Source organism: Porites lutea, chromosome 3 (assembly GCF_958299795.1).
Source record: "Porites lutea chromosome 3, jaPorLute2.1, whole genome shotgun sequence".
Taxonomy (NCBI): Eukaryota; Metazoa; Cnidaria; class Anthozoa; order Scleractinia; family Poritidae; genus Porites; species Porites lutea.
In genome coordinates, this window is record NC_133203.1 from 8,669,691 (window position 1) to 8,737,190 (window position 67,500).

The 67,500-nt window shown below is 38.9% G+C and overlaps 5 protein-coding genes across 5 annotated transcripts in view; all 5 read right to left on the reverse strand.

The window, feature by feature from the left end:
* Positions 1–582, reverse strand: part of LOC140930381 (metal cation symporter ZIP14-like) — a 12,586-nt gene extending 12,004 nt beyond the window's left edge. Inside the window, exon 1 of the mRNA XM_073380063.1 lies at positions 285–582. Within this exon, the coding sequence (XP_073236164.1) occupies positions 285–572 (288 nt within the window). The 5' untranslated portion in view covers positions 573–582. The remainder of the gene's footprint in view (positions 1–284) is intronic.
* A 7,639-nt stretch (positions 583–8,221) lies between these two features.
* On the reverse strand, positions 8,222–14,552 carry LOC140930376 (uncharacterized). The gene has a single exon (XM_073380057.1). It carries the CDS (start codon positions 14,542–14,544, stop codon positions 8,884–8,886), a length of 5,661 nt encoding a protein of 1,886 aa, XP_073236158.1. The 5' UTR covers positions 14,545–14,552; the 3' UTR covers positions 8,222–8,883.
* Positions 14,553–20,529: 5,977 nt separating this feature from the next.
* LOC140930377 (uncharacterized) lies at positions 20,530–26,331 on the reverse strand. The gene is made up of 2 exons (XM_073380058.1): positions 26,198–26,331; positions 20,530–24,698 (listed from the first exon to the last, which is right to left on the reverse strand). The coding sequence occupies exon 2, from the start codon at positions 24,684–24,686 to the stop codon at positions 21,117–21,119; it is 3,570 nt and encodes a 1,189-aa protein (XP_073236159.1). The 5' UTR covers positions 24,687–24,698; positions 26,198–26,331; the 3' UTR covers positions 20,530–21,116.
* Positions 26,332–28,474: 2,143 nt separating this feature from the next.
* LOC140930378 (metal cation symporter ZIP14-like) lies at positions 28,475–43,814 on the reverse strand. Its single transcript, XM_073380059.1, has 10 exons — positions 43,576–43,814; positions 42,971–43,258; positions 39,150–39,629; positions 38,020–38,191; positions 37,463–37,632; positions 36,778–36,975; positions 35,065–35,208; positions 32,692–33,007; positions 31,387–31,574; positions 28,475–29,869 (listed from the first exon to the last, which is right to left on the reverse strand). The coding sequence occupies exons 1-10, from the start codon at positions 43,792–43,794 to the stop codon at positions 29,726–29,728; spliced, it is 2,319 nt and encodes a 772-aa protein (XP_073236160.1). The 5' UTR covers positions 43,795–43,814; the 3' UTR covers positions 28,475–29,725.
* Positions 43,815–49,559: 5,745 nt separating this feature from the next.
* LOC140931523 (metal cation symporter ZIP14-like) overlaps positions 49,560–67,500 on the reverse strand; it is a 20,634-nt gene continuing 2,693 nt past the window's right edge. Inside the window, exons 3-12 of the mRNA XM_073381331.1 lie at positions 64,629–64,773; positions 64,032–64,319; positions 59,653–60,132; positions 58,030–58,201; positions 57,463–57,632; positions 56,779–56,976; positions 55,122–55,265; positions 52,760–53,075; positions 51,295–51,482; positions 49,560–50,427 (exon numbers count right to left, since the gene is read on the reverse strand). Of these exons, the coding sequence (XP_073237432.1) occupies positions 50,284–50,427; positions 51,295–51,482; positions 52,760–53,075; positions 55,122–55,265; positions 56,779–56,976; positions 57,463–57,632; positions 58,030–58,201; positions 59,653–60,132; positions 64,032–64,319; positions 64,629–64,773 (2,245 nt within the window). The 3' untranslated portion in view covers positions 49,560–50,283. The remainder of the gene's footprint in view (positions 50,428–51,294; positions 51,483–52,759; positions 53,076–55,121; positions 55,266–56,778; positions 56,977–57,462; positions 57,633–58,029; positions 58,202–59,652; positions 60,133–64,031; positions 64,320–64,628; positions 64,774–67,500) is intronic.

Here is a 67,500-nt window from a genome sequence, read left to right on the forward strand (position 1 = left end):
AAAGTGAATGATATCGATGCACAAAGAAAACCTTCGTGGTCGGAGACATCAAAAGAAAAGGACAGCTACGAAGATCCGTCCGACGGGGTAACAAAAATCCAGTTATCCCATATTCTTAAACGTCTAATTAGTTTTCAGAGATACAATCTTCTCTTGAAAGTTCTACCCCAACTACGTCGAGCGTACTCCATCTAAGTTCTAACGAAGCTCTATGACTTTCATCTGAACTTAAGTAAGTTTATCTTTTTTCTCTGGGCCATTTACGCCAACAACACTCATCTTACCTTTCGATAATCCGGACTCGATTTGTTTTCAGCGCAGTTCAGGAAATGCAGCTTGTCAAATAGCCTCTGTAGATCATCCGACTTCAGGGAGTCGCCATTGACAGCGTCCTGCAGTTCTTTAAAGGAATAATGCTCATGATTTCGGCTTTCATGTGAAGAGACAAACACATAAAGCGACAATTGCATGTACATGAAAAAGGCAACTTTTACGGAAAACATTTCTTTTCGGACGTAAAGCATCTCTGAACCTCCACGCAGGGCCTCTCGTTTGTAACTAAAGTGCGTCATGTTTTAATTCCAGACAGTCAGTCATGTGTGATCGGCCACTACAATATAAGAGAAACCGCAGGTCACATTTGCTGAAACTAGTTTTCAGTAAAAACGTAGCTTTTTTCAATCTTGTACCCCTGCAAGTGTGTGACCCAAAGGCCTGGTTTCAATCTATGTTTTGTATGTTTAGGATATTCCTTTTTAATCAAACTCCGGACGCGTTTCGTTAGAGTATATGTGCACCGCATTTTAGCTTACTTCCAAAAGCTTTATTACTGTTAATGACCCGTATCCATTCATCACATATCAAAGTGACTTCTATACAATCTATAAACCTCCACGGACCACGGACTCACTTGAGTGAAACGAGAACAATGCGCCAGAACATTTCTTCCGAGTCCTTTTTCCACGAACATTAGCTAAGACGTTCACCCTCACCCGCGCGCAAATACGTAAAGATGTAAAGAGTAATTACCGAATCTAACTACGAACCGAGGAAAAATCTTTAAGAAGGAGAAGATGAAGCTAGAAGCTTGAAATTAACATGCTACGAACGATCGTAGTAAAACTTGGCGCAGATGATAGTGAGGGAGGAGGGAGTGTGGCAGAATCATGTTCGGACGCACGCACGCACGTACCCTAGAAAAAAAAACGAAGGTCTCTGAAAACAAGGCAAAGAGAGAAAACGAAAACAAAGCAAAAGGGATAAAATGAAGAGACATAAGGAGTTGGATAAAGCACTTTAATCGCCTTAAGTGTGTGTGCGGTTGGAATGTTGAAAAGAACAAAAAGAAATGAAAAAAAAAAAACAAAGAAAAACTACGTGACAGAATTTTGCCCGCGTAGCCAGCGGAATTGTTTTGAGGATAGCGAGGCCAAGCAGGATTCCGTGAGCTTATCCCTCTCTTTACTCAACAACCTACATTGAATAATTACAGCGAAATCAAAGGCTCCTTTGTAATGGTAACTGGGAAGGGGGCATATCTACTATGAAAATCTACTCCTTTTTTGACTGACGTGCAGTGTTCTTTTTTCAGTTGGTGTACAGTCCGGACCAGGCGAGGGTTTCTCAAAACTTCCAAAGAGTCTACTTTGCGCCGGGAAAGTGTTTTTTCTTATCCATTTTTTAACTATATGTGGGAGTTTTTGTGCAAAGTAGGCCAACATACTTCTCGATCTTGTACAGCTTTCCAATTTTCTCATTTGAATTTTGTAAAAAATCGCATCTCTGGAAATAAAAGCAGACAAAAGCGCTCCAAGATCTAGAAAAATACCAAATGATGACAATGCCGTGGGGGGGGGGGGGGGGGGGGTGCGCTAGTTGCTGCATGACTTAAAAACCAGCTCAAGTTTTCCTAGAAGTAAACACACCGGAAATAAACTGAACTGAAGACCCTCAGTTGTGAGTTTGATCCGTGCCATGCTATCCGTACAATCTACTATGGCGGCTGCTAATTCTAGTCGATGGTTAGTGGCAGTTTTGGATTCTTTCTAAAGACTGACCAAGGTTAGCTGTATGCGTGCTAGTTCGACACTATAGTGTTCAGTACTCGATGGAAAGAAAGTCGACTAAACGGCGTTTAAACCGGCCGTAGGACACAGAGTGGCTATGAACTAAAGGTAAGGGAGCTTTTTGAATCAATATTTCGCATGATCATGATTTTTTTTTCTTAGCGTTGTAGATTCGAATACATGTGATAAAATGCGAACATTAAGGGCCCGAATCACATGTAATAATGCAAGAAATATCGACCTTCGTTATCTTAAAGGCTTCTAGTACAGATGAACAAACAAGAAGACTTCATATCTTTAAGATTTTTGCGTTTATTTAGCATCAGATAATACACTAATAATTCTAGTATATTCCGACCAAATGACCTCTGAAACCAGAACCCACACATAGAGCGCTTGGGCTGCCTGTGGTTATATTGAGGATTTTGGTCCATTGTCTCAGTTTTGGATTCTATTCAAGTGCGTGCTTGGTATGTGCTTCGAATTCCCCCGAGGTACTTGCTTGGAGTATACGTGCACGAATATTAGACTGCCGCAATCCCAATCTGCAACCACCCATTATATACCTAATATGAACATTGTGGACTTTGTAGTCAGTGTGAAAGTTCTGGTTATTTCACTCTGATAATCGGTTATTTTAGTCTTTATTACTTAGTACGGGAACTTAAGTTTGAGGCTGGATATGTCTTTCGTAAGTCGTTTTATTTATATGCCAGCAAGGTGCAATCTGTACGTGCACTACATTTTAGACTTCCGCAATCCAAATTGACAACCACCCGTATCCATTAATGTATTTAAATACCGCAAACAGCCTCCCACACTTATATGCCTCGCGCCAGTTATAGGCCCATCTATCTATTGTAGTGCCTAGCCACTACCACTTCTCCTCGCTACTCGCCGCAGGGGACGTTTCGCCAGGAGGAACGTCTGCGACTCAGCGACAGCAATTCCATACTGATGACTTAAATCAATGTTTACATAATAAATCCGGTAGTCATTAGGTTCCAAATGTAAATTTGTTTGATTTTATGTTTTTCCGGTTCTTCTGCGAACGAGCTCCAGCAAAACTCACATGCTTCTTCTAAAGAAGAATATATTCTAGGAATATTGACTGTTTTGTAGTAGATTCATCACGTTTACACTTGACTTTGTGGCCTTTTGGCTTTCATTTGTAAACAATATAGGTAAAACAATATAACTGCTACGTCACGCAAGTAAGGGGGAGCGTTGCGTCACGACACTAAAAACGGCTGTGTAGCAGACTACTGCTACGTCGACCAATCAGAGCACCTGACCAGATTCCGGACAGATTTTACGTCATCGGTATGGAATTTCTGTCGCCGAGTCGCAGACGTTCCTCTTGGCGAAACGTCCTGAGCAGCGAGAGGAGCAAGGAGAAACGACTGTATTTGCAGGCTACCTCTCTGACTTGTTAACAAAAAAATATATGTGATTATATAAAGCCCCCCTCTAGCTTGTATTGAAATGATCGATGTACTTATGACGTGTTGAAGCTTGAAACCCGTAAATGCAAAATTATTGTTAGCTTCACTACGAGAATAGTCACGAAATTTCGTCGCGCTATCGTACCATCATGTCTTTCCTTTTACACAGCCGGTTACTGGTCGTTGGGGACCGTAGTCTACCTATTTAAAGTCACGTTTTCCCTCTTTTCGCGAAGTTTTGCTTACAAGAACTACTAGCACAAATTTTATCCCACCCTGCTCCCCTTCGGCGACGTGTATACGTCTGCCTGTGTATTTTCTGCTCATTGCCTGGGCAAAATGCCCGGGGGGCAAAACGTTTTCCCCAAACTTAACTATACCACGGCAATGAGTAGCTATTGTCGCATAGACTGCTTGCAGCCCGCCTTTTCTCTTAAAATCCGTCTAGTTCTTGATCACATCCAGCGCGATTGCAAACCACGATGTTATTAGGCTGATTTAGCAACGGAACGGGAACGTTATTTGACGACGGGAAAGCGCGCGGAAAGGACTAAACTCTACTTCTGGTTCCTAATTTGCCGCTCTGCCAATGGTCAAGCCATTTGTTTGATTTGCGCACGCCGTCGTCAACTGAAGTTCCGTTCTGTTGCTAAATCAGCCTATTATATAGGGATCGAGACGAGACGCCCTCGTTTCTCGCGGCAAGAGGCTTCGCCGCTCGCCTGCTTAGGTTTTTCTTGTAGTAACTTTGCAAAGAAAAATAAAAGACTGCTCGCAGTCTAATTGTCGCATTGAAGATATATTACGATCATCATTGCTATAGCTTGTTTCGAAGTACGTTTTCTATTCCTGTTATAAGTCCTCTCGGATATAATCAGACTAAAGTGTATAAGCCCAGGGATAATAAGCGGCAGTTTAAGGTCATCGACTCGCTCGATTAAAAACGAAAACAGCGTGCGAGGGACAGAACTGATTATGATCGGTTTCACTTCCGTGCCGGATCCAGACCTTGAGCTAAGGGGGGGGGGGGAGGAAGGGAAGGGAAGGGGGGAGGTCAAACAGACCCTGAGAAATTGGGGGGGGGGGCGGTCTCCCAAAACAATTTTTTCGGCCCTTCGGCCGGACCTCAGTTTGGTCCAACAATAATGGGGGGGGTGCCGGGCCCCCCCGGACCCTCCCCTGGATCCGCCACTGCCCTTCATGATCCTTGAAGTCTTAAGAATGACCAACATCAATAGCTATCAATTTTCACCTAACAATATCTATACTCAATCAAGAGATTAGGTTATGAGAATTAGTAAGATGATCACCTAAAGGAAACTGCTTGGATCTTTAAATAAATTCCCTCAGATATCAGTGTGGAGAATTTGTATGGAATATTTGGGCTTAAATGCGGTACCGGATAATAAATGATTGGCCCAAGTGACCCAAGGATCATGACTAACTGTGTAGACGTGCGTGCCTGAAAAATTTATACAGTTACTTGAGGTTAACAACAATTAACAATAAGGCAAAAGAAATAAGCAGAGGTGCTATACTAGTTATAGCTGTCGCTAAGTGCCAACGAGAAAAGATTTTACCTATACGCGCCCGCTGTTCATAAATTACCGTAATTTCATGTAATTTACAAGAAACCCGAGTATAGCTGTCGCTTTGGCCAGCGGGCAAATGTGACAGCCATACGCATATGTTGCAAATGAATCCACCCGACGATTGGTTGAAGACGGGATGAGCACGGGACTCACCAACACGCGCACAGCTCGTGGATTCTCTGTTCTGCATTACGTCATATAAGCTACCTTACACTACCTTATGTTATATCGCTTCGAGGTTCATTCTGCGTTGGAACTTTCGCTCGCGGCTTTATTAGGCTGCTTGTTAGCAATAAATAAGAAGTTGAAAGAGCACTTGAATCTTGTAAGGTTCAACCGGGCCCTGCAGTGCCCCTCTTCCGCATCCTACAATGTTGTTTCCAGGATCCTCTCCTACTCATCGCTCGGGGGGACGAGTGGAAGAAGAAGCAAAATAACAGGCCAGAGCGTCTCACTCTTTTTGCCTCATTAGTATATGCTTACTGATACTAATGAAGTAAAATCTCTGAATAGTGAAAGAGCATAACAGTTCCAGTTATCTCTGAACACTTGAAACCGATATAGGCCACGTGCACTAAGAGGTCACGTGCCAATGCTTCCTTTAAACAATGAGTTAGAATCTTGCTGATGCCAACAATTGACAGAGCTCATAAAAATAATCTTACCCCTGAAATTTGAGAGGAAACTCATTTAAGGGAGATATTTTATGGCACTTTGATTTTTTAACAAAGTAATATGATTTGTATTGGCCGCCATGTTGAAGTATATCTTCTTGCCCTCCAACATGGCGGCCAAAACTACTTTTTGCTTATATCTTGTTAAACGTGTAGTAGTTACGCTTAGATGTGCTGTAAACGCTATCACATCATCTTTTCAACATTTTCCTTGAAGTTTAAGCGCAAAATTTGTGTTCAGAAAGAGGTAATTCATAAGTTTTAAAATCACATTTTGGTCACGTGACTAGCTACGAACTTACTCATTTTAAGAAAATGGTGCGGGTTTGAAAAACCAAATAACTATTATTTTGTTTAAGATATGACCCCCTAATCGTTTTTCGAAGGCAAAATCATTTAACTTTCAATTTCATAAAAACGATGTCACATGACCTCTTAGTGCAAAGGGCCTATTCTCTTCAAAAAATCCCAAACTTTACAAAGAATGTACGGGCTCATTCACGTTTTGCCACCCAGCAATTTTGCAGTTTTTGATTGCTGCTATTTCCTTTCTTATTGAATGTAAAGAGTTGCAACTTGCACAAACTGCTCCATTAACCAGATTTTTCAACTTTGAGCCAAATTTGTATTTACAGCGCCGTCTTCTTTGGGTTACCTGGCAAAATAATGAGCAACAATGTACACAAAGCAGTGAGCAAGGATTCCTCTATAGGGAACGCAAAATTCTTCTGTTGTTTCCAAGTTTAAAGTAATGTTATACGCGAAGATCCTCAACAACGATCTTTAGCGCAACACAGCGTTGCAACATTGTTGCGACATTTTTTTGAATAGTTGCAATATTGTTCCAACATTGCAACGCTGGGTTGCGCTGAAAATCGTCATCGCCAATTATGCCGTGTAACATCACCTTTAAGCTGTCTTGCGTTCGGCTGGTATCCATTTCTGACCACGTGATGTTCTCAAGGGAGTTAGCCTTTTATTTTGACATAATTTATGCACGTGGACAAGACGATATTTGAAAGAAATAGTTCTCTAGAATACTGTCACGTGATCAAAAATGAAATAACAAAACATATCAGTTGAAAATTCTCTTAGGTTCTGGGCCACGCTTTTGTTAGCATGGTAGAGAAATGTGAATCAGATTGAGATTCACTTGTTACTATGAATGCATGTTTATATATCGACAAAAGAAGCAACGTAAACTAATGTGAGATAAAAGAAAAACACACAACTACATCCTCTGATGAAGTCTATGTATATTTAATTCTAACAAAAATTGTCACTAATTGCAAACTTAGTTTCTTTGTGATGCTAAAAGTGTTCATGAATATCAAGAGAACATGTCCTCTTGTGAATTGACAATGTTCATGAGAAAAAAGACATTTGAAACATGTACAAATCAAATTTCCCTTAAAAAATACAATGACAACTTAATAAGAATTTAAGTTATCATTCGTTAAATTTCCAACAACGACAAGGGTGCCACAAAACGGCTCACAGGGTACCCAGAACACACAGGGAGTACTAAACCTGATCTCTAACCAAATTTTTGGCCAGTCGATCACGATCGTATCCACAGTTCGGCTGCCCCAGTTATTTACAATCCTGATTGTTTCAGTTTTGACTATTCGTCTTTGTTTGCATCAGTGTTATTTACATGTTCAAGAAGTGATTTGAACAAATATTTCTATGAGTGCCGGATCCAGACTTTGAGATAAGGGGAAAGCGGTCATCCAGACAGTTTGCCCTAAAAATGAGGAGGGGTGGGTCCGGGCCCCCCGCGCCCCTCTCCTGGATCCGCCACCGTCTATATCTCACTCAGTTTAGTGACCACTCCTCCCGTAAAAAGGTAAACCCAGTGGCGGTTCCAGACCTTCAGATAAGGGGGGGGGGGGGGGGGGGCGGTTATCCAGACCCTGAGATAAGGTGGGGGGGGCGGTCTCCAAAACTTTTTTTTCGGCCCTTCGGGTCTCAGTTTGGTCTAAAAATAAGGGGGGGCGACCGGACCCTCCATACCCCTCCCCTGGATCCGCCACTGAAACCGATGTTACAAACCGATGTTAAAAAGAGACTAGGTCACGAAGATATCACTGCTTTAGGGTGAATTCTGTGCTAAAGTCATTAATATTGTGGTGCTTTTCCCACATACAAAATTCTCGCTTATAGTTATGTAGAAGACATCCAACAGATTTCATCAGGGAGCACTAACCATAATACATTTTTGGAGATTTTCGTAGGCATAGCATTTCAACTTGAAAAAGTTAGCCCAACTTTTCCAGCTTCAATCCATGTCCATTCCTGCCATCCGTGGCAATAGATGGTTTTCACTGTCACGCAACAAAAAATAAAATTGGAAACCGCTCGATGGAAGAAGCCAAGAAAATGAAATGTTATAAAAACTAATATATAACTAATTTGTCCACGTCTCAGGTCTTTGTGGCCCACAGTTTCCGAGTTATCTGCCAAAACGTTTCACGTACCTTTGTAGAGCTTTGTATGGAGACGCCATATTGGTGCACCGTTTTGGTGCACCAATATGGCCGTCGGAAATCAACAAAAACATCTGGAGTTCACTTTTTCTATAAAAGCTCTTTCTTTTCACTCGAGAACTAGCATACGTGCGCATAAACATAAATCTTCTAATAGTTGAAATGGTTATGCTGCTGAAAATCAAGAGGAGAGACTTTTTTTCAACGAGACAGCATTCCCATTTTGGTGTCACGCACAGTGAAAACTTGGAAGTTCAAATTGCTGTATTTTCCAAATGAAACATGCTACGGGAATGGAAACTTGTACAAAGATTAACTTTTTGTTTATCTTTAACCTAGTGTAAATAAGAATTCGTAAAACCTCGCTATTTTGACTTTACAATTTGATGACGTCACTGTGAAACCATCTATAGACGACAGGAAACGGTTTCCATGCTTAATTTAAGTCTTAAAAAACAAATCTGGGCCATTATTTTCGGAATACAATTAACGGAAAGACACGTTTTAGCTTTATAAAAAATATGGAAAATAGCATGACATGGCCCCTTTAACTGAATTACCTGAACACTAAACGTAATTCAGATGAGTTTCTATGAGATAAATCACTGATATAATCTTTAGATCGTCGGATAAAATTGCCAGCTGAGGTTCAAATTATAATAATAATGCTCCTGGCAACAGATGTTGTATGGTCTGAGAACTTCTTCTACTTGTCGCATTTTAACGATTCTTAAGTTCTGATACGTTCTTTCCACTTCAGCATGTTGTTCGCCGTAAACTGTTTTATATATGTTCAAAGCCTTGTGGAAACATTCGTTAGCTACATGATACTGGTTTAGGTCACTGTAAGTACAGCCGAGATTTGAATAACTTTGGGCAACAATATTGTGCTTCTCACCGTAAATCTCTTTTGTAATAGTTAGAGCCTTCTCGTGGTTCTCCTTTGCTTTACTATACTGCCTAAGGTGGCTATAAGCCACCCCTAGGTTACTGTAACTAAGTGTCACGTCACCATGGTATTCCCCGTAGATCTCTTTGTTAATGGACAGAGCCTTCTCATGGTATTCTCTAGATTGATTGTACTGGCCAAGGTCACTGCAAGCTTTCCCCAGATTGTTGTAACTTGCTGCAACGAAACCGTGGTTTTCACCATAAATCTCTTTTCCAATGGTTAAAGCCTTCTCGTTGTATTCTTTAGCTTGACTGTACTGGCCAAGGTTACTACAAACAATTCCCAGATTGTGATACCCTGTTCTTAGGTCACTATGGTACGCACCGTAAATCTTTTTGTCAATGGTTAGAGCCTTCTCATAGTATTCTTTAGCTTGAATGTACTGAGCTTGTTCACTGTAAAAACGTCCAAGGTTGAAGTAGCTTTCTGCTACGTCACCATGCTGTTCTCCGTGTTTCTCTTTTCGCATGGCGAGACCCTTTTCAAGATGCTCTTTAGCTAGGATGTACTCCCCGAGCGAACTGCAAACAACCCCTAGGCCGTTGTGACTTTGTGCTACGAGATCATGGTGTTCTCCGTAGATCTTTTGTCTAATGGTTAGAGCCTTCTCGTGGTATTCTTTAGCTCGATTGTACTGGCCAAGGTGTTTGTAAACGTCTCCCAGATTGTTGTAGCTCGTTGCTACCTCACCATGGTATTCACCGTTAATCTTTTCATTAATTGTTAAAGCTTTCTCAATGTACTCTTTTGCTTGACTGTACTGGCCAAGGTAGGAGCAAGCACTTCCCAGGTTAGTGTAGCTTATTGCTACATGGCCATGTTGTTCACCATAAATCTTTTTTCCGATGGTTAGGGCCTTCTCATGGTGTTCTTTAGCTTGACTATACTGGCCAAGTTTACTGCAAATATTTCCCAGGTTTCTGTAGCTTGCTTGTACGTTACCATGGTATTCACCATGAATCTTTCTATCAATGGCTAGAGTCCTCTCATAGTAATCTTTAGCTTGACTGTACTGGCCAGAGTTTTTGTAAACGTTCGCCAGGTTATTGTAGCATGCTGCTAAGCTCAGACCATGGTGTTCACCGAAACTCGTTTCTACAATATCTAGAGCCTTTTCAAAGAGCTCCTTAGCGTCACTGTATTGGCCAAGGTCACGGTAAACATTTCCCAGGTTGATGTAGCTTTCTGCTACGTCATCATGGTGTTCACCGTAAATCTCTTTTCTAATTGTGAGAGCTTTCTCAAGATGCTCTTTAGCCAGAGTGTACTGGCCAAGTTCTATGTAAGCATTTCCCAGGTTGTTTTTGATTTGTGCTACGTCTCCATGGTGTTCACCGAAAATCTCTTTTTTAATGGTCAAAGCCTTCTCATAGTATTCTTTAGCTTGACCGTACTGACCAAGGTTACTGTAAACATTTCCTAGGCTGAAGTAGCTCGATGCCACTTTTTTATGATTTTTTTGATGTTCACCATAAATCTCTTTTCTCATTTTGAGACTCATCTCTAGATGTTGTTTCGCTTCATTGAACTGGCTAAGCTTAATGTAAACATCTCCCAGGCTGTTGTAGATTGTGGCTACGTCGCCGTGGTGTTCACCGTAAATTTCTCTACACAAAGTTAGAGTCTTCTCAAAGTGTTCTTTGGCTTCACTGTACTTTCCAAGGTCACTGTATAACCTTCCAAGGTTGTAGCAGCTTTTTGCTACGTCACCATGGTGTTCACCGTAAATCTTTTTTCTCGTGGCCAGAGCCTTTTCAAGATGTTCTTTAGCTTGGTCGTACTCACTGAGCGCAATGTAAACATCCCCCAGGTTGTTGTGGCTTTGCGCTACGTGACCATGGTGTTCACCGTAGATCTCTCTTCTGATGGATAGGGCCTTCTCGTAGTTTTCTTTAGCTAGACTGTACTGGCCAAGTTCTTTGTAAACATTTCCCAGATTGTTGTAGCTTATTGCTACGTCTCCATGGTGTTCACCGTAAATCTTTTTTCCAATGGTCAGAGCCTTCTCGTGGTACTTTTTAGCTTGACTATACTGGCCAAGGTCACTGTAAACAATTCCAAGATTGTTGTAGCTTGCTGCTACATCACCGTGGTGTTCACCGTAAATCTCTTTTCTTATGATAAGAGCCTTTTCATGGTATTCTTTAGCCTCACTGTACTGGCAAATATTTTCGTAAACACTTCCCAGGCTATCGTAGCTTTTTGCCACTTCCGGCCCGTTACGCCCGCCGTAAATCTTTCTTGTAATGACCAGAGCCCTCTCAAAGCAGATTTTGGCTTCTCTGTGCTGGCAAAGACGAAGGTTCGCATTTCCCAGGCTGTTGTAGTTTGCTGCCACGTCACCATGATACTCGCCGTAAATCTCTTCTTTAATGATCAGAGACTTCTCATAGTTTTCTTTAGCCTCACCGTACTGGCAAAGGTCACTGTAAACAATTCCAAGGTTGTAGTAGCTTGCGGCAACGTAACCATGGTGTTCACCGTAAATCTTTTTGTTTAAAGTTAAGGCCTTCTCATGGTATTTTTTAGCTTGCCAGGTTTGGCCAAGTTCACTGTTAAGAGTTGCAAGGTTGTTGTAGCTTTGTGATACATCACTATGGTGCTCACCATAAATCTCTTTCCTAATGATTAAAGCCATCTCGTAGTACTCTTTAGCTTCACGGTACTGGCAAAGGTTACTGTAAACTATTCCCAGGCTATTGCAACTTGCTGCTACGTCAGCATGGAGCTTACCGCAAATCTCTTGTCTGATGCTTAGAGCCTTGTCATGGTAATCTTTAGCTTGACTGTACTGGCCAAGGTCTGTGTGAACTCGACCTAGATTGAAGTAGCTTGCTGCCACGTCAATATGCGTTTCTCCATACATCTCTTTTCTTATGGCGAGAGCCTTCTCATAATATTTTGTAGCTTGGCTGTACTGATCAAGCTCGTCGTAAACAGCCCCCAGACTGCTGTAGCTTGCTGCTACGTCACCATGGTTCTCCCCGAAAATCTCTTCTCTTATCTTGAGAGCCTTTTCATAGTACTCTTTAGCTTGAATGTACTGGCCAAGGATTCGGTGAACAGTTCCCAGGTTGTTAAGACTTGCTGCGACTTCACCATGGTGTTCATCGTAAATATTGTTTCTAATGGTAAGGGCCTTCTCATGGTATTCTTTAGCTTTTCTGTACTGGCCAAGGTTTCTGTAAACATTCCCCTGTGTACTGTAGGTGCAAGCTGTTAATAACTGGTCTTTTGGTGAATCATTTAGAAAATTTACAAAATTACATCCTGGTGAACTGAAGGCATATGCCTGTGATGGATTACCAAGATCACAGCAAACATCAGCAGCTAAGGACAGCCACGAAATTAACTTAGCTGGGGTAATTGCTCTTAGAATTATTTCCGAATTACTCCGAGCGAAACAGCTACTTAGAATCTCATGTAATACGTCACAATGACTCGCTGTCATGCGCAACTTAGCAAACACACGCCTACTTGAACGCATTAAATTTTTGTTGGTTTCCATGTAGAAATGAAAACTCTCAATAGCAACAGAAATACACTGAAGTCTATCCATTTCAAATGTCATAATTGACTTAAGCACTTCATGAACAATGTTATGCATCCTTATAAAAGTACCTGTGCCTTCTTCGTCACACAAGCAGGAAAATAAAGAGGATTTAAAACATTTTGCTATAATCAGTTCGTCTATGTTCAGGGTACCACGCAACTTAAGAAAGTCGACAGCAATTTCCATTGGAAGAGACTCAGGTGCGCAAAGCGAAAACAAACAAAATACCTGCCGAAGAACTGCATCACTTTCTAAAGCACTGGTAATTGCCATTCTAACGGCAGAAGTTGTGGTCTTGGAATACGCCGTGTTCTCGTTTGCAAGAACTTTTTCTGTTTCTTCGCGTCCCCCGTGGGAAAGTCTTTCCAAGTAGTTTGTCCAACTGTAGTTTGGAGAACCATTGTCCCTAACGGTTTGCACATAAAAGGCAGCGGCTGCTAGAGCGAGTGGCTGATACTCAAGAACCTCAGCGACCTTTTCAGCCTGTTCTTGATTCTGAATCTGAGATACCTGATGTAACAGGTTTACTGCGTCATCGGGATGCATTCCTCTGCTGAGAGACTCATGGTAAGTTAGAGGAGCATTGGACGGTATCGAACTGCTATCCTGAGTAGTTATCAGCACCTGGCCATGACCCCATTCTTCACTTCCGGTAGGAGGCAGATCCTTACGTACCATGGAAAGGTCAGCAACATTATCTACAATTATCAGCCAGTTAGGGAATTTTTTCGCCTTTGGACAAATTAATCGCTTAAGGCACTGGACTTGTTCCTTTGGGTTTCCCTTTGTAGAATTCTCCAGGCTGGTCAAAGTGTATTCTGTGATTCCCACCTTTTTGGCCAGTCTAGAATAGGAGTCTGCAAGTGAATCAAGGCTTTCTGCATTAAGAGTTGCCACAAATGTCAGGTCTTTGCTTTCACGCAACTTCTTGTCATAGACTTCTTGTCCCAGTTGACGAGCGATTTGACTTTTGCCACAGCCCGGAATCCCTGATAAATAAACGGTGCTGATGGCTCCTTTGCTTTCATTTTGTAGTTCGTCCAGTTTTTTCATGATTCTTGTGACATCGTTTGAACGTCTGATGATCGGATGTGATGGCTTGAATGTAAGGTCAACAAACGACTCAACTTTGGAATTGATTTCCTGAGTAAGGGTCTCAACTTCTTCCTTCTTCATCTGTAATTCTGAGGTCAGATTTTTGGCTTCTTGCTCTTTCGTTTGTAAGTCAGCTCTTAGGTTATCGGCCTGTACTTTCAGAGCATTGACTTCGGCTGTGGGAAAGTCGGTCTGGTTTTTTATATCATCAACTTCATTAATTGGAAGTTTCAATGATGTGAAAGCAGCTAACACTCTTGCAACATAATTTTGGAATTCAGCATCATTAAGTTCAGCCTTTTTTTTGTGGGCGATGTCATTTCGAATTTGCCGAAGATCGTCAACTGCTTTCTCTGTTGCCGGACTGTGCCAATGTAGTGTAATGCCAATAGTATCCGAGTATAATAATGCAAAAAGTAGACAAGTGCAGTCCCACTCTGCCGTGTTTCCCATTCTTATTATCGCCAAAAGTCGCCCATTTTTTGCGTGGCTTTTTCGTGATTCGTTTTTGTAGAAATCGTCGCCATTTTGTGGGGTGTCCTTCCATTTCCCAAACGCTGTTGCCTTGTAAAGGGAATCCCACTGTTGTTTTAAGACTGTTCGAAGCCCTTCAGGAATTAAGTTGAAAGCGATGTACGAGGCTCTAAAATAGTTCAATTGCTCCAAACTGTATTCCATTTTTTACCCAAGGCCTATAGAAAATATTCAGAGGAAAAAGTGGGTGTTAAGTTGAGCTTTAGATACTATTTTTTTTATATAGAGAATAAAGAAAACGGGACACACACTGAGGTACTATCAAGCAAGTTATCATTGTTATCAAGTTATCGATTGTGGGGGGGAGGGTGGTCCAAACCTTCCCCCTCCAGCATCCCTTACCCGATCCCTCTTTTTTTTGGCGTCCTCCTTTTAGACCTTTCTTGATTGCTAAATATTAAGCATTGTTGCGCAATTCCCTTCCATTTCTCATCTATTTCTTCTCCTGCCTCCCCTAAACCCTTCCGCCTCCAATTCTCTCGGGCTCCCGCCCCCCTGTCCCTCCTCCATCAGCATCGACGACGGCGACGGCAACGGGAACGGCAAAAAAGCAATAGGTTTTTAAAACAAAACAATAACTTTGCACGTGCATCACTCTTTTTTGTACATTTCTTTGCCGTCGTTACACGAGTCCTAAAACGTGAAAGTCCCTAATTTCGCGTTTTGTCGAGGACGGGAACACAAGACAACAACTTTCTTGTTCTTTTCCTGAACTTTGATACAGTCCTTTAGAATTCAACTCCAAGAAAGTTTGCCAACGAATTAAACAAGATGGAATAAGCGCAATAAAGTTTTAGGCAACACAATTCCACTTTTTAAGTAACGTTTTTGTAGCCGTCGCCACGTTAATGCTTAAACTCCCTAATACCTTCTAGTACTGTGTTTCATGATCAAAGATGAAATCGCTTACCTTTGCTATGAATTTGGAGTATAACGAAAATTTCTTTTTTTGTCTAAATGTGGAATTGTTTTAATCTTCATTTTTAAATTCATGACAAATTAACATGAAGTAGTAATATAAATAAGGATAAAATACAAGATTTGCACCCAAGAAATTAATTTATGTCAGATAAGAGAATTGTGGTGCCCCAAATGAATTTCTGGACACTTGCATTCTTGCACCTTTTTTTGCAACTTTTAAATACACTTTATTTTCCATTGAAAGCAAAACATTCAAATTGGTGGAATTAAAGATGATCCCAACACTTAATTTCTGTAATTTCTAATGTAGCAGAACATCAATCCAGAAGAGATTTGTCCAGCGAGTTTTGTTGGCTGTCAGATTTGGGGTAGTTTGGTATAACTAACAATTATTCTTTGAAATCGACGTGAAAAGTGGCTATAATTTTCCGAGTCGCGAAGCGGCGAGGTAAATATTCTTAAAAACACTATTCACCGAGATTGGATGGAAAAACGCCGTTTTGAATCCTTCGAAGCCTTTTCTTGCCTTAAAAAAAGTCAGCCCTAGGATTTTGTCGACTTTTAAAAGATCGTTCTCTAAAAAATTAGGAAAAACACCGAGCTCACACATTATCCACTCGTTAGGAGGTGAATATTGTTGAATAGTCCGAGATAGCGAACCAATCAGATTGTTTAAATCACCAAGATCACTGAGTGTGCTTATACTAAAACTGAATATGTGGTATGCACTGGCTGTAACTAGAGACTCAAAATTATAGAAATGTTGCTCACGTTCATGTTTTTTTCGTCTCAAATGTAGAATTTTCTACAATCCTAGAAATGATGATATCAATCTTATCATTATTTAAAAACTTCCTGTTTAGAATTGTGACATACAGTTGCGAAAAGTTTTGACCCGAAAAACTATCATTGATTACATTAAAGTATTCTAAGCTTGAGCTCTTTGCTCTCACTTTGACAAGCGCTTTTCTTGATACATGGTAGAAGTACACTTGATCGAGCTTCAGTCGAATTACGCCAAGTTTAATGCAAGAGTAGACATATTGTTAAAGTGCCAGAAATTCTAGAGACAAAGCAGTCTTGGGGTGCGCGACTTGAAGCAGAGGCCTTTCTAAAAGTTGCTTTTTTTCCTGCCTTTTTTTTGTAATGGTAGAAAGTTCCTGCTATGCTATATTGATGATTTCACATCTAAAAGGAACGAAACCGCGAGACACGGCTGCTACCATGCTCTGTTGAACTCCACACGGGAATGTTATAATCAGCACAGCTCCATTGTGGGATAGCAAATAATTGATTATTTGCACGTGAAGTCACGCCAGCCATGTTGGTGGTCAAGAAAAAAAGCATTTCTCTCCTCTGGGAACTAAATTCTATTTTCATCTAAATTCTTCGAGAAAAAATTCTATTTTATTGATCCTCAACATGGCCGTCTTTTTCACGTGGTTCTAAGCCAAGAATTGAGAGGAGATCCTGTGTGATTAATGTCGTCTGCTCGTTTAACATTTTTTTAAATAACTCAAACATAGAAAAATTTTGCATTTCATTGGGATATCAAATAAACTTGGACAAATATATCAGAGTATGGTTAAGCCCTGAGTACGTCAAAGTGTGGAAATTGTTCTTCCACACATCCTCATCGTAGCAATTAAAACTCTTGCACTGTCTTTTAGTTTATCAATAATAGATAATAAAGCCACTAAAAAGTTTTCTATATCTAGGATTCTGCTACTAATTAATTTTGAACTTTTTGGTGAGTGATGTTGCCCTTGTTTTTCTATCGTGAGAAATGCACTTCACTGCGAACAAAGAAGAATTTGTTTATCACAGACAAAGGAGACTCAAGACGGTATTTGATAGCTGAATTCAGGCATCTCCAGAGATCCTGACCCAAGCTTTGTACATGTGATATTAATCATTTCAAGCAGCAGAAAACTGAAAAGATAGTGCTAAAAAGTTCGATGCCTTCCGGACATTTAGTGGTATTTGATCAACTCCGGGGGGCGGGGGGGGCAGGTACTGAAGGGAAGTTAGGGTAGAAGTGTGCCGCCGAAGCTTTCAAACCCTGTCCCTATTTAAGATAAAAATCGTCACTTCGCTACCCTACTTTCATTTCTTTTCTCATATAGAATAAAGTTTTTTTAAAACTAGTATCATGGACATCATTTGATTTAAAAATAATAGTAATAATAATGTTGGTATCGCACAGGTGGACGGTTCATCGCTAACATTAGGCCCTCTTTTAAAGGCTTACGGCCAAAAAGATGATCTTGTTGAAGACGCTAGATAGTGAAATTGTTCACCTTATGCAAGACCCCGAAAACCATGCCCGGGTCAGCGGGACATATTCTTTAAGGCCAAATAAGGGAGTACCCCCTGGATGAACTAAACCTCTTGGCAGGCCTAGGCTACTCGTCGGAAATCATAGTTAGTAACTACGCACAAATCGAAGGTACTTACGTTTTGTTATTCAGTAGCAGCTAATCGCGGTCCCATGCAGCGGTCTCAGTGTTCCCGACTCCCAGCCGCTACAAATTAACAGCGACGCGATCTCTGAAGGTTGTGTACAATAGCGGAAGTTTTGGGAAAATGAGAGTCAAATGCAATGCGCAGCTACCTCAAGTCAAATTGTCCCTTCCTTATTTGAGCGATTATGTATATTGGTATGCGCGGTCCAAGTGAAGAATGTTCTTTCAGTGTTGCTTTCAGTCAAGTTGAGATTTATTGATGAACTTGGATATTGGTCGATGAGTGGGTAATTTTGTCAGCGTCCGGACAGGTTAAAAAATAAACGGGGAATATTTCCTCACCAGTTCTGAACACAGCAGCGCGTAGTGTAAAATTAAGAGAGAACAACCATTTCAAAATATCTTTAAAATCAAGAGAAAAGAAGTAAAATGGAAGGCGTGTATTGTAGATAGACAAGAAAAAACTGTCCATGTCATAGTCATTCTTTTAATTTCGATATTCCGTAGAGACCGATGACTGAAACGAAGGGTTTAGGAAGTCATGAATTTTGCTAGACACACATGAATTAACAAATTGACCACAATATACCATCGTCCTCGCTCCATGTGCATCACTGAAAAAACGAGGATCTAAACGACAGAAAATGTCCAAACCTCAAGTAGACTGCAAACTGTTTGATATTTTTGTTTAAACACCTTATCCCGGCACAGGTTCTCTAAAAATCATGCGTGAAATAAGGAGAGACAAAAACTTGCACCATCATTGCGGTATTTCATGATCATCGTCTCTCCTGTTTTATTTAAAACCTAATAACTGGATATTGCAACACTAGAGTCTCATCATGCTTTAATTACTCTCAACCAATATGCGTACACCGAAAATTGAAATACTATTTTAAAAGTTGTCTCTGAAGGACCAACAAAACAAATTATTTAGATATTTGCCAGACGGAAACAGTCTTTTCTTGCTCTAGCGCCGTTTTTGTAGACACAAATACAAGAGAGGTTTCACTTTCTGTTCATTTCTCTGATTGCTCGCAAGGCTTGTTCGGTTCTCTTGGCCATCGCTGTCGATGTATAATACTTGTTTAGTTATGATAGCAACCCGTGACGAGGTCCAACAAGTTAACCAAGTTAAATTATTGTAAATATTTTTAGACCAACTGAACGCGCTATATAGATAAAACACTTACGACGCCACATATTTTCCATATCACTAAAAAATAAAAATAAAAAACTAAAATGTTTACTCACTGATTACATACAATGTCACTGGAAATTCACGACGTTGCCCGCATTAAGGGTTTATTAAGGGTACCGGTTCACAATATTGTTGGTTTGCACGTGACGTCACGGCGGCCATGTCGGTGGTCAAGAGCAAGAGCATTTCTCTCTCGTGTCTTCGGCCTTCGGCCGAACACGTGTCGGCCCGCGGCCGACCAATCGAAGATCCCCGTCGCGCGCAAGAAAAAACCTCTGGTACCCAGGGTACTCCTCTGGGAACTAAACTATATTTTCATGTACCATATTTATTCGATTAACCGCCCTGGGCGCATATCAAATTTTTGGACCTTGAGAGTGAGCCCTTATTCCAGGCTGGGCGCTTATTAAATTTTCACCTTTTTCAGCAAGTTTAGTATGTTTATTTTGCAACAAAAAAGTAAATGCTATTAACTAAACGCAAAGAAGTAACAAAGCAAGGTTTCTGTAAAAGACTCTGAAGAAAACTCCGTCTTCGGAGAAGTCTCTTATTAGTACCTATTCAATTTCGATTTCAATCTCATTGTCACTCAAGTGAGTCGGGTGGGGATGGGCACTTATTTGAGTTTGATTGGGGGGTGAGGGGGTGAGAGTGGGGGTGGGCCCTTTTTCGAGGCTGGGCGCTTATTAACTTTTCCTGCCTTTAGGATGGGCGCTTATTCGAGGTGGGCGCTAATTCGAGGTTGGGCGCTTATTCGAATAAATAAGGTAAATTCTTCGAGAAAAACTCTATTGTTTTGAGAATATTGAGCCCCAACGTGGCCACGTGGTTACAAACCAAGAATACCGGGTAACTTTTTGTGCCGACACCAAAAGTGCTATCCGGTTTAGCTTTGCTCCGTTACAGAAATCGCGCCAAAGTCACCGTTCTTATCTGTGAAAAGAAGCCCTATCCCATATAATTTTCGTGCCGGCGCAAAAGTTATCCAGGCCGTTGTAGTGTGAACATAACAAAATAAACGAACGTAAAAACAAGGTGGTCGAATGGATACCGTTGTAATAATACCGATAGATTTCAGATTCTCCCACCGCTCGAAGTGATATATAAAAGTTATCTCAGTCAGGCAAAGAAGAGTATTGCGTCTCTTCTCAAATTCCAGTTAGAGAGCCCTGCCTAGCATCCAGTCGAAACAACGCAAGTATCTGGGCCTAACAACCGTAGGTTCCTGGTGCGGTCAAACATATTACATTGGTTGTTTACAATTTACACAGGTAAACCGGTCGATCCAGGGTTTGAGCAAATGGTGCGCAAAATTCAGGACTGATAAGTTTCGTCTAGGAATCAAGTTTACCATTTAGTAAAAATCAGTTCCATTTACCGATTGACGGGTTCCTCGATCAGCATAATACTTTACATTCTAAGTCTTATTCAATAATTGCTAAGCATTTCGGGAAAAATTTCATGAGTATTACTAACTTTTAAGAGAATGCTTTAATCAATGAACACTTCACTACGCTGACAAAAAGGTGGACAAGAGCGAGGGTCGCCTGACCGGAACAAAATCTTCAACTTCAAAACACCAATTTACGCTAAGGCAGTCAAAAACAAAATAATTTCATTTCCTCTTTTATTTCATCTACGCATCAACGAGCTAAAGGTTGTAGCACTTTAAGTCAGCAATTTCTGGATTTAATCTTTGATTGCAATATTTTAGCTTTTTCAGAGCGAATTTCAAAGGCAAGCAGACTCAGACTTAGTCTCTTTATGATCTCAGTGAGTTCTACGTTTTGAGATAAGTTCCACTAACCCGTACAACATGCCTGTTAGGTTTGTTTTTTTCAAGGTCTTTCACTGAAATATCTACGTAAGTCAAACGCATTTTAAAAAAGGAGACCTAATATAACCTGCTCCCTAATATAAACGGCCACCTCTCCACAAAGGCCAGTGTTTTGGGGCGGACAGTTCATTCATTGACTCTTGCTTAAACTTCTCTACAACTTTCTCCTGTTCCCAAAGTGGCCGTTATGGAGAGTTTCAACAGTAGTTAAACTTTTCCATCTAGGTAGCGTTTTACTTCCAATGTGGAACCGCTACTAATGCTGTTATACTTGTTTTTCTCGGACAATACATCATTTGATCTCAACTTTGCTATGTTCTCTTTGTTCCCTTTCAACAATTCTTAAGTTTCGACAAATTCTCTCCACGTCAGAGTGTTGTTCGCCGTAAACCGCTTGATATATTTGCAAAGCCTTTTGAAAAGATTCTATAGCTGCATCGTACTGCTTAAGGTCACTGTAAACACAGCCAAGATTTGCATAACTGTTCGCTACAACGTTGTGGTTCTCATCGTAAATCTCTTTCCTTATGGTAAGAGCCTTCTCATGGTTCTCCTTTGCTTGACAGTACTGGCCCAGGTAACTGTAAACAGTTCCCAGGTTGTTGTAACTTGTTGCAACGTTGGCATGATGTTCACCGTAAATATCCTTCCTAATAGTTAGAGCCTTCTCATAGTATTCTTTAGCTTCACTGTACTGGCTAAGGTCACTATACGCAGTACCCAGGTTGTTGTAGCTTGTCGCTACATCACCATGGTGTTCACCGCCGTAAATCTCCTTGCTAATTTCTAGATCCTTCTCATAGTATTCTTTAGCTTGACTGAACTGGCCAAGGTAACTGCAAACAATTCCCAGATTGTTGTAGCTTGCTGCTACGTTAGCGTGGTGTTCACCGTAAATCTTTTTCCTGATGGTAAGAGCCCTCTCATGGTATTCTTTAGCTTGACTGTACTGGCCAAGATCCCTGAAAACAATACCCAGGTTGTCGACGGTTGCTGCTACCAGACCATGTTGTTCACCGCAAATCTCTTTTCTGATGGTTAGAGCTTTTTCGTAGTGTGTTTTTGCCTGACTGTACTGGCCAAGGTCTCTGTAAACGTTTCCCAGGTTGCTGTAGCCTGCTGCTACGTCACCATGGCGTTCCCCGTATACTTCTTTTGCTATGGTAAGAGCCTTTTCATGAAATTTTTTAGCTTGACTGTACTGGCCAAGGTTTCGGTAAACAACTCCCAGGTTATTGTAGCTTGAAGCCACGTCACAGTGGTGTTCACCGTAAATCTCTTTTCTCATCGCAAGAGCCTTTTCATGGTACTCTTCAGCTTGAGTGTACTGGCCAAGATTTCTGTAAACATTTCCAAGGTCGTTGTAGCTTGTTGCTACGTCACCGTGGTGTTCACCGTAAATCTCTTTTCTCATAGTTAGAGCCTTCTTATTGTATACTTTAGCTTCAGCGTACTGGCTAAGGTTTCTGTAAACATGTCCCAGATTGTTGTAGCTTGTTGCTACCACACCGTGGTGTTCACCATAAATCTCTTTTCTTAGCTTAAGAGCTTTCTCGTAGTGTAATTTGGCTTCAGTATAGTGGCCAAGGTGACTGTAAACATTTCCTAGATTATTGTAGCTTGTGGCTACGTCACCGTGGTGTTCTCCGTAAACCTCTATTCTGATGGTAAGAGCCTTCTCAGTGTATTCTTTAGCTTGACTGCACTGATCAAGTTGACTGTAAGTTTTTCCTAGTATATTGTAGGTGCACGCCATTATTGATTTATCGTTTTGCGAATCATCTAGAAAATGTAGGAAGCTGCAGCCTGACTTACCAAAGACATATCCATCAGATGGATTACCAAGATCCAAGCAGACCTCGGCAGTTGAAGAGAGCCACGAAACTAATTTGCCAGGGGTGATTGCATTAAACATTTTTTCGGAATTCCTCAACTGAACACTGTTAAGAATTTCATGTAATGCTTTACAATGATTCGTAATTCTACGTAACTTAGCAAAAACATGCCTACTTGAACGCAACAGATTCTTGTTGTTTTCCAAAAAAGAATAAAAGATATCAATCACAACAGAAATGCTGTGAAGTCTATCTTTTAAATCGATTTTAGATGGTATGACTGACTTAAGCACTTCGTGAACAATGTTGTGAATCCTTAGAAAAGCGGTACATGAACCGTCATCGTCACGCAAGCAAGATAATAAGGAGGATTTTAAAAGTTTAGTTTTGATCAATTCTTCTTTTTTCTCCGTACCACGTAATTTAACGAAGTCAACAGCAACTTCTAATGGAAGAGACTCAGAAGCGCATAGCGAAAACAAACAAAATACTTGTTGCAAAACCTCATCACTTTCTGAAGCTCTGGTAACTGCCATTTTAATGGCAGTAGTCGTTGTCTTGGAATACGCCATGTTCTGGTTTGCAAGAAATTCTTCGGTTGATTCGCGTTCGCCACGGCAAAGTGTTTCCATGTAGTTTGTCCAGCTGTAGTTCGGAGAGCCGTTGACCACAATGGTTTGCACATAAAAGGCAGCAGCTGCAAGAGCGAGTGGCTGATACTCAAGAACCTCAGCGACCTTTTCAGCCTGTTCTTGATTCTGGATTTGGGATACCTGTCGTAACAGGTTTATCGCGTCATCTGGATACATTCCTTTGCTGAGAGACTCATGGTAAGTAAGTGGAGCATTGACGGGTATTGAGCTGCTATCTTGAGTAGTTATTAGCACCTGACCTTTTCCCCATTCTTCACTTCCGGTAGGAGGCAGATCATTACGAATTAAAGGGAGGTCAACAACATTATCCACAATAATTAGCCACTTAGAAAATTGTTTCGTCTTTGGGTAAATTACTCGCTTTAGATACTGGATCTTTTCTCTTGGTTTCCCTTTTGAATAGGTCTCGAGGTTGGTCAAAGTGTACTCTGTAACTCCCAGATGTCTCGCCAGACTTGAATAGGAGTCTGCAAGTGAATCTAGGGTTTCTGCATTAAGGGTTGCTACAAATGTCACGCCTTTGCTTTCATGCAACCTCTTGTCAAAGAACTCCTGTCCCAGATGACGAGCAACTTGACTTTTGCCACAGCCCGGAATCCCTGATAAATAAACGGTGATGATGGCTCCTTCGCTTTCATTTTGTAGTTCGTCCAGCTTTTTCATGATTCTCGTGACATCGTTTAAACGTCTGATGATCGGATGTGATGGCTTGAATGTAAGGGTACAAAACGACTCAATTTTGGAATTGATTTCCTGAGTTAGGGTCTTAACTTCTTCCTTCTTTGTCTGTAATTCTGAGGTCAGATTTTTGGCTTCTTGCTCTTTCGTTTGTAAGTCAGCTCTTAGGTTATCTGCCTGTAGTTTCAGAGCATTGAGTTCGGCTGTGGGAAAGTCAGTCTGGTTTTTTATATCATCAACTTCATTAATTGGAAGTTTCAATGATGTGAAAGCAGCTAACACTCTTGCAACATAATTATAGAATTCAGCATTGGTAAGTTCGGCCTCATTTCTGTGAGCGATATCGTTTCGAAATTGTCGAAGATCGTCAACTTCTTTTCTTATTCCTGGACTTAATGTATTGCCAATAGTGTTCGAGAATAATATTGCAAAAAATAGACAACTGCAGTCCCACTCTGCAGTGTTTCCCCTTTGTATTGTCGTTAAAAGTCGAGCATTTTTGGTTTGGCTCCTTGGTGGTTCTGTGTTGTAGAAATCGAGGCCATTTTTTGGGCTGTCCTTCCATTTCCCAAACGCCGTTGCCTCGTAAAGGAAATCCCACTCTTGTTTGAAGACTGTTCGAAGTCCTTCAGGGATTAAGTTGAAGGCGATGTACGAGGCTCTAAAATAGTTCAATTGTTCCAAACTGTATTCCATTTTTATTGGGATCTGATGAAAAATGTGCAAGAGAAAAAATAGGTGGTTAGTTAGTTTTGGGTACTCATCGTTGTCGGGAGAAAACAAAAGCAGCTGAATACAAGTTTATAAAATTCTTCTAAAATTCTCGCGATCGCCCAAAGCAATTCCCCTCTTCTTTTGTACGCAGTTTTCAATGGAATCAAACCACTAAGAGATGAAGCTGCGTTTCCAAGGCTTATCATTTTCTTAAAATATTAGCTCATTGTGTGGATAGCATGATATTTCACTGTTTTTATGATTCTTAAAACTTTGTTTCAAAATATTTCTAAAACGCTCGCATAGAATTTGTTCAACCTTTGCCATAATTGAGGCAATTATGGTAGGTACATACTCCCTTAAGCGATTTCTTAAAAAATTCGTACTACAGAGAAACACATAGATAAATAAAAACCGTAATGGCTTCATTACGTTACCATGGCTACTCCGATTGCAATAAAACCCAGATCATAAGAAATTTTTACCTTTATATAATACAGTTGTGGTAACCATTTTCCCATATCTTAGCTGATGCTGACTTAGTTAATGCTCAAACTTGGGAGGTATCCCCCCTAAAAAATCCAGTCGAGATACCTTAATCTACCATTTGAACAGATCTGTAAAAAGATATGCAGCGAACTAATAGGAATGTGTTTATGTGCAATTTTATCGATTCTCATCTTTCTGTAAACTGATATTTTTTATGCAACGCATTTAAACGTGCCTTATTGTTTAAAGAGTAAAAAACCGGAAAAATAGCAGAGCCCGCAAAATATTTAGTATAGTGCCACACGCCTGATATTGAACGGACGCTAATTCACGCGATCACGTTTAATTCACGCGATTCACTAAAATAATCATAATAATGCTCATGGATAATAAGATCCCTGCTACCGAGGATTTATACGTCTACAAAAAGAAACAACAGTGGTTACGGGTCCTATAATTGTCCGTTCAAAGTTGACTTTTCAACGAATGAAGAACATCAGCCACAACTGCACTGCCTCGCTTTGTTTCGACGGGAAAGCAGAAGGATTCCTGTGTGAATTATTTTGTCTACTTTTGTAAGATTCTCAAGCAGCGGCCACACACGGAAAGCCTCTTTCAGACCTTTGGGCTCTCAAATTAATTCAGAATTTCATCACAGAAACCAGAATTCAAAATTAAGCTCTACGAAGAAATTCAGAGTTCGGAAATTTTTTATACAAGTCACTGTACATGTATCAACACTAAGCTTGCACTATTAGTCTACTTTATCAATACAAGCTGTGTTCCCGAAGCGAATTTAGGCAACTCTTGATCTTCCCAAGCCGACTGGCACATTGAACATGAAAATAGTATTTCCAATCAGACTCTCCTAAAACGTTGATGCTTAACTCATACTCAACTTTACGACATCTAGTGATCGTTGTGCTCTTCTAACTATTTGATCAAAATGCAAAACTCTCAGAAGCACTTCAATATCAGGAAAATGGTACAAACGGCGTACTTACGTATTTGCAACACCTATTAATCGCCCAGCAGTCTGGTATGTTTCTCTTAGCGGCAAGGATCAAACTGCGATGCGATCAGTCTCCAAAGTTGTCTTCCTTTAGTGTTGAACGAGGAAGTTTCAAGGAAATTGAAAGTGAACTACTGTATGTGTGAGTACAAGGATTTCTATGGATGACTAGGATTTACTGTGAGCCAAAGTCATATGATATGTCACGAGACTTCCGTCTTCCGTCTCCTTTATGAGACTTCCGTCTCATAAAATGTAAGAGTATCAAAGAAAATTATTTTAATCGATATCGCGTAGACTGAAACAAGCAATTTCCGATCGCGAACGTCAATAATTTTGCCAGAGATCCGCGGATAGCATGCATTTTCCATCGTCTTCGCCTCCCGTTACATATATAGATCAAAGAAATAACTAGGAAATGAACGTCATAGCATCTCCAGAACTAAACTAGATCCAAGTAGACTGCACATCAATGTGAACTTGGATTATTCAGTGGTGTTATAAACTAATAGTGTAGACAAAGAAAGTTATGGCTGAACTCATTTTTTAGTTTCCAGTGTGTTTAAACATTTAATTCCGGCACAGTTCCACGGAAAATCACTTGTGACTGAAGAGGAAGAAAAAAGAAAAAAGAAAAATCATTCAACTTTCACCTTTATTGCTTCCATCAACACCACATGTATACCTAAATAGTCATCAGAGATAAGCAACAGAAAAAGTGATTTCTCAGAGTGTCACTTTGGGTGTTCTTTGCTTTGATTTACTGGCTGGCTGGCTGGCTGGCTAGATGGATGGATGGATGGATGAATGGATAAATAGAGGGATGGATGGGCTCCAGGCCACTGCGGTTTAAAAAGGAAGGGGCTTTTTGACACCACCCTCTTAGTAAAAACGGTTCCCACTAGAGGCTGGCTTGTTTCCCCCTTTGCCCGAGCCAGCTCAATGAGGACTCTGGTGATAATAATTATAATTATCATGATAATTGCGGAGCTCATGGAGGTGAGCAGACAGCCACGAGTCTCCTGGGTGGGGAGGGTGAATTCTTGGTAGCAAAGACATACTTACCTGAGGGCCTGAAGAGGTTCAGTGAAGCCATGTTTACATAAATTCGGAAAGATATATGAAACCAGAAACTCATAACCCCTCATGAGTTTTGAGCGACGGAAATCGCGAGTTGATCGTTTTCCCTCCTGAACGATAACCAAACGAACTATTAGAAAGTCTAACCCATTATGAAATTTCACTTAATATTTTTAAGTGATATTTACTGCCTTCACTATTGAGTAGTAATTCATGAATCTTTTAGACCACGCCTATGTCATACATCTTGTTTGAACTTTCACGACCTTCGTAACTCTTTGAGAAGATAACAACCCATTTAAGAACTTGTTCGCCTTATACATTAAACACATAAAAACCTATTATCACCCGAGTATGTAAGGAAATCCAAGACAATCTTGGATTCTGGATTCCAGCCTTTTCCGTGGAACTTGGATTCCGGATTACTTGGGCTGTATTCTGGATTCCAAAGCTCAGAATTTCAGATTCCACAAGCAAAATTTTCTCGGATTCCGGAATTTCCGGAATCCCTTACCTGCAGCGACTATTCAGTCTGACCTGCAAAGGCGAAGGTACTACGCGGCATTTTACTTAAAATCAAACAGGAAAGGAGTTCAAGACATCGCATGAAGTCCGAGCGACTGGTACAAACCGATGAGCTGGGCGGTGAAGGTCACAATGCCAAGAAAACATGAAGTCGTCTTCCCGCTTTGGCGCCCACAGACAACTGCAAACTGAGGTTTTTAAGCCTGGGCCCAGGCTCTTTAGTGGGGGAAAAGCTCGGGGTGAAACAGCATAAATCGGCTAGCGAAGCGAGACAAGAAGAGGACCAAGTTAAACAAAGTTTAAGTGAGGTTGACACATTGTCAGTTTAGAGAGCCATTTCGAGAAAGGTTGTCGGAAAAAATGTCCCGCGACAGTCGCGAAAGGCAATAGGGGATATGACCTGTACACTTTTCCTAACGACTACAGCTGTCGAATTTACTATAGTTGCTTTCATTTAGCAGCTCACAAACATACGTCCATGGCCTCTCATGCCATTCTTTCATATTTCTTTGAAGAACAGTGAACTAAAAAACACCCGCAATACCTTTCGGGATTGTCGTGTGCACTTTTTCTGACAACCTTTCTCGAAAAAGCTGTATATGGTAAAAAATCAGTTTTGTTCTCACTCCGCTTTTATCACACACAATGCAAGTTCAAAACATGATTAAATACTACGTAAACTTTATTTTTACGTTTAAACATGAGTAATAATTGTATAAGTAGTAAAAGCGAGCAGTTTCACATAACCCATAACGAGGCCATATTGGCGCCCCGCAATAACGACTTATTCCACTGTTTTCGTTTCGTTTTGGCCACCCAATAATGGGTATTAATGAAATCACTCCGTGATATCGGTTACTGGTAATTAGAAAATAACGAAGTTTCTTAAATAAAACATTGTTGAGTTGATAATTTCTTTCTAATGAAACATCTCTTGTAAAAATAATAGCCAGTTTCCTAACTTCTTTTAAGAACAAGAATTTTCTGAGAACTAAACCGTTAAAAATTTTTAGTCTAATACAAATCGCACTATAGCCATCATCTGCTGATTGAAACAAAAATAAAATCAGACCTTAGTTTATACAGGATATACAAATCAAAGTAGTTATTTTCAAAAAATAAAAAAATAAAAAAAATTCTGGTGACTTTCCACAAGAAAGTTGGTTGACGTATGTGAGAAAGCTAAGCCCTTATTGAAGAAAATATGTTTACGTAGTACATGTATATTATCTATATGCTGTTACACTGTTGGGGAAATCGTCTTCATCTTATACAGATTCATTCCGCCGGCCAACAAGTACCTTGGTCCCAGAGGTTTTTGATGGAAATTTTTCTCCGCGTGATAAAGAGCGAGACGCGCGAAGAGGTGAAAACAAGTTGTAAAGCGGCAAGCAAGAGAAAAACCTCTGGTTACCTTGCACTTGAATCTCACTTTCATGCAAGGTACAGGGTCAGAGTGTGCCGACCATCGGACGCTGACTGGTTGATAATTTTACAAACACGAAAATCAATTTGATTGGTTCGTATAATTTGAACTAACGATGGGACGATGAGGATATATTTAGCCCTAGTTCGTTCTCAGGTAAATTTTGCCTGTCTCTACTAGAGAAAGAATTTATTTTTCCAAAATATTACACGTGCTGTTGTTGCGTGTTGTTGAGAGTTGTTGCCCAGAGTTTGAAGCTGGTCAAACGTTTTGCTGCCCAACAATACTGGGAGTCGTTGCGTCAGTTTGCAAGTAGCTTTAGAGGAAAATTTTAACTTGGCACTCGCGACCAGTCTAGAAAAATTTCAAGAAAAACCTCTGGGACCAAGGTATCCAACAGGCTACTTTTAAGAGACTAAAATTACACCAACTTATCTTACCCAATTATTTCCACTTAATCATACTACACTACATATTATGTAAGTTGTGCTAGAACTTAATTGCCATTAAGTCCTCTTCATAGAACGCAATTATCAACATAATGGCGAATCCAAGGACCAAACCCAAGTTCTGTAACAAGAACGTAGCGACAGGTTCCGCTTGAAGAGTTTCGCTGTGCATCAGGTCAGGAAGCTGTGTTCAAGAAAAAAAAAACATAAAAATTATCAATTAATGTCATCGCCAAAGATGAGCTGTGAAAAAGGGCTTCAGAAGTTGCTGAGTGACATAACCCACTTAAGAAAACCTAGGGAGAATGGGTACAAGATTTGGGTGCAGTGATTTCTGGGATCATTAGGATAGACAAGTGTAAAAAAAAATACGGACTGCTTTGTAGTCTACCCATAACGTTCTTTCATCTTAAGTTGTCCATTGGGAAGTGAACAGCCATAACAGAATTTCCATAATAGACATTATTTACGTTACCCGCCATCTTTGCTCGCCCTTTAGGATTGATGGGATAAAAGCAATGTCACGTGGTATTTCAGGGCTCAAACAAATGATAAAAATTGTCAACGCGAGTAATCGCGGTCGACTTTATTTATTAGGGACTTTAAGATCTAACGACGCGACGGTAACGAGAACGTCGCTTAAAAGGTGAATTTGCGTTCCTTCAATCTTAACAGCGATTATTCCTCCCATTTTACTTTATCAAATGTAGGCGAACCCTCCTGAAGCTGAATTTCAAGGGACCAAATTCAAGCTCAGAAAGAGAAATAAAATTTCGTCGTTGCTTGTTTACTTCCTCCATAAAACGCCAAATTAGGCATTTTCACGTCGTAGTCGTGCAAAAACAGGAAAGAAATGTACAAAAAAGCGTGATGCACGTGCGAAGTTGTTGTTTTGCTTATTAAACCAATTGTTTTTTTTGACGTTCTCGTTGCCGTCCGCGTCGTTGGATCTTAAAGTCCCTATTCTCTCAAAACGAGATGACGGTTTAATAGTTAGGCAAAATGTACGATTTGAGTTTCGACAAAATTAACGTCATTATTGCTTGCTGTGAGGACGTCTACGGTCGCTACTGCATCCAAAAAAGTGAAAATGATCACTTCCACCCATTATACTACTACATGAGAAATTTCTGCAAATTGATTGGCTTAGAGCAGTGGTATTTCAGCTTAATTTGAAATACCTACATGTGAAAATTACAAACCTTTTGCGGGTAGTAGTATAAACAAATAATAACATGATTTGTACGTGGTATTTGGCATAAATACCACTAATGATATTTCAAAATTGTCTCAAATTTCACTCGCCTAACGGCTCGTGAAATTACGTATAACAATTTAAAAATATCACTCGTGGTATTTATACCAAATATCGCTACAAATCATGCTATTACCTATACTAATTTGCCATTATCATCTTTAATATAAAAAGTTGTTCATTTTCTGTTGTCAAGAATAAACAAACACGACCGCGAATTCTAGCACTGGAAAAAATTATCACTTGTTTGTCCCCTGAGAAACCACATGACATCGCTTTTATCCCGTCGGTCCTTAAGCGCATGCAAAGATGGCGGGTAATAATAATAATAATTTGTTATTTACATGGCGCAAAATAGCACTTGAATATAATCTAATGCGCACAATGGGTATCGTGAATAAGGTCTATTACAGTTATCTCACTATCAGTACTCATAGAACTCTTACCATGTCCACCAATGCGACATAAAGGAATATTCCAGCAGCCAAAGCAAATATCCAGAAACGCACATCATCCTCTTGACCAACGTAAATACCAATTGCTAAGCCGATATAACAAGACAAGGCAGAAAGCAAGTTGGCTAACAATGCCATCTTGACTGTCATGCCAGCTGTCAGTAAAACTGCAAAGTCCCCTGTGACACAAAGAGAAAGAAAAGAAAATTGAATTAAGTTTTATTAATACAATTTTGTGATAATAACACTACTTCCTGCAATGTCAAATACAGGTACAGCACAAATGCCTTCCTTTATCAATTTATATAATGTCATGATCAATACCAAACCACATGAAACCAGTGGTCTTTTCTGCGGAGCTCCACGCGCGCGTGAGCAGAGCCCCATACCTAAGAAAATTTGGTAATCTATCCATCTAAGAAATTTTGGTCATCACGTGACCGTACGTCCGTCTGCACCACAGGAAAACCAATGTGAAATGCCTGTAACCTGTATTTAACTCGATAATAGACATCCATATTATGGTCAATTGACAGCTGTCAAAACAGGGTATCCGCTGACCAGAGCCACATGACCGTATCACGGGCTCAGGTGCCAACTCATTGAGGTTACGTGCCTTTTAGAAGTTTTCCGTTGACCAGTTGGTAGCTTTTAATTGATAGAAGGCTAAAGTTTATGTTTTTCAGTTATATGGTTCTCCCCTAAAGCTAAGCATAGATTTGTGGATTTTTTAAAATGTATAAATGGGAGCTTTGCTTTCAGCTCTGCCCAATTCTATAACAATCCTATGCAACATTCAGGTGAAATATCAGGGTGAAGAGAAAGTCAGTTTACATATAGCTAGCATGTAATAGCCCAAACGTCATTTCAAACGGCCTGGACAGGAAAGATTGATTACAGTTCTTCTGTAACAATTTGAATTCCCCAATCTTCTCTTGTCCATCAGGCAAGTTAAGAACAGAATTCACTAGCCCGATGAAAAGTGCACTAGCCTCAGGCTATCCAAACTACCCCCTTTGCACACTGCGTGTATTTAACATAAATATTAAATAACTAAATTTAAGTAATACATGTTACAGATTAGTAACCAACAATACATGTCTGCTAAATACATCATTTGTTTGTAGTGATCTCAGATGTCAGTTGAGATGCAACACTGGCTGCCACTATCAGACCAGTTTTTAATTAAGAACCCTTTGTGGTCCTGAGCTTATTTGGGGCATCATGCAACATCTGCAACCAATAGAGGAATACTTACAATGTAAATTTAAAAATCATCAAGATAATATTATTTACCAAGTTCATGAGGCAGCTCGTGACAAAACACAGCAATAGAAGTACTGATTCCACCAGAAACACCCGAGCTACCACCTTTGGCAAAAGTGGCACCAATGGCCAATCCATCACCGATGTTATGGAGAGTATCTCCAATGATTATCATCCATGCCACAGTGGAAATAGTTTTCAATGATGCCTTGCTTCTTTCTACATCATCGCTGAAAACAGAGTGGCGTGATAAGCTGTGTTTAAGGCTTCTCTTGCGATTATCTGTTGTATTTTGATGACCTTGGGGAAATCTGTCTTTGGGGTCTTCAAAACCATCTTTGATATCCTGCTCAAGATTAAGAAATTTGCTTTCTTAGAATATCACAAACTCTCAGTTCAGAATTTAGAAATTTTAAATAGAACAAAGAGAAAATATAAAAATGGCTCTTTCAGTTCTGGTCACTTTTTTGTGATTTGCTGCTGTGAATAATGTTGCCTTCTCCATAAAACTTTGAGCTCTTTCATTTATGGAGCTAGAGATATGAGGCTGGTTATTGTAACACAGATGCAAATAAAAGAGAAAGTATCAAAAACTTCCACATGTGCCTTGGTGCTCCAGGTCTGTTTGGTGTATTAGAAGTGGGTTGCAAATTATGGAATGAAAAGGTTAATTTAACAAAACAATTTTTTATGAGAATCTGCTGTGCAAGTGACTCATCATTACATAATTTCACATGATACACATGTTTCAAAGTCATTAACAATGTCTGTTCCCTGCACAGATACACTTTTTAATCATTCTTCGTTGGTGTATGTTTATGAATTTCAAATAATTATTGACAATTTGCTTGTTTGCTACCATTTAGTGTTACATCTAGTATTGTAGAAACTAAAGGAAATTAATGGCTTTCTGAAAATTATTCATTTGAATATCACAGATAGACTACATGTAATCTTTCACACAGACATGGGAGAATTAATTGTTCAGAACTGATAAGCAACTGGCCAATAAAACATGAATGACTTGAAGAAAACTGATGTTTATAAGTTACTTCCGTTGATCTTTGATTATTTCATGATCAGTTTATTGATGCTTAACCGCCAGTTACATGTTTATGACACATTTTTAATAATGACATTTAAATTAATATCAGTATTATTGTTCTTAACATTAACCTCATATTCACCATCATCAGTATCTGTACCAGATACATGTTCATAAACACAATGGGAATGTAGTGTACAAGAAGGACTTGTAGTGCTGCTGCTACTTACTAAAATTCTTTATGGAACCATCCTTTTGTGACAGAAGACCCATGTTATAACATAAACTTAAAATACAAATTTTATGTCATTGTTTGATATCACTGCATACAACAGTAACATTTAAAAAAAACACGGACAGAACTTTAGCTATAAATTTTTTTTTAAAGGTACATAAATTATTCTAATATATATCAAGCTGGATATTACAGAAATTTTAAATTAAAAATTGCTTTTAAACATGTACTTTATTAAGTCAAAAGATTCAGTCAATTTAGTGTGTCACATTCTTTATATGTCACTGCATGAAACTTTTTATGTTTAATTCAAGATCATAATTTCAAGATTATGGACCAGATTATCGACCAAAAAAAATTATAATAAAATTATTAATGCCTTGAGCTGGAAGATTAATATTTTTCTGACTGCCCTGTGGTACTGGAACTACAAAGTTTAAAACAAATTGGCAGTTTGACTGTTTTTAATGAGCCTTAATTTTCACCAAAAGCACCGGAGTACGACACCACATATACATGTAACAAAGATAATATATAAAATTATATATGCTTTTTCAGTAACAGGATTTGAAAAACCAAAACAACACCTTATAAAAGCCACTGTTATTGCTGAAGTAGAGATGTACAACCATTATGATTACTTTTATTATAAAGTGTTTTTACTTATTGTTTGTCTCACAATAGTTATTATTGTGATGTTTTGATTAGCCTGCATAGCATGGCGGTTTTGGTTGCTAAGTAATAAAGGCGGGCAGACAGTAGTGTTGATTTATTGAGTGGGACTATCATTTTGTTCAGCGTGGTTGTTAGTGATTGGTGTATCATGAACCTTGATCATGGTTGGTGGATCAATTAATGTATTATTAAATTTCTTATTAATATATCCTCCAATTAAATAAACGCATGATTTGTAATCTACACTTCTACAATTTTTCTTTCTCAGTTCTGTCACCATGTAAAGAATTGGCTCACGTTCTTAAACCACAACTTATTTAAATATCAGAACGTAGTGAGCTCATGAGTGGCCATTACATCAAACTGTAACAAAAGTAAGCCTGAGTTTGCACATGTAAATGCTAAAATCTGGTTGGATGCTAAAACAATGCAATATCGTCACACTCACCTTGTTTGTTAAAACAGTGTCACCAATTTCCATGGGAAGATTTTCATCACTTCTACCAAGCGGATGACCTCCTTCATGATGCTCTAGCCTGGAACATTTCCTTTTATTTTTAAAGCTCATGTGCCGACTTGAAGGTCCAGGAAGCTGTACAAAAAATGGAGCTTACATTAAGCTATAACAAGTAACACCAGAAATGAACATAAAGGAAAGCAGCACTTTCTTAATTGCTTAGGCATTTTGTTGTGTGTTTGAAATAATCAAACATCCAGGCCACCATGTTGGTCTGTGATCTGTATTACTAAATGGCCATTTGTCACTTTAGAAACAAGAGGGAGACTAGGCCAAGTTCTGAAATCGTTACTGGGGATGGGGAAAAATTGGCCAACAGCTAGCCTGCCAGCAAGGTCTCTGAGGGGCAGGAAAAGGAAAGAGAGCTTGCAACTCAGTCTCTGGAATTTGAATTCCACCTCCAATTCCCCTGTGGCTCCTTGTCGACTGAGCTGTCAGATTTCCACTAATCAGCGTGAAGCGTAAGTGAGCGCGAATGTAAACAAACAATGAAAAACATGTGCCAAGGGTAATGACATCATTACTAATGTCATCTCCGCCACTCAACATTTCCCATCAACTTTTTCGATGCAGATATTCAAATTCCAGAGACATAGTTGCAAGCTCTCCTTTCTTTTCCCACCCTGCCGCCAGAGCGCCCTTAAGCGCTTGTTCGCAGTCTAGCCAATAGCTGACTAGTGTGATCCTAGAGGTCTTTGCAAAAGCTAATTTGGCCCAGTCTCCTCGTTTCTAAAGTGGCGAATGGCACAATAACACTGTACCTGCACATGTATAATTAGATTAAAATGCATGGCCTGTAATCTTGGTTTCCAAAGAATGCCCGTTAATGATGTAACGGAAACAATGTTGGACTTGTTTGCAAAAACATTAATTTTTCAGTAGTTTTAATATCAACTTTAAAGTTAAATCCAAGTTCCGAAACAAATTCAACAAATACTTCTTTGAACTTTAGAGCTTGAGTCAGTGACTATATTGAAGTCTCTCACTTGCTCAATTACTTTAGCAATTTATCTTAGCCTCGGAAAGCACAATCATAATTATTTTTATTTCATTTCTTCATTCATCTTTGATTTTTTGGATGTAAATTTTTTCCATTTAATTCCCTTATTTGACCTTATTGTATTGTTATCTCAGTTTTCTGTAACCAGTTTTGTCTTATTTTATCACCTTAAGTTTGTTTTCATCTTTCCCCCGCTCCCATTTAGCCTTTTATGCTATAAAAGCAGTGGGAAAGTTTTTTCAGATTTCTTATACAGGTCTATTATTAACTGAGTGTGTAATTACTGTTGTATCTAAACTATGTGGAATAAAATGGTTGTTGATGTCTGAGGATGAAATAACTAAAGAGTCAGTGATAGTTCCAATAAAAACTGAGAGCTGAGAAGCACTTTGCTGTGGTACCGTTTATTACACTAAGCATCATAAACGGTGGTTTGGATTTTGAGTTTGACTGTGTAATCCAATGGTATGATCATTGAAATGAACCCTCTTTATTAATTTTGCATTAATTACATGTACCTAAGGAAAAATAACATTCTTTTGGTTGCACTGATTAAAAAGATACATTAAAACTTAGGATCATGTTACTCATGTAATTTTAGAGTTCTCAGGTTTGAAACAGTAAATTGTACTATTACTACTGACCTCAAAATCAATGTGGCTATGGCCACCATGATCTCCAAATTTGCTCTTCAAACACAGATGCATCAAAGTTTCAAACAAGAAATATCCATAAATGGAAAGCAGCACCACCAAGGCCTTCCAAATGAATCCCTTCTCTTCTGAATGATCGGCATGGCTGTCACCTTCAGCATTTTCTTCATGTTGGTGGAGACCAAATGCCTGATCACAAAATGACTTATTTAATTTATCATTACAAGAAACCACTTTCAGGGTTTAAGCAAAAAGCTAACTAGAAGGGAAAAACTTAAACATTCTCAGGTTTTCAGAGCAGCTTTTATAACAACAAAACTTTGTTAACACAGGTCTGCAGAAATTTTTGAAGGAACAAAAAAACTTGCACAGATCTGGCCTTTCATTCTACATGGGACCTACAGAACCACATAGATTTTTTAATGGCTTTTATAAGTGTGCAAGGTTTTGATCTGATCAGGAGTAGAAAAAACTTTTGAACAGTATGGTTCTACATTTACACAGACTCATGTTAACACAGTCACACCTGAAACATGCAAATTGTTCTGCACAGGTTATGCACTTTAATGCTTGAAGCCTATTTTGGCCCCTTTTACAAGACGGACAGTGCCAACTAGCAAGGTAAAGGATATATTTGACCGGACCAGTGTTTATAAACAGGAACGTTAAGGCTTACATGAGGTAACAGATGAAGTAAGCTGTCTCCAGCAAGGGTTCCGACACCAAGAGCTACCAACATTGCCATGATCTTCTTGTACATCTTCTTTCCTAGAAATGGAATAGTTGCCACGCCAGCTACAGATGTAAGGCTGATTATAGTCACAGCCGCAATGCCATAACCCCAGACTGGAGATAAGAAACAAAACCAAAAAGATCATGAGTTTACCTATTGATTTTTGTTGGATAGATACTATTAAACAGAGAACAAAATCCCAATATGAGAAGATAAGTCAGAACACCACATGTACAGTTGGTCAATGTAACATAATATGGACAACAGTACAGTTTCAAAATACTGGTAAAACACTACAATTTCCACAACCTGACTTGCAATATCCAACTTGCAGTATCTCATTATTTTTTCTTTTGTAATATTTCAACTTTGAGTCAAAATAGCACTTATAATTAATGAGAAATCTGGGTTTCCAGCCAAAATCAACACTTGCATCTAATCGCAACCATTCAATGCCCTTCACTGAAATCTCATCTACCTGTGTACACGTGTATACTAACTTTTTCCCATATCCTTTTCCGGTTCTGTTTTTGGTTGGTTTGACTGCTGTTTGCAAGCTCCGCTCTTGGCTTGTTGAACAAAAGCAGGGCAAAGCTGTTTGAAGTCATAATCATCTGCCCCAATGGAGTGATCAATGTCAAAAACTGTCAGCATCTCATCGACTGAGTAACACTAAACACAAAACATTAAATATTAAATTTAAAATTCTTTGTAAACAAGTACTTGATCATTGTTCAGGAATACATGTATTGAATTAATCTTACAAAAGCTAAGGTTGAAAGCAAGTTAAAAAGGCTGTTATATATAGATATAATAGACAAAGCACAATCTAAAAATTTATCTAAAGGTCATACAAGTCAGTGTACTAGTTTCAAGTTCTTTTCAAAGAACTGGGAATTATTGCTGGTTTTTAAAGTAGTAAAGGCGGGTGTCGTTTAAAATAGCCATGTTAATGGTTAATTACTGTGAGAACTTAGTAAGTATTTTACTCAGTCAAGTATACAAATGCCTCAGTAAACATGGAACTTCCTTTACTGTATACAGGGGCGGATCCAGGATTTTTTTTAGGAGGGGGTGCACTCGTCTCTTGCTCTACTTCAACACCAGTAAACTACATAGTTTTTTTTTTGCAGAATACCAGTTGTATTACAAAACCGCAGGTCATCTCAGGGGGGGGGGGGGTGCGCACCCCCTGCACCCTCCCCCTAGATCCGCCCCTGGTATAACACATTGAACTCAGAAAGTTAAAAAATTCACTTGAGAAAGTTTAAGTGACTCAAAAACCATCTGTCTTAAGGGGTTTTTTTTGGGGGGGGAGGGGGAGGGGGAGGACTTTGTCTCAAGAATAAATCAAGTTTGATCAAACTCAATTTATTAAGGTACCTTAAAGTTTAAATAGGATTCATGAAGTTTAATAAGATTGTTTTGGAATGATCTGGATCAAGATCAAAAGAACCAATGAATCCTTTCCCGGGGTGGATTCATGGGTTCCTTTGATGGGCTATGACCTGACTGATCTCAGATAACTGATCCTGATCCGGATCATACCAATGGAATGCACCCTAAGCGTAAATAAGCTAATACACTGTATAGGGGTAAGAACGGGGCTTGATGTTAGAGTAACACCTACACTGCTACTTCCACCATTAGTGTGTGCATGAGAATCAACTGTGCGGCGATGAAGGGTGTGAGATGCAGCTGATTCCTCCTGTGATGACACAGCAGATGCAGCAGACCTTCGGCGTCTGTGATTATGCCCATCATGGCTTTCACTTGAAGATGAGGCTGTTGACTGAGAGGATTTCTTTCCAATACCAAGACTTTCAGCGATGCTTTCTAAGTCTTCTTCAGACAGGTACTTTTTGTGATCGAAAAGTTCTTCCATGAAAAATTCTTTTGATGGTAGATCAGGTTTGGTCTCGTCGTGTCCATGACCTTCCTTGATACAGTATCCTTTAACTAGGTGTAGAATAATGCTTGCAGAGGCTTTCTCAAAATCATGTTGATTAAGAACCTTTTCTTCTTCATGGCTGTGTTCACCTTCCCTGTGATGATGGCCTTCCTCGACTCCCTCTTCTATCTCTTTAAAAATGTCTTCCGCAGAAAAACACTGGTAATGTAAAGAAGAATATTAGATCTTTGATAGTATTTAGACCTTGTGATTCAGTAGTTTGCTGATTGTGAAGATTTAGACTTGGTGACTTGGTAGGCGCTAATATTTCATTCCTATTGCTGCTAATAGCAATGTTAAAATTATGGCATTTTAAAAAAAAAATACAGGTAAGGGTGTAGAGAATACCCCATTAATTTGTTTTATGGTTTCCACAATGAAACAGTTACAGTGTGACTAGTCAAACCAGGGCACTTAGAAGAAGATTCTCCAATCATAACGATATCTGAAAACAAAGGATTCTCAAGTTATTTTGCAAACAGGCCAATAAAATTCAAGATTCACCTAGTATGCAACCGCTGAAAACTTTAAAACCATTTGAACTTACCTGACATCTCAGGAAACAGCCCTCAAATTCATGAATGTTATTGGTTCGTTTGCAAAAAAACTTGGGAATCTTTTGTTTTCAAAAATCATAGTATTTCAGGACAATCTTCTTCTAAGTGCCCCGGTTCAAGTAGTCGCACTGTAAGAATTTCTTTTCCGTCTACTCTATTCGCCCCTAGAACTAATTAGCTCTCCTCTGTTGCTCTCAGCCAAGCCCGTCAATTCCAATTATTTTTGACAGATTTAAATTACCTTCAAATTTCTGAAAAATTGCCAAGCTTCTAGATGCGATAAAAAAATACCCTAAGCTCAAGATAAATAAGTTCATCTTTTCCTAGCAAAAAATCAAGGGGACATGTGCTTACTAGCAATGAATAGTCTGTACAATGAAAAAGGGCAATGACTGGTTCCTTTGGTCTGGAGGAAAAACATTCATACCGTTTGCTTCAAGGACAATATTATTTTACAGCGGGAAAATTTAAATCATTTAATAGTTTGTTTCACTCAGTGTTTATTCAATATGTTGGGAATATGCACTGTTGGGAATTGTGTTTCTTTGCTGCAAGGTTTTTGAGAACATAAAAGTGGGATCAAGTACCCTCCTACCAGAACTTTCTTTCTAACATGCTTTCTGCATACCTTGTACGAATCGTTCACAGGGCAAATATTCACGTCGCTTGGCCTGTCTATGTTCACTGGTATTGTGCGCCGATTGCAACTTTGAATCAAAACAAGCAATCTCGAAAACTCTATTTTGGCAATGCCCAAATAATGAGTACTTGTTGAATTATATCTAAGTTTTCTTCAGTTTGTTTACAAACTTGTAGCTCCACTCTCCCTATCTTAAGGCCTACATATAATCTTTGAAACAAGATATTAATTTTTCTTAAACTTAGACACATCTCTAATGAAGACACACTTGGCTCTGTCCCTTTGGTGTCCATAAGGTTGACTGAAAATGTAGATCAGTATATTAGGTCTATTAATAGGGAGCTTAAGCAACGACGATGGTGACGGCAACGAGGATGGCATAAAAGCAATAGGTTTGGATCAGTAAAACAACAACTTTGCATGACAATCACCTTTATTGTACATTTCCTTCCCGTTGTTGCACAGCTACGACATGAAACTTCCCATTTTCATGTTTTATGTAGAACATAACCTTAAGAAAATGATTTTCATTTTTTTTTCTAAACTAATTAACTTAGATTTTCAAAACACTAAATGACCGGCAGTAGGAAAGAGGAAAGAGGAAATAGGAAGCTGAAAAACGTTCTGAGTGTCACAAAACATGGTTTCGTTTTCTGAGCCCAGAATATACCAAACGCTAAACTTGAGATCTATAAATCTTTAAATCTTAACATTTAAGTAGCTTGTCAGTCGCATAGTTAGTTAAACGGCTTTTTAAATGTTAAAAGCCATGCCAGAAAGAAACCTTTGCTCACAGGATAATATAAGCTTAATATATAAGGTGGCCCGAACCTATTTATATGCATGTTGGTTATGTTTTTGATTTGCACTTTTCAGAATGAAAGATTCAACCAATTTCTATGATTTTTGGCATCCTTAAATCATAAACAATAACAGAACTTTAAGGAAATGTTATTTATTTTCTTGTAGGTATAAAAACCGTTGAGATATCGGCATACATTTAAAACCGCATTTTTATGAAAAATGAAAATAACTTCGAAATCCCACGATTCAGCAAATAAGCCTCGACTCAGAGCTCTCTAGTTTTACATCTGCAAGTTTGAAGGCAATCGTGACAGTAGAACTTGCTGAACAAAATGCTGGTCAAATTTAACCTTACAATGCTACGCTAGCACGTTTGTGAAAGTTGACGGACAAACAGAGGAAGACTGCCGACAGACTATCTCCTATCTGAAAGGATATTCCTACCTAAGCTTTATTGCAAGAAACAGAGTAATCAGAAACTTACGGCGAATACAGTTAGCAGTTTAAGAAGAACAATTTTAAGCTGAGTGCGGGGTGATATTAAAGAACTTCTATTCATCAAACTTACTTTGTATTTGTCCCTCTCTTTTGGAAACAAATCTTAACAATGAAAGCAAAATATCACTTCTACGAAAAACTGTCAAGCGGTGCAGGTTCCTGTTTTGAAGAGAAATAAGGCTACCAACTCCAGTACTTCTAACCATCCATTTTTCAGCTGCATTGAAACCCTTGCATTTGGTAATTTATTGGCGTTTTAAAGACTTACCATCACATTCGCACGGGCAGTTGGCTTTTGGGGATAATGAGAAGAATAAGATGACTGTCAAATTTGTCTTCATCTTTATTCCCAATTCAATTCAATTCAATTCAATTCTTTATTTCACACTATATAAGATATTTACATAAGTATACGTAGGTAGGAAAATAAAGAAGCTGACAAATAATAATTACTAAAAGACATTAAGTTCATTTGTGTACAGTGTCCAAAGTAGCAAGAGCTTTCTTGGACACCGTCATGTTGAAATAATTGGCAGCAGTAAAGAGAGGAATAAAATCTCAGATAATATCAGTGATAGAACATATAAGCAAGGTAAACTTCCCGTACGAATGTGATGGCAAGTGATGTAAAAGTAGAGAGCTCTAATGCTTATTTGCTGAAGTTAGGGAAAAATGTGTCGAGGGATTTCGAAGCTATTTACATTGTTAGTAAAAATGTGGTTTAAATATATGCCGATATCTCAAAGCTTTTTTTACACCTACAAGAAAACAAATAACATTTTCTTAAAGTTCCATCATTATTTACTTGGTATGCCAAAAATCATAGAAATCGGTTGAATCTTTCACTCTGAAAAAAACACACATATATAACCAACACGCATACAAAGAGGTTCGGGCCACCTTAATAAAAAGTTTATTTTGAAAGCGAATTGATTGAGAGGGAGCCAATGGACCTTTTTTTTTAAACCCCAAGACTGCTTTTATCCTTAAATTTCACCTACCTTCTTTTCAGTTAAAAAGTCCCCGATCGTCTTGTTTATTTCCTCGAGAATTTCATCGAGAGCTTCGTGAGTGATCCCGTATTCGCCATGACTGAAATTCCTCGTAAACGAGTCGAAAAGTTCGCTGTGGTTCCTGGGAGAATCGCAACGTTGTTGACCAGAATTCTTTTCACGCCCTGGCAAAAGGCAGTACACTATCGAAGGACTGATCTCTACAAACTCCGAGGAATTTAATGCTTTTGACGGTGACGATCCATGAATATCGTGCAATTCTATAGGGCTGAAACACTAAAAGAACAAAGCGTGAAAGTGAATGCAAATGATGAAAAACCGCGTGGTCGAAGACATTGAGAAAGGGCAGCTTCGAAGATCGATCGGTCTTACGGGCTAAAAGAATTCAGTAATCCCATAATCTCATCGTAATTTGAGCTTAGTTTTACGTTTTCATTTTTCTCTTTCTTATTAAAAATCGTCGTAATTAGTTTTCAGAGATATATATTTTTCTCTAGAAACTTTTACCGTACTAAGTTAACTTTAAGACTTTTAAGTTTTAGTGTAAAATTTTCATCTTTTTGGGCCATTTGTGCCAACAATACTTATCTTACCCTTCGGTAATCCGGACTCGGTTTGCTTGCAGTGCAGTTCAAGAAATGCAGCTTGTCAAATAGCCTCTGTAGATCATCTGACTTCAGGGAATCGCCATTAACAGCGTCCTGCAATTCTTTAAACGAGTAATGCTCGTGATTTCGGCTCTGGTGTGAAAAAACAAACTCGTAAAGCGACAATTTCAAGTACAAGAAAACGCCAATTTTTAGGAAGAACATTTTAGTTTGGCTGTTAAACAGTTTTCAGCTTCAAACACACGCCACACTTTTGCATCTAAGTTCCTTGTTCCGGGGAACAGGTGGGCCGGAGCCCGGAAGGGGCGGGAGGGGTACGGGAGACGGGAGAAGAAGTGGCGGGAAACGGGATCTCTACGATAGCGGGAAGCGGGAGTGGAAATTCAAAAGGCAAGCTTTCGTTATTTTGTTACCGCTTACATCCAATCAAAGAAACGAACCCAACAACGTCCATTTCCATGTAACGTCCTCCGAGGCTTAAAGCAAAATTTTATACGCGAGAAAAGTCAAAAAACGAAAATTCGTACTTCCTATGAAATTGGAAACCTTCCCATAAGACACACGTACACGTGTGTCGACTGTGTCAGTCATATCAGTGTCTCGTCTGTTTCGCTAGCTGTCGAAATTCTCCGTAAGACCACCTTCCCGCCTTCCTTTGCGCAGACATTTTCATCGAAAGAGAGACGTCTCGGTACGAGGCAGGTCAAAGACCATTCTGATCGGTCTCGGTATTTTTAGGTGTGGTGGGGAAAAATCCGTCCATGGAAGACCTTCCTGGGAGCTCGCTCCGTACGACTGTAGTTCACAAAACACTGAAGATTTTGCCGCGTGGTGTAAACTTGTGTCGAAGGAATGCCCCTTCAATGATCGCGCTGGAGAGTGCGGAGTGGTTCGATTTACAACACAATTTTTTATTTCGGACTGAAGGCCAAAGCACTCCCTCCCTATTAGAATACGGAGTCAAACAGCGTGATTTACATGATAACGGGAGAAACACAATAAAGGGCGGGAGTCGGGAGACAAAAGAACAAAAAAGTACGGGAGGCGGGAGAACGGGGTACGGACCCCCCCCCCCTGTTCCCCTCACCTCCTTCGGTATTAGGACAACTCGCCCCCCCTCCCCAGACAATTAGCCCCCCGACAACTAGCCCCCACATTATGGACAATTAGCCCCCAACCTTATCACACGGGATGACGTAGTCAGCCAGCGAGCGCCGTAAAAAATTGCCTTGCTTTTTAACTTTCCCGTATCCCGAGCCCGTCCCGAAAAAATTGTGTGATTTTTATTGGCTGCAACTTCGAATCACGTGCAAGTCAGGTTGGATTGCACAAGCAGAAAAGAGATACTGCGTCAGCAAAGGAGAAGTAAGATTACAGCGTAGCTCTAGGAGGACGACGAGTAAAGGCTGTGCACTAGATCTAACGGCGCAAGACTTGGCCTCGGGCGACTGAAAATATTGACTAGGTGGCCCAGCCGGGCGACTTGCGGGTGTTGGTTTCTTGTTTCTGTTGATTTACAATCAAACAGCCAAGAATGTCTAGAATTTATTCCTTGCGAAATCGTAGCTCGCTCGGTGGCTTCACGGGTCAAAAAGAACGCTCCGCTCGCTACGAAACTCTTGAGGTCGACTTGTAAGTGGTAATAAGTAGCATGTCTATCCAAAAAGCTTTAAGAAAATGTTAGTGTTAAAATCGGGCAGCGGGCACGCGTAGACTACGCGTTGTAACAGTATTGATGTTTAAAGGTCGTTTCACGTGAATTCACATATAACATAATCCTTGACTATGAACGTAACAAGCTGCACAGTTTTCGATAGTAACAGCTTTTCATAATAACATTGAAATTTTTTCCTTCAAATTAGGATGGTTCATTAGTTAGTTTTTTCAAACAAATTGTTTCTGCGAGGCTAAAACATAACTAAGATTGTTATTCCAGTAAAATACCATGTATAAAAAAGAAGAGAGGCGACTATTATTGTGATTGTTCTAGAATCGGGTATAAACTCTATAAAGGGGGTATAAATCTATAAAATCCCTCACTGTCTTTCGTGTCGTGACAAGGCATTACGTATCACGTACTAAAAATAAATACGCGAAAGCTAACCGAATCCACATTAGTCCTGAACATTTCACCGATAATATAGAAAGAAAATACTTCCGTTTATGCGCTTAAACGACGACTTTACAACAAGATGATCTATTCAAAAGAGATAATAGTTTTGGGCGGGCCCGGAGGGACCCTTCCTTATAAGAGGCTAATAGGGAGATATGCAGCTGGATGGGGTCGCATTTTCACGACTGGATTGACTATAATGGGGTTGCATTTTCAAAAGAGTTACTAGAATGGGGCCGCACATTTTCGGATTTTTGGGGTAAGAGAGTTGTTCATATTTACGGTTAGCAAACGTACCAGGATATTTGTACTGTAGGTGAAAAGTAAAGTGTTCTTCATTTAATTTATTAAAAAATGGGTCAATTCATTTTTTGATGACCTATTTAAAGGATTGATTAGGTAGATAAATAAATAGAAAGTGACTAAGTTGGGATCGCAAAAATTACATATTTGCCCAAGAGTGACTAATATGGGGTCTAGGGACTCTGAGAGGCCAGCGGCACATACCCAGCAAAAATTACCCCACGTAACCCCCCTGGGGGCACCGCTGTTTCGTTGAAATCATAACAGTTTTCCTGGAAAGCTCCACGGGATCTCAGTCAATCTTAATGAGCAAATTTTCTTTTCAACCTAAATCAAAATGATTAGTAAAAAGAATAGTGTCCTTATTTTTGACCCCAATTTCCTTGTGTGTAACTCATCTTCTAGTGTATTAGTCCTTAACAGAACATCTCCGTCTCTCCTGCACACATTTGTTGCATACACTACTCAACTTTCCATTGTCATTCAACATAACGGTAATTCTTTCTTACACCAACACATCCCGCGTAAACGTCTTCGGGCGTCTTCTTGTTGTGATATGATGTGGCAGAACATACGTTCAGTAGGAGTTCGGGGGTTCTGCGAGTCATATGTTTGACTTGATGGTGTTAGATTCACTAATGATGGAGAATTGATCTGGAAATAGTCTTCCCTACTCCATATCAGGTCCTTCCCCAGGAAATTCGGACATTAATCTCTTTGCGCAAGATCTGACATAACACGGTAGCCTTATGTAACGCCCAGGCAAATGTTTCCCGCCCTTTGCTCTTGGTCGGCTGCTTATATGTCTTGCTGTTCTGGATGTTCACCCTAGAAAATGCCGGTGGCGGTTACTTCGTCGCAGCGCCAAAGTAAGTCTTGAAGATGACCTCACAAAAGGTGATCGTTGCCATCGAGGCAGGGATTGGCATTCCACTCGGGGAATCCGGAGAAACCTCGAGGTTTTCTGGGTTGAAATTTGGCATTCTTTCTTGCACTAATGGATTTCTTGTGTCGGACATATTAGCGCGTGGAGACATTTATAGGCGATCTTTGCTTGTTTAAAGATATTGTAACCCTTTTAGGAGCTTCCTGTCAGATGGTAAAGCTGTTTCCTAGGGTGTACTATAACTCTAGGTCTTTCAGGGGTACAGCTATCTGAAATCATGAACCATGTTCGGTGGACTCGCCGACATACTGCTTTGTCACACTACTCTGGAGCTTCGGCTAAAGCTGGCTTCTAGCGATGTGATGGACGTTAATAGGATCAACTAAAGAGTTTTCCGTTTATTTGTTTTTCCATCGGCCGTTCACGGAAGAGACCCCAATCGGACCCAATCGCACTAATTACTTAAGTAATTGAGCTGAACATTTATTCATTTATAAGCTGGACGTTTAATTTAATTAATATGTTTTTTTTGTAGTTTGGGGAAAGATTTGGGGAGAATTTTGTAATGATTGGGGTGATTTCCTACGGAAATAAGATTGTTATAAGATGTTTGTGGGGCTTATGGAAGTAAAAGATGAACAGTATGGCTTGGGGGCGCTGAGCAATATTATTCCCATATCTTGTTTAAACTGAGCGTGAATCTGAGTGTTGTGGAATAGATTACTATTCAGCCTGACCTGCAAAATTGAAGGTTCTACTAGTCATTCTACTTAAGTCGCGACATCGCATGATCTCCGAGCGACTAGTACAAACCGATGTGCCGAGCGGCCCAAGGTCGAAACGACAAGAAAACATGAAGTCTTCTTCTCGCTTTGGCGTCCAAAGACAACTGCAAACTGAGGTTTTATAGCCTGGAACCAGGCTTCGTAGTAGGGGAAAAGCTCGGGTGAAACAGAATAAATCGGCTAGCGAGCCAGCCGAGAAGTGGACAAAGTTAAATGAAGTTAAAGTGAGGATGACACATTGCTTTCTATATATTTAAAAATCAATTTTATTCTCACTCTGAAAATATCACTGTTTTCATCAAACACAATGCAAGTTTAAAACGTAATTAAATACTACATAAAATTTTATTTTTACGCTTAAACATGATTAATAATTGTATTAGCAATATAAGCGAGCAATTTCATATAACCCATGACGAGGCCATATTAGCGTCCCGCAATGACGACTAATTTTACTGTTTTCGTTTCGTTTTGGCCACTCAATCATGGGCATTAATGAAATCACTCCGTGATATCAGTTACTTATAATTAGAAAATAACTAAGTTTCTTGAATAAAACATTGTTGATAACATCTCTTAATGAAACATCTCTTGTATAAATAATAACAAGTTTACTAACTTCTTTTAAGAACAAAAATTTTCTCAGAACTAAACTATTAAAATTTTCAGTCTAATACAAATCGCAATATAGCCATCATCTGGTGATTGAAACAAAAATAAAATCAGTCCCTAGTTTATACAGGGTATATAAATAAAAAAAGTTATTTTCAAAAAATCGACAAAAAAAAAATTCCGGTGACTTTCCAGGAGAAAATCGGCTGATGTAAGTGAGAAAACTAAGCCCTTATTAAATAAAAATTTGTTTACGTAGTACATGTATATCAGTCTATATGCTGGTACACTGTTGGGAAAATCGTCTTCATCTTATACAAATTCATTCCAACAAGTACCTTGGTCCTAGAGGTTTTTGTTGGAAATTTTTCTCCCCGTGATAGAGAACGAGGCGCTCGGAGAGGTGAAAACAAGTTGTAAAGCGACAAGCAACAGAAAAACCTCTGGTTACCTTGCACTTGAATCTCACTTTCATGGAAACTACAGGGTCAGAGTGTGCCGACCATCGGATGCTGATTGGTTGATAATTTTACGAACACCAAGGCAAGAAACTTTCTTTTCAATTCACTTGTCCCTTGGGACAAGTACAATGTGTATTTTGCTTGTCCGAACCACAAAACTACTTGTCCAAAAATAGACAACCACAACAATACTAAAGGGTAATATATAAACTTCATATTTCATTTTAGCTCGTAGAATTAAAACTAACAGAACTCCACAAACTGAAAAAACATATCTTTTGATACATTTGTTTTAGTCATTGTGTTTACTTTTTGAATGGGCTGTTAAAGTTTCTCTTCTGAATCCTTGAACTCCATCTCCACATCCAATGTACATTGGGCTGCTTTTGTCAGCTAATTCAGCAGACTTTCTACAAGTTGAGCAGTACATTTTGTTTGTTTCTTCTTGATAAACGACCCAATCGAACTCTTTCTGCCACGCTGGTTGAAACTTTCTTATGCGCTTCGTTTCATACTTTTTCTTGTTATCTTCGCTTTTTTTCTTTTTGGAATGAACAACATTGCTAGTACCATCATCTGCTTCATGTGTTCCGGTGCTGACCTCTTTAATAAGCTAGTAAGTGTTGACTGAGACAAAGACATGACGCTTGAAGAAAAGCGCTGAAACTCGCTGAAACGTGACTGACAAGCACGTGCGATATCGTGAGCCTTCTATTATGTTGAACAGCAGGACTCACATGGAATTTAATGGCGGCACCTCCCACGACGAAATCAAACACACAACGTAAACAAAATGATATTTTATTTTACTTTCTGTAAGAGCTACTTATTTTTTAGAGCACTTTGGTTATTAATTACGGAAAGAATATTTTATTATATATCCAAAGAAAACAGGTAAGTATAGTTTCTTGACTTTTTTTAAGTTGGACCTCTACAACTCAGTCGTCCATTCGGACGACTGGGATCACGTTTTTCCTTGTCCGAACGGAAAAGTTACCCGTCCCAGACGTTCGGACGGCCCAAGTTTCCTGCCCTGCACCAAAATCAATTTGATTGGTTCGCATAATTTGGACTAACGATGGGACGATATGGATATCTTTAGCCGTAGTTCGTTCTTAGGTAAATTTTGTCTGTCTATACCAGAGAAAGAATTTATTTTTCCAAAATATTATACGTGCTGTTGTTACGTGTTGTTGGGAGTTGTTGCCCAAAGTTTGAAACCAGTCAAACGTTTCGCTGCCCAACAATACTGGGAGTTGTTGCATCCGTTTGCAAGTAGCTTTAGAGGAAGATTTTAACTTGCTACTCGCGACTAGTCTTTGTCGCTTCGCGCAGATCGTTCTCTTTCACGTGGAGAAAACTTTCAAGAAAAACCTCTGGGACAAGGGTATCCAACAGGCTACTTCTAAAACACTAAAATTAAACCAACTTATCTTCCCCAATTATTTCGCGATCTTGCTGCTAGTTCCCTTCCCTTTTCGTCTGAACATGCCTCCACTCACTAACACTGCACTACATATTATGTAAGTAGTGCTAGAAATTAATTGCCATTAAGTCCTCTTCATAGAGCGCAATTATCAACATAATCCCGAATCCAAGGACCAAACCGAAGTTCTGTAACAAGAACGTAGCAACAGGTTCTGCTTGAAGAGTTTCGCTGTGCATCAGGTCAGGAAGCTGTGTTCAAGAAAAAAAAAACATAACAATTATCAATTAATGTCATCGCCGAAGATAAGCTGTGAAAAAGGGCTTCAGAAGTTGCTGAGTGCCATAATCCACTTAAGAAAACCTAGGGAGAATGGGTACAAGCTTTGGGTGCAGTGATTTCTGGGATTATTACGATAGACAAGTGTTAGTTATGATTGGTCGATGGTATTCAACGCAGCCATTAACCAATGATAGCTAACGCTTTGGCACGCAGACGATCTTAAAAATCGTTGCGCGAAAGCTAGTTCTCATTCCCCTTACAATTTTTTTGAGATTAGGAACTCAGGGCTACAGTAGGGAGGTATCCATGGCAACCTGATGAGCGAGAACTACCCCTGTGAACAACTGCCAAGTTGCGCCATCAAAATGAAGGGATTTCAGTGGAAAACTACTTACTGGCCCAAGAACAGCTACAGGGTATGTCACGAAAAGATATTTTAGGTGACTTCCATGACAACAACGGACGATAACCTTATTCCGGATATCACTGAAACCTCATCCAACAACAAATTTGTTTAATCGCTGAGGAACTCCATCACGTAGACTGCAAAACAGTCGTTTTTTTCTCATTTTCTCAAAATCGGTTTAGCGTGGATTATGAGGCGTGTGATGCAAGAGAAAAGAAAAACGTATTTTTAGCGCCTCTCCCCAGTCTGGCTCCCCGTTTTAAGCCAATCTCGACTACTCGCACGTACTTGCATACGCGAAAATACGGACTGTTCTGCAGTTTACCCATAACGTTGTTTCATCCTAAATTGTCCATTGGGAAATGGACAGCAAGAAGAATTTTTCCAAAAATTAAAGTGATCTCACTCTCAATACTGATAAAACTCTTACCATGTCCACCAATGCGACATAAAGGAATATTCCACCAGCAACAGCAAATATCCAGAAACGCACATCAGCTTCTTGACCAACGTATATACCAATTGCTAAGCCAATATAACAAGACATGGCAGAAAATAAGTTGGCTAATAAAGCCATCTTGACTGTCATGCCAGCTGTCAGTAAAACTGCAAAGTCCCCTGTGACACAAGGAGAAAGAAAAGAAAATTGACTTAAGTTTTATTAATACAATTTTGTGATAATAACACTACTTCCAGACTGTAAAAATTTAAAACACTGGTACAGCACAAATGTGCTACCTTTATCAATTTATTTAATGTCATGATCAATACCAAACCACATGAAACCAGTGGTCTTTTCTGCGGAGCTCCACGCGCGCTTGAGCAGAGCCCCATACCTAAGAAAATTTGGTAATCTATCCTTCTAAGAAATTTTGATCATCACGTGACCGGACGTCCGTCCGTCCGTCCGTCCGTCCGCACCACAGGAAAACCAATGTGAAATGCCTGTAACCTGTATTTAACTTGATAATAGACATCCATATTATAGTCAATTGACAGCTGTCAAAACAGGGTATCCGCTGACCAGAGTCACATCACCGTATCACGGGCTCAGGTGCCAACTCATTGAGGTCACGTGCCTTTTGAAGTTTTCCGCTGACCAGTTGTTAGGTTTTAATTGATAGAAAACTAAAGTTTATGTTTTTCAGTTACATGGTTCTACCCTAAAGGTAAGCATAGATTTGTGGATTTCTTTGCAATGGTCTAAAATTTCATTGACTGAATTAAATTTAACATGCATAAATGGGAGCTTCGCTTTCAGCTCTGGCTAAATCTATAATTATATTAATCCTATGCAACATTCAGGTGATGTATCAGGGTGCAGAGAAAGTCAGTTTACTTATAGCTAGCATGTAATAGCCCAAAAGTCATTTCAACTGGCCTGAAAATAAATTATGACAGGCAGGACTGATTACAGTTCTTCGGTAACAAATTGAATTCCCCTAAAATCTTCTCTTGCCCATCGGGCAAGTTGAGAACAGAATTCACTAGCCTGATGGAAAAGTGCACTAGCCCCAGGCTATCCAAACTACTCCCCTTGCACACTGTGTATCTTTAACATGAATATTAAATAAATAATTTATAAATAAATTTAAATAATAATGTTACAGATTCGTAACAACAATACACGTCTCCTAAATACATAATTTGTTTGCTGTGAGCTCAGAGGTCAGTAGAGAGGCAACATTGGCAGCCACTATCAGACCAGTTTTTTAAGGACCCTTTGTGGTCCAGCCGCATGTTAAATCTGGGCCTGCCCCTCATTAAACTTCATCCGGGCCTGCCCCTCATTAAACTTCATCCAGCTAAGCTTATTTGAAGCATCATGCAAAATCTGCAACCAACAGAGAGATACTTACAATGTAAATTAAAAAATCATCAAGATAATTATTTACCAAGTTCATGAGGCAGCTCGTGACAAAACACAGCAATAGAAGTACTGATTCCACCAGACACACCCGAGCTTCTACCTTCTGCAAAAGCGGCACCAATGGCCAATCCATCACTGATGTTATGGAGAGTATCTCCAATGATTATCATCCATGCCACAGTGGAAATACTTTTGAATGATGCCTTGCCTCTTTCTACATCATCGCTGAAAACGAAGTGGCGTGATAAGCTGTGTTTAAGGCTTCTCATGCGATTATCTGTTGTATCTTGATGACCTTGGGGAACTCTGTCTTTGGGATCTTCAAAACCATCTTTGATATCCTGCTCAAGATTAAGAAATTTGCTTTCTTAGAATATCACAAACTCTCAGTTCAGAATTTAGAAATTTTCAATAAAAACAAAGAAATTAGAAAAGTGGCTCTTTCAGTTCTGGTAACTTTTTTGTGATTTGCAGCTGTGAATAATGTTGCCTGCTCCAAAAAACTTTGAGCTCTTTCATTTATGGAGCTAGAGATAAGAGGCTGGTTATTGTAACACAGATGCAAATAAAAGAGAAAGTATCAAAAACTTCAACATGTGCCTTGGTGCTCCAGGTCTGTCTGGTGTATTAGTAGTGGGTTGCAAATTATGGAATGAAAAAGTTACTTTAACAAAACAATTTTTTATGAGAATCTGCTGTTCAAGTGGCTCATCATTACGTAATTTCACATGATACACATGTTTCAAAGTCATTTTAACAATGTCTGTTTCCTGCACAGATACACTTTTTAATCATTCTTCGTTGGTGTATGTTTATGAATTTCAAATAATTATTGACAATTTGCTTGTTTGCTACCATTAAGACTTAGTGTTACATCTAGTATTGTAGAAACTAAAGGAAATTAATGGCTTGCTGAAAATTATTCATTTGAATATCACAGATAGACTACATGTAATCTTTCACACAGACATGGGAGAATTAATTGTTCAGAACTGATAAGCAACTGGCCAATAAAACATGAATGACTTGAAGAAAACTGATGTTTATAAGTTACTTCTGTTGATCTTTGATTATTTCATGATCAGTTAATTGATGCTTAAATGCCAGTTACACGTCTATGACACATTTTTAATAATGACATTTAAATTAATATCAGTATTATTGTTCTTAACATTAACCTCATATTCACCATCATCAGTATCTGTACCAGATACATGTTCATAAACACAATGGGAATGTAATGTACAAGAAGAACTTGTAGTGCTGCTGCTACTAAAATTCTTTATGGAACCATCCTTTTGTGACAGAAGACCAACATTATAACATAAACTTAAAATACAAATTTTATGTCATTGTTTGGTATCACTGCATACAACTGTAACATTTAAAAAAAAACACGGACAGAACTTTAGCTATAAATTTTTTTTAATGGTACATAAATTATTCTAATATACATGTACATCAAGCTGTATATTACAGAAATTTTAAATTAAAAATTGCTTTTAAACATGTACTTTATTAAGTAAAAAGATTCAGTCAATTTAGTGTGTCACATTCTTTATATGTCACTGTATCAAACTTTTTATGTTTAATTCAAGATCATAATTTCAAGATTATGGACCAGATTATCGGCCAAAAAAAATTATAATAAAATTATTAATCCCTTGAGCTGGAAGATTAATATTTTTCTGACTGCTCTGTGGTACTGGAACTACAAAGTTTAAAACAAATTGGCAGTTTGACTGTTTTTAATGATCCTTAATTTTCACTAAAAGCACTGGAGTATGACACCACATATACATGTAAAAAAGATAATATATAAAATTATATATACTTTCAGAAACAGGATTTGAAAAACCAAAACAACACCTTATAAAAGCCACTGTTATTGCTGAAGTAGAGATGTACAACCGTTATGATTACTTTTATTATAAAGGGTTTTTACTTATTGTTTGTCTCACAATAGTCACTTTGATATTGATTGTGATGTTTTGATCAGGTACTGCAGGGTTTCATCAGACAGTAGTGTTGATTTATTGAGTGGGACTATCATTTTGTTCAGTGTGGTCATTAGCGATTGGTGTATCATGAACCTTGATCATGGTTGGTGGATCAATTAATGTATTATTAAATTTATTATTAATATATCCTCCAATTAAATAAACGCATGATTTGTATTCTACACTTCTAAACTTTTTCTTTCCCACTTCTGTCACCATGTAAAGAATTGGCTCACGTTCTTAAACCTCAACTTATTTAAATATCACAACATAGTGAGCTCATGAGTGGCCATTACATCAAACTGTAACAAAAGTAAGCCTGAGTTTGCACATGTAAATGCTAAAATCTGGTTGGATGCTAAAACAATGCAATATCGTCACACTCACCATGTTTGTTGAAACAATGTCACCAATTTCCATGGGAAGCTTTTCATCACTTCTACCAAGCGGATTATCTCCTTCATGATGCTCCAGCCTGGAACATTTCCTTTTATTTTTAAAGCTCATGTGCCGACTTGAAGGTCCAGGAAGCTGTACAAAAAATGGAGCTTACATTAAGCTATAACAAGTGACACCAGAAATGAATATAAAGGAAAGCAGCACTTTCTTAATTACTTAGGCACTTTGTTGTGGGTTTGAAAATAATCAAACCTCCAGGCCACCATGTTGGTCTGTGATCTGTATCACTAAATGGCCATTTGTCACTTTAGAAACAAGAGGGAGATTAGGCCAAGTTCCGGAATCATTACTGGGGATGGGGAAAAATTGGCAAACAGCTAGCCTGCCAGCAAGGGGAGGGGCAGGAAAAGGAAAGAGAGCTTGCAACTCAGTCTCTGGAATTTGAATTCCACCTACAATTCCCCTGTGGCTCCTTGTCGACTGAGCTGTCAGATTTCCACCAATCAGCATGATGTATAAGTGAGTGCGAATGTAAACAAACAATGAAAAACACGTGCCAAGGGTTAAAAAATAATAAATGACATCATTACTAATGTCATCTCCACCACTCAACATTTCCCATCGACTTTTTCAATGCAGATATTCAAATTCCAGAGACATAGTTGCAAGCTCTCCTTTCTTTTCTCACCCTGCTGCCAGAGCGCCCTTTATTAAAGAGCTTGTTCGCAGTCTAGCCAATAGCTGAATAGTGTGATCCTAGAGGTCTTTGCAAAAGCTAATTTGGCCCAGTCTCCTCGTTTTTTAAGTGGCAAATGGCACAATAACACTGTACCTGCACATGTATAATTAGATTAAAATGCATGGCCTGTAATCTTGGTTTCCAAAGAATGCCCGTTAATGATGTAACGGAAACGATGTTGGACTTGTTTGCAAAATCATTAATTTTTCAGTAGTGTTAATATCAACTTTAAAGTTAAATCCAAGTTCCGAAACAAAATTCAACAAATACTTCTTTGAACTTTAGAGCTTGAGTCAGTGACTATATTGAAGTTTCTCACTTGCTCAATTACTTTAGCAATTTATCTTAGCCTTGGAAGGCAGAATAATTATTTTTATTTCATTTATTCATTTATCTTTGATTTTTTTGATGTAAATTTTTTTTCCATTTAATTTCCTTATTTTACCTTATTGTATTGTTATCTCAGTTTTCTGTGATCAGTTTTCTCTTATTTTATCACCTTAAGTTTTGTTTTCATCTTTCCCCTGCTCCCATTTAGCCTTTTATGCTATTAGCAGTGGGAAAGTTTTTTTCAGATTTCTTATACAGGTCTATTATCAACTGAGTGTGTAATTACTGTTGTATCTAAACTATGTGGAATAAAATTGTGGTTGATGTCTGAGGATGAAATAACTAAAGAGTAAGTGATAGTTCAAATAAAAGCTGAGTGCTGAGAAGCACTTTGCTGTGGTACCGTTTACTACACTAAGCATCATAAAATTAAAGGTGGTTTGGATTTTGAGTTTGACTGTGTAATCCAATGGCTAGCTGATTACAAAGATATACTAAAACTTAGGATCATGTTACTCATGTAATTTTAGAGTTCTCAGGTTTGAAACAGTAAATTGTACTATTATTAAGTCTGACCTCAACATCAATGTGGCTATGGCCACCATGATCTCCAAATTTGCTCTTCAAACACAGATGCATCAAAGTTTCAAACAAGAAAAATCCATAAATGGAAAGCAGCACCACCAATGCTATCCAAATGAATCCCTTCTCTTCTGAATGATCAGCATGGCTGTCACCTTCAGCAGTGTCGTCACGTTGATGGAGACCAAATGCCTGATCACAAAATGACTTATTTAATTTATCATTACAAGAAACCACTTTCAGGGTTTAAGCAAAAAGCTAACTAGAAGGGAAAAACTTAAACGTTCAGAGGTTTTCAGAGCAGCTTTTATAACAACAAAACCTTGTTTACACAGGTCTGGACAAATTTTTGAAGGAAAAAAACTTGCACAGATCTGGCCTTTCATTCTACATGGGACCTACAGAACCACATAAGTTTTTTAATGGCTATAAGTGCGCAAGGTTTTGATCTGATCAGGAGTAGGAAAAAACTTTTGAACAGTACGGTTCTACATTTGCGCAGACTCATGTTAACACAGTCACACCTAAAACATGCAAATTGTTCTGCACAGATTATGCACTTTAATGCTTGAAGCCAATTTCGGCCCCTTTGACAAGATGGACTGAGTGCCAACTAACATTGAAGGTAAAAGATATTTGACCAGACCAGTGTTTATAAACAGGAACGTTAAGGCTTACATGAGGTAAAAGATGAAGTAAGCTGTCTCCAGCAAGGGTTCCGACACCAAGAGCTACCAACATTGCCAAGATCTTCTTGTACATCTTCTTTCCTAGAAATGGAATAGTTGCCACGCCAGCTACAGATGTAAGGCTGATTATAGTCACAGCTGCAATGCCATAACCCCAGACTGGAGATAAGAAACAAAACCAAAAAGATCATGAGTTTACCTATTGATTTTTGTTGGATTTTTAAGATACTATTAAACAGAGCAAAATCCCAATATTAGAAGATAAGTCAGAACATCACAGTTGGTCAATGTAACATAATCTGGACAACAATACAGTTTCAAAATACTGGTGAAACACTACAATTTCCACAACCTGACTTGCGATGTCCAACTTGCAGTATCTCATTATTTTTTGCCTTTGTAATATTTCAACTATGAGTCAAAATAGCACTTATAATAATTAATTATATAATGCGAAATCTGGGTTTCCAGCCAAAATTCAACACTTGCATCTAATTGCAACCATTCAATGCCCTTCACTGAAATCTCATCTTCCTGTGTACACGTGTACACTTACTTTTTCCCATATGCTTTTCTGGATCTGTTTTTGGTTGCTTTGACTGCTGTTTGCAAGCTCTGCTCTTGGCTTGTTGAACAAAAGCAGGGCAAAGCTGCTTGAAGTCATAATCATCTGCTCCAATGGAGTGATCAATGTCAAAAACTGTCAGCATCTCATCGACCGAGTAACACTATTCACAAAACATTAAATATTAAACTTTAATATTCTTTGTAAACAAGTAATTGATCATTGTTCAGGAATACATGTATTGAATTAATCTAACAAAAGCTAAGGCTGAAAGCAAGCTAAAAAGGCTGTTATATATAGATATAATAGACAAAGCACAATCTCAAAATTTATCTAAAGGTCATACAAGTACAGTGTACTAGTTTCAACTTCTTTTCAAAGAACTGGGAACTATTGCTGGTTTTTAAAGTAATAAAGGTGGGTGTCGTTTAAAATAGCAATGTTAATGGTTAATTACTGTGAGAACTTAGTAAGTATTTTACTCAGTCAAGTATACAAATGCCTCAGTAAACATGGAAGTTCCTTTACCGTATAACACATTGAACTCAGAAAGTTGACCTGACTGATCTCAGATAACTGATCCTGATCCAGATCATCGTAGTCACTAAAACATGGAACAACCTACAACCACCTAAAACCACCTAAAACCACCTAAAACCACCTACAACCACCTACAACCAACTACAACCACCTACAACCACCTCAAAAAAATTCAACAACCACCTACAACCATCTACAACCACCTCAAAAACATCTACATTACCACTCGCAAACAATCTAAAACCATCTGAAACAAGGTATAAATGTCTCAAATAAGGCGAGACGACAACATGTCACGTACATGAAATACGAGAATCGAACAAAACATCCACTTCCCCCCAAAATCTTACTCTCCCTGGTCCCTTGTATCATCAACCATTAAGCTTAACACAAAACTTCCACCGCACTGTCCTCTTATCAAACTGCAAACGTGACCGCAAGCCCGAGGTCAGGTGACATTTTGCGGTTTGTCGTTTCCCATGAAAAACGTGATGCTAAAGGTCTCTATTATGTAAACAAATGAAACGTCAACCAAACGTCTCACTGGTACCCAGGGTAGAAAAAGCCAAATCAAGTCAGTCTTTCGAGTACGAGTTTGTTATTTTATTTTATTATTTTTTGTGACTTGATAGTTCATTTTGTAAAGTTCTTTAACTCTTTTAATATACTTAGCATGATCTCGCATTTCATTTCGTGACTTAAGCCAATGGTTGATGATACAAGGGACCAGGGAGAGTAAGATTTTAGGGGGAAGTGGATGTTTTGTTCGATTCTCGTATTTCATGTACGTGACATGTTGTCGTCTCGCCTTATTTGAGACATTTATACCTTGTTTTAGATGGTTTTAGATTGTTTGCGAGTGGTTGTAGATGTTTTTGAGGTGGTTGTTGTAGATGGTTGTAGGTGGTTGTTGAATTTTTTTGAGGTGGTTGTAGGTGGTTTTAGGTGGTTGTAGGTCGTTCCATGTTTTAGTGACTACGTCCAGATCATACCAATGGAATGCACCCTAAGCGTAAATAAGCTAATACACTGTATAGGGGTAAGGACGGGGCTTGATGTTAGTGTAACACCTACACTGCTACTTCCAGCATTAGTGTGTGCATGAGAATCAACTGTGCGGCGATGAAGGGTGTGAGATGCAGCAGATTCCTCCTGTGATGACACAGCAGCTGGAGCAGACCTTCGGCATCTGTGATTATGCCCATCATGGCTTTCACTTGAAGATGAGGCCATTGACTGAGAGGATTTCTTTCCAATACCAAGACTTTCAGTAATGCTTTCTAAGTCTTCTTCAGAAAGGTACTTTTTGTGATGAAAAAGTTCTTCCATGAAAAATTCTTTTGATGGTAGATCAGGTTTGGTCTCGTCGTGTGCATGACCTTCCTTGATACAGTATCCTTTAACTATGTGCAGGATAATGCTGGCACAGGCTTTCTCAAAATCATGTTGATCAAGAACCTTTTCTTCTTCATGGTTGTGTTCACCTTCCTCGTGATGATGGCCTTCCTCCTCTCCCTCTTCTATCTCTTTAAAAATGTCTTCCGCAGAAAAACACTGGTAAAGTAAAGAAGAATGTTAGATCTTTGACAGTATTTAGACTTTGTGATTCAGTAGTTTGCTGATTGTGAAAAATTAGACTTGGTGATTTGGTAGGCACTAATATTTCATTCCTTGCTGCTGATAGCAATGTTAAAATTATAGTATTTTAAAAAAATACATGTTAGGGTGTAGAGAATACCCCATTAAGGTGGTGGTTCCCACAATGAAACAGTTACAGTGTGACTATAGTCAAACAAGGGCACTTAGAAGAAGATTCTCCAATCATAATGATACCTGAAAACAAAGGATTCTCAAGTTATTTTGCAAACAGGCCAATAAAATTTAAGATTCATCTAGTATGCAACCACTGAAAACATTAAAACCATTTGAACTTACCAGACATCTCAGGAAACAGCCCTCAAATTTATGAATGTTATTGGTTCGTGTGCAAAAAAACTTGAGAATCTTTTGTTTTCAAAAATCATAGTGATTGGACAATCTTCTTCTAAGTGCCCCAGTAGTCGCAATGTAAGCATCTTTTTTTTGTCTACTCTATTTGCCCCTAGAACTAATCAGCTCTCCTCTGTTGCTCTCAGCCAAGCCTGTCAATTTCAATTATTATTTTTGACAGATTTACCTTCGAATTTCTGAAGAATTGCCTGGCTTCTAGATGTGATAAAAAAATACCGTAAGCTCAAGATAAATAAGTTTATATTTTCCAAGCAAAACAATTGTCCTCTAAGAGGACATGTGCTTACTAACAATGAATAGTCTGTACAATGAAAAAGGGCAATGACTGGTTCCTATGGTCAGGAGTAAAAACATTCACACTGTTTGCTTCCGGGACAATTATTTTCCAGAGGGAAAATTTCAATTATTTAATAGTTTGTTTCACTCAGTGTTTTTTAAATTTGTTGGGAATATGCACTGTTGCGAATTGTGTTTCTTTGCTGCAAGGTTTTTGAAAACATAAAAGTGGCATCAAGTACCCTCCTACCAGAGCTTTCTTTCTAACATGCTGTCTGCATACCTTGTACGAATCGTTCGCGTGGCAGATATTCACGTCACTTGGCTTGTCTTAATATGTTCACTGGTATTGCGTGCTGATCACATCTTTGAATCAAAACAAGCAATCTCGAAAACTAATGAGTACTTGTTGAATTATATCTAAGTTTTCAGTTTTCTTCAGTTTGTTTACAAACTTGTAGTTCCACGCTCCCTATCTTAAGGCCTACATACAATCTTTGAAACAAGATATTCATTTTTCTTAAACTTAGACAGATCTGTAATGCAGACACACTTGGCTGCATGCCTTTGGTGTCCATAAGATTTGACCGGAAATGCAGATCAGTATAATTATTAGGTCTATTAATACGGAGCTTAAGCAACCACGATGGCGACGGCAACGAGAATGGCATAAAACCAATAGGTTTGGATCAGTAAAAAAACAACTTTAATTTATTGTACATTTCCTTCCCGTTATTGCACAGCTACGACATGAAACTTCCCATTTTCATGTTTTATGTAGAACATAAACTTAAGACAATGATTTTCATTTTTTTTTTTCTAAACTAATTAACTTAGATTTTCAAAATACCAAATGACCGGCAGTAGGAAAGAGGAAGCTGAAAAAAGTTCCGAGTGTCACAAAACATGGTTTCATTTTCTGAGCCCAGCGTATACCAAATGCTAAACTTAAGATCTATAAATCTTTAAAGTCTTATAACATTTACGAAGTCTTTCACGTAGCTTGTCAGTCACATAGTTGGTTAAACAGCTTCATAAATGTTAAAAGCCATTCCAGAAAGAAACCTTTGCTCACAGGATAATGTAAGCTTAAGGTGGCCCGAACCTATTTATATGCATGCTGGTTATGTTTTTGATTTGCATTTTTCAGAATGAAAGATTCAACCGATTTCTATGATTTTTAGCATCCTTAAATCATGCATAAACAACAACGGATTTTTAAGAAAATGTTATTCATTTTCTTGTAGGTATAAAAACTTTTAAGATATCGGCATACATTTAAAACCGCATTTTTACAAAAAATGTAAATAACTTTGAAATCCCACGACAGATTTTTTCCTAACTTCAGCAAATAAGCCTCAGAGCTCTCTAGTTTTACATCTGCAAGTTTGAAGGCAATCGAGACCGTAGAACTCGCTGCACAAAATGTTGGTCAAATTTAACCTAATACAATGCTACGCTAACACATTTGTAAAAGTTGACGCACAAACAGAGGAAGACTGCCGACAGACTATCTCCTATCTGAAAGGATATTCCTACCTAAGCTTTATTGCAAGAAACAGAGTAATCAGAAACTTATGGCAAATACAGTTAGCACTTTAAGAAGAACAATTTTAAGCTGAGTGCGTGGTGATATTAAAGAACTTCTATTCATCAAACTTACTTTGTATTTGTCCCTCTCTTTTGGAAACAAATCTTAACAATGAAAGCAAAATATCGCTTCTACGAAAAACTGTCAAGCGTCGCAGGTTCCTGTTATGAAGAGAAATAAGGCTACCAACTCCAGTACTTCTAACCATCTATTTTTCAGCTGAAATGAAAACCCTTGCATTTGGTAATTTATTCGCCCTTTTAAGACTTATACCATCACATCATTCGCAAGGACAGTTGGCTATTGGGGATAATGAGAGTCAAATTTCTCTTCATCTTTATTTCCAATTCAATTCAATTCTTTATTTCACACTATATTAGATATTTACATAAGTATACGTAGGTAGGAAAATAAAGAAGCTGACAAATAATAATTACTAAAAGACATTAAGTTCATTTGTGTAAAGTGTCCAAAGTAGCAAGAGCTTTCTTCTTGGACACCGTCATGTTGAAATAATTGGCAGCAGTAAAGAGAGGAATAAAATCTCAGATAATATCAGTGATAGAACATATAAGCAAGGTAAACTTTCCGTGCAAATGTGATGGCAAGTGATGTAAAAGTAGAGAGCTCTAAGGCTTATTTGCTGAAGTTAGGGACAAATCTGTCGAGGGATTTCGAAGCTATTTATTGTTAGTAAAAATGTGGTTTCAATATATTGCCGATATCTCAAAGGTTTTTTAAACCTACAAGAAAACAAATAATATTTTCTTAAAGTTCCATCATTATTTATTTGGTATGCCAAAAATCATAGAAATCGGTTAAATCTTTCATTCTGAAAAACACGCATATATAACCAACACGCATACAAATAGGTTCGGGCCACCTTAGGGAAAGTTCATTTAATATGACAAGTGGGGGGGGGGGATGAAGATATTGAAACTCGAAGCTTGAAATTTTAGCAGCCCCCCTCGCTAGCGGTTCAATTTTTTAGGAGCCCTCTCCTTAGTAGTCGGAAAAATTTCAGAGCCCCCCCCCACCTCCTCCTTCAATTCCTTTGCTCCCCTGAAAAAAGATCGCTAGACTGTATTAAATATATTTACCGTTATTGTCTTCAATGGTTTATACTATGACAAACTTGAGATACAGTTGTGATACAATTTTCTAAAGCATTTTTAGGATGAACAAGAGTGTAATAATTACTGAGACTGCATTTGTTATATCTGTAAACCACGTGATATAGCTGAGTTGCACAGGTCATTAAATTGTTGAGTTGAAAACCATCCGATCTGTATGATGATGTCATGTGTTGGTTTTGAAGTATACAAATTTTCGGAGCCCCCCCTCCTAGCGCAACAATTTTTTCAGAGCCCCCCCTTCGGGTGTCTAAAAATTTTCGGAGCCCCCTTTCAATATCTTCAACCCCCCCCCCCCCCTTGTCATATTAAATGAACTTTCCCTTAAGTTTATTTTAAAAGCGAATTGATTGAAACAAAGTTTTCAAGAAGGAGCAAAGACCGTGCCGAAACGACCTTTTTTTAAAACCCCAAGACTGCTGTTATCCTTAAATTTCACCTACCTTCTTTTCAGTTAAAAAGTCCCCGATCGTCTTGTTTATCTCCTCAAGAATTTTATCGAGAGCTTCGTGAGTGACCCCGTGTTCGCCATGACTGAAATTCCTCGTAAACGAGTCGAAAAGTTCGCTGTGGTTCCTGGGAGAATCGCAACGTTGTTGACCAGAATTCTTTTCACGCCCTGGCAAAAGGTAGTACACTATCGAAGGACTGATCTCTACAAACTCCGAGGAACTTAAGGCTTTTGACGGTGAGGATCCAGAAATATTGAGCAGTTCTATAGGGCTGAAACACTAAAAGAACAAAGTGTGAAAGTGAATGCACATAATGAAAAACCGCGTGGTCGAAGACATTGAGAAAGGTCGATCGGTCTTACGGGGTAAAAAAAATCCAGTTATCTCCTTCTAATTTGAGCTTAGTTTTACTTTTTCATTTTTTTCCTTTCTTATTAAAAATCGTCGTAATTAGTTTTCAGAGATATATATTTTTTCGCTGGAAACTTTTACCGTACTAAGTTAAGTTTAAGACTTCTAAGTTTTAGTGTAAAATTTTCATCTTTTTGGGCTATTTGGTCCTATTTGTGCCAACAATACTTATCTTACCCTTCGGTAATCCGGACTCGGTTGGTTTGCAAAGCAGTTCAAGAAATGCAGCTTGTCAAATAGCCTCTGTAGATCATCTGACTTCAAGGAATCGCCATTAACAGCGTCCTGCAATTCTTTGAACGAGTAAGGCACGTGATTTCGGCTTTCGTGTGAAAAAACAAACTCGTAAAGAGACAATTTCAAGTATAAGAAAACGCCAATTTTTAGGAAGAACATTTTAGTTTGGCTGTTACACAGTTTTCAGCTCCAAACGTTACCACACGCCACACCATTACAAGCCGCAGGCTCGATTTTCGGGGGATTGCGACGTTCAACGTCGCAATCTTCGCATATTTCTGAAGGGCGAGGCGCCAAGTCTAATGTTTTGAACCAAGGGTTATATTACATCAAGAGACCCTGAAACACAGGCATCACGCTGAATATTATCCAAAATCCGATTACTAAATTTCGCTTTTGAAAGCAACACCACTTGTCGTAAGATTGGGCGCATCGCATAAGAGCTAAAGACTTAAGAGGGAGAGAAAATAAAAATCTACTGAATTATATACACTAACAAAAACGAAATATGAACAAAAACAACAACTCTGTAAGTGTAACGACTAGCTAAAACACGATCGATTCAAGCTGTGACTTACTTTATACTTTATCACAGCTTCTTAAGAATGAGCGCGCTGCCTGTAAGCCATTAGGAAGAGGAGAGAATAATCTACTGATTTACCAAACTAACACAGCGTATAAAAACTGCAATTGGCTAGGTAGTAAAACATGAACGAATGTTTCAATTTAAAAAATCTCTCTTCACCTCTTAAACTTGGGCGCGCCGCCTGGAAGCCAAGGGGGAGAGGAAAGAGTAACCAAACTAACACAGCGTATGAAAACTGCAATTGGCTAGCTGTTGGGAAACATATAGCGCGTTACGCAACACAACGTGCCTTACCCTAAACATAGTAATGGAAACCTTGATCGCGTGTATTTTTAAAGAGATAAGGAATGTATTAAGTTGACAAGTTAATTGCTTTTGAATGTTACGTGCGTGATGTGATAAGAATATGACACATAGATATCTTATAACAAAAATGCCAAGACTGTGTATAAGAAAAGAGAGTTGTTATGATTAGGCAGAATGAATTAATGAATGTACGGTGTAGTGAACGAGGATCGTTGCTGGGAATAAAGATATACAGTCCAAGTCCCGAGTGTTTGATTGAGTGTGTGGATATTCCCGAACACTAGCTAGTAAAACATGGTCTATTCAGCTACGAGTTTTTTACCGTTGAAAAAAATCTCTCTTCACCTCTTAAACTTGGGCGCGCCGCCTGTAAGCTAAGAGGGAGAGGAGAGAAAAAATTACTGAATTATCCAAACTAACAAAGCATGAAAACTGCAATTGGCTAGCTAGCTAAAACATGACGATTCAATCTACGAGTTTTTTACCTTAAAAAATCTCTCTTCACCTCAAGTTAAACTTGGGCGTACCGCCTGTAAGCCAAGAGGGAGAGGAGAGAATAATTTACTGAATTATCCAAACTAACATAGCTCATGAAAACTGCAATTGGCTAGATAGTAAAACATGATCGATTCATGCTACGAGATTTTTAACCTTGAAAAAAATCTCTCTTCACCTCTTAAACTTGGGCGCGCCGCCTGTAAGCTAAGAGGGAGAGGAGAGAATAACCGACTAAATTATACGAACTAACACAGCGTATAAAAACTGCAATAGGCTAGCTAGTAAAACATGATCACCTCAATCTACGAGTGTTTCAATTTAAATAAATCTCTCTTCATCTCTTAAACTTGGGCGTGCCGCCTGGAAGCCAAGAGGGAGAGGAGAGAGTAACCAAACTAACACAGCGTATGAAAACTGCAATTGGCTAGCTAGTAAATCATGGTCTATTCAGGCTACGAGCTTTTTGCCCTTGAAAAAAATCTCTCGTCACCTCTTAAACTTGGGCGCGCCGCCTGTAAGCTAAGAGGGAGAGGAGAGAATAATCCACTGAATTATCCAAACTAACATAGCGCATGAAAACTGCAATTGGCTAGCTAGTAAAACATGATCGACTCAAGCTACGAGTGTTTCAATTTAAATAAATCTCTCTTCACCTCTTAAACTTGGGCGCGCCGCCTGTAAGCCAAAAGGGAGAGGAGAGAATAACCTACTGAATTATCCGAACTAACACAGCGTATAAAAACTACAATAGGCTAGATAGTAAAACATGATCGCCTCAATCTACGAGTGTTTCAATTTAAATAAATCTCTCTTCACCTCTTAAACTTGGGCGTGCCGCCTGGAAGCCAAGAGGGAGAGGAGAGAGTAACCAAACTAACACAGCGTATGAAAACTGCAATTGGCTAGCTAGTAAATCATGGTCTATTCAGGCTACGAGCTTTTTGCCCTTGAAACAAATCTCTCTTCACCTCTTAAACTTGGGCGCGCCGCCTGTAAGCTAAGAGGGAGAGGAGAGAAAAATTTACTGAATTATCTAAACTAACACAGCGCATGAAAACTGCAATTGGCTAGAAAGCTAAAACATGACGATTCAATCTACGAGTTTTTTACCTTAAAAAATCTCTCTTCACCTCTTAAACTTGGACGTGCCGCCTGTAAGCTAAGAGGGAGAGGAGAGAATAACCTACTGAATTATCCGAACTAACACAGCGTATAAAAACTACAATAGGCTAGATAGTAAAACATGATCGCCTCAATCTACGAGTGTTTCAATTTAATTAACTCTCTCTTCACCTCTTAAACTTGGGCGCGCCGCCTGTAAGCTAAGAGGGAGAGGAGAGAATAACCTACTGAATTATCCGAACTAACACAGGATATGAAAATTGCAATTGGCTAGCTAAAACACGATCGATTTAAGGATCC

Excerpts from the sequence above, each read along its gene's own strand:
- LOC140930378 (XM_073380059.1), bottom strand. The coding sequence starts at position 43,794 with ATGTTCTTCCTAAAAATTGGCGTTTTCTTGTACTTGAAATTGTCGCTT. Across the intron at positions 43,259-43,575 it reads CGAGTCCGGATTACCGAAGG|TGTTTCAGCCCTATAGAATT; the intron begins GTAAGATAAGTA and ends TTGTTCTTTTAG. Across the intron at positions 35,209-36,777 it reads ATAGCCACATTGATTTTGAG|CTTCCTGGACCTTCAAGTCG; the intron begins GTCAGTAGTAAT and ends TTTTTTGTACAG.
- LOC140930377 (XM_073380058.1), bottom strand. The coding sequence starts at position 24,686 with ATGGAATACAGTTTGGAACAATTGAACTATTTTAGAGCCTCGTACATC.
- LOC140930376 (XM_073380057.1), bottom strand. The coding sequence starts at position 14,544 with ATGGAATACAGTTTGGAGCAATTGAACTATTTTAGAGCCTCGTACATC.